At 34.4% G+C, this 54,806-nt stretch overlaps 6 protein-coding genes across 15 annotated transcripts; 2 read left to right on the top strand and 4 right to left on the bottom strand.

Annotated features, from left to right (window-relative positions):
- Positions 1-1,981: 1,981 nt before the first annotated feature.
- On the top strand, positions 1,982-3,444 carry LOC129303385 (uncharacterized). The gene has a single exon (XM_054942674.1). The coding sequence runs from the start codon at positions 2,688-2,690 to the stop codon at positions 3,081-3,083; it is 396 nt and encodes a 131-aa protein (XP_054798649.1). The 5' UTR covers positions 1,982-2,687; the 3' UTR covers positions 3,084-3,444.
- A 2,764-nt stretch (positions 3,445-6,208) lies between these two features.
- Positions 6,209-12,542, bottom strand: LOC129303377 (S-adenosyl-L-methionine-dependent tRNA 4-demethylwyosine synthase). Of its 5 annotated transcripts, XR_008591466.1 has the most exons (10): positions 11,591-12,542; positions 10,731-10,846; positions 9,960-10,135; positions 8,065-8,255; positions 7,890-7,976; positions 7,396-7,553; positions 7,099-7,309; positions 6,868-7,016; positions 6,553-6,670; positions 6,209-6,439 (listed from the first exon to the last, which is right to left on the bottom strand). XR_008591466.1 is itself a non-coding variant. In XM_054942664.1 (9 exons), exons 1-8 carry the CDS (start codon positions 12,425-12,427, stop codon positions 6,876-6,878), a joined length of 1,917 nt encoding a protein of 638 aa, XP_054798639.1. In that variant the 5' UTR covers positions 12,428-12,542; the 3' UTR covers positions 6,209-6,670; positions 6,868-6,875. The 5 variants fall into 5 exon arrangements, 3 of the variants coding, with proteins under 3 accessions (XP_054798639.1, XP_054798640.1, XP_054798638.1); XR_008591464.1 differs by having other exon boundaries at positions 6,553-7,016; positions 11,591-12,541; XM_054942664.1 differs by having other exon boundaries at positions 6,209-6,670.
- Positions 12,543-14,326: 1,784 nt separating this feature from the next.
- LOC129303169 (probable methyltransferase PMT28) lies at positions 14,327-20,992 on the bottom strand. 3 transcript variants are annotated; one of them, XM_054942282.1, is made up of 8 exons: positions 19,567-20,989; positions 19,327-19,476; positions 18,162-18,375; positions 17,929-18,021; positions 15,767-15,941; positions 15,267-15,509; positions 14,923-15,117; positions 14,327-14,812 (listed from the first exon to the last, which is right to left on the bottom strand). In XM_054942282.1, exons 1-8 carry the CDS (start codon positions 20,428-20,430, stop codon positions 14,614-14,616), a joined length of 2,133 nt encoding a protein of 710 aa, XP_054798257.1. In that variant the 5' UTR covers positions 20,431-20,989; the 3' UTR covers positions 14,327-14,613. The 3 variants fall into 3 exon arrangements, with proteins under 3 accessions (XP_054798257.1, XP_054798256.1, XP_054798258.1); XM_054942281.1 differs by having other exon boundaries at positions 18,105-18,375; positions 19,567-20,988; XM_054942283.1 differs by lacking the exon at positions 14,327-14,812 and having other exon boundaries at positions 14,978-15,117; positions 15,240-15,509; positions 18,105-18,375; positions 19,567-20,992.
- Positions 20,993-23,346: 2,354 nt separating this feature from the next.
- LOC129303848 (DUF21 domain-containing protein At1g47330) lies at positions 23,347-29,004 on the bottom strand. 2 transcript variants are annotated; one of them, XM_054943388.1, is made up of 12 exons: positions 28,598-29,004; positions 27,860-27,936; positions 27,665-27,748; positions 26,093-26,206; positions 25,926-26,012; positions 25,592-25,731; positions 25,411-25,498; positions 24,980-25,053; positions 24,650-24,834; positions 24,325-24,530; positions 23,867-23,913; positions 23,347-23,717 (listed from the first exon to the last, which is right to left on the bottom strand). In XM_054943388.1, exons 1-12 carry the CDS (start codon positions 28,773-28,775, stop codon positions 23,558-23,560), a joined length of 1,440 nt encoding a protein of 479 aa, XP_054799363.1. In that variant the 5' UTR covers positions 28,776-29,004; the 3' UTR covers positions 23,347-23,557. The 2 variants fall into 2 exon arrangements, with proteins under 2 accessions (XP_054799363.1, XP_054799364.1); XM_054943389.1 differs by lacking the exon at positions 27,860-27,936 and having other exon boundaries at positions 28,598-28,737.
- Positions 29,005-33,014: 4,010 nt separating this feature from the next.
- LOC129303055 (uncharacterized) lies at positions 33,015-35,370 on the top strand. Of its 2 annotated transcripts, XM_054942059.1 has the most exons (3): positions 33,015-33,566; positions 34,466-34,732; positions 34,826-35,370. In XM_054942059.1, exons 1-3 carry the CDS (start codon positions 33,185-33,187, stop codon positions 35,122-35,124), a joined length of 948 nt encoding a protein of 315 aa, XP_054798034.1. In that variant the 5' UTR covers positions 33,015-33,184; the 3' UTR covers positions 35,125-35,370. The 2 variants fall into 2 exon arrangements, with proteins under 2 accessions (XP_054798034.1, XP_054798033.1); XM_054942058.1 differs by having other exon boundaries at positions 33,025-33,566; positions 34,466-35,370.
- A 1,187-nt stretch (positions 35,371-36,557) lies between these two features.
- Positions 36,558-39,592, bottom strand: LOC129303056 (uncharacterized). 2 transcript variants are annotated; one of them, XM_054942061.1, is made up of 6 exons: positions 39,276-39,592; positions 39,073-39,180; positions 38,860-38,990; positions 38,315-38,415; positions 37,524-37,583; positions 36,558-36,913 (listed from the first exon to the last, which is right to left on the bottom strand). In XM_054942061.1, the coding sequence occupies exons 1-6, from the start codon at positions 39,469-39,471 to the stop codon at positions 36,832-36,834; spliced, it is 678 nt and encodes a 225-aa protein (XP_054798036.1). In that variant the 5' UTR covers positions 39,472-39,592; the 3' UTR covers positions 36,558-36,831. The 2 variants fall into 2 exon arrangements, with proteins under 2 accessions (XP_054798036.1, XP_054798035.1); XM_054942060.1 differs by having other exon boundaries at positions 36,558-36,916; positions 39,276-39,582.
- Positions 39,593-54,806: the final 15,214 nt, after the last annotated feature.

The raw sequence follows: 54,806 nt of genomic DNA, 5'->3' as shown, positions 1-54,806 counted from the left end.
TATTTTATTCTCTTCTTTTCTTTTTCTGTTTGTCACCGAATTCGCGGTGCGGTGACAATGGCGTGGCTCGTTCATGGAAGCGGGATGTTGTCCTCTGATCATCAGAAGTTATAATTCGACTCCTTACAGACAAGTTGTCGTGTTAATTCTCCTTACTTAAATTTTAATGAACAAGTTTGGAATATGGTGGTTTATTAGAGTTATATATTTTTAGGTAGCAACCCAACACATCCTGAAATAATTAACTCAATAATGGATGGATTACTATATATGGTAATGGAAAGAAGAGAGAGAGCGGGAGACAGACAAGAAGAAGATCACTGTGTTTGATTTTCACTTACCAAATTGTCATCACAAGTCCGGACTAATCCTCCACTCATATTACGTTTAAATAATAGTTAACATCAATTTCCTCGTAGATGTTTGAGCGACATGTTAGTTTGGATTATAGGTTCAGAAGCACTACAGGCTCCTGTGTGGGTTTAGGCTCCGAGAATTATTTACGCATGGCTAGATCCCAGAAACAATATCATTTCGACGTGCTTTTAACTTTCTAGGGCAAACCAAGCCTTATCATTATTGACTCATTTATTTGGTGGTCCTCCCTCGGACGGACTAACTTTCCCCTTCACATATTCTATTAAGATATTGTCTTTTGTCGCGCAACCAATAAACCTGCGTTTTCTATATGCCCCTTGACATTTCATGACTATATAATACATATGTAACCTATTACAAAACTTGCATCTCAAGTCTTCAAAAGCATATCATCCGCTAAAAAGAATAATGCATAGAAAAGTTCTTCTCTTGTCTGCTGACTATTCCAAACAACGCGCTCTAGCTGCCTGCATTTAAAATAATATAGTTCATGAGCTGAGGAAGCGAATTATTTAGAAGAGCTCATGGGCACCAAATCTCCTGCAATAAATAATAATGATATTATTATCATTATTATTATGGTCACCCCACGAGCGATCGCAGAGCACACAGCAATGTTTATTAATTGCGCACATAAGAAATGGACAGCTTGAGGTAGGGGCCTTTTGGAAGGGGTGGGGGGATGACCCACCCGGCACTATACCAAACCATAAGCTGGTCTGTTGTGTAACTGTTGGTTCTCCAAATAGGAGCGGAAGAAGACAACATGGACAAATTTACAGGGCACTGAGAATTGAAGGAAGGCGTGTGGTCCAAATGCAATCACGGAATTCCCACAGAAAGGCAAGAGACGAGCATCTCCGTAATCCATATTGTATTAGACCCGAGAATGACTTGATTTTGATGATTGCGAGTAATGAGAATAATATAGCATGGTTGTATGGAGGTGAAGCCGAAGAAGCAGAGGTACAGTAGTGTGATCTCCGCAGGAGGGAGGGACCCTGTGAATTAAAGGTTAAGGCAACGAGCAATGTTTTCAGAACTGGATCGGACATTGAACTGGAAAAGTCAGCAGTTCACGATTCGCATGGTCTAACCGGTGACGTAATAATTAAATTAAAAAAAATTATATATGTATATAATAATTTAAATATAAGAAATACATATAAAATTGCTATTTAACTTTAAAAAATTAAATATTTTAAGTTTATCACGACTTAACAAGCCATACGATACAATATAATATCAAGCGATTAAAAAAATTAGTCATTTTTTTAAAAAAAATTTGATAAAAAATAAAATTTTTTTTGAACAGTCCAAAAATCGGATCCGATTCTCGATCCGACCCCCAGTTTTTGATCCTACCGTCAGTTCGAAACGGCTCAACCCGGCTCAACTTTTAAAATAATTTTTTTCTTTAAATCAAACTGAAAACTAGACTGATCGACGGTCCGACCGGTCGGTCCAATTTTTAAAACAGTGACAGCGAGAGAGGGACGCGAAACCCGGGAAGCGACATAAAAGGTCAGTCTGAGTCTGACTGCTACAATACACCAAACCTTACCCCTTCCTCCTCCTAAAATACCCACATGCCCTTTTCACATCGCCCACCTTGGTCCACTACACATACTCTTAACCATGGTTACTGCTCCCTGCTTTATTTTCTTCTTCTTCTTCCATATATTTCTTTGTGGCAGTCTTCTCCTCGATGCTTTGCTCTCTCACTAATCGCTATCACCCACACACCCACTCCCCTGGGTAGGTTAGCTACGTCTCTTTTCTAAATCTATTTTGAAGCGTTATGATACTTGTGTGTATATGAGAATGGGTGGAATGAACATACAAAAAGAAAAGGAAAGATAGCTTCTGAGCTTTTAGGAATTGTTTATTCTATTTGTGCTCCAATGAAATTGAAAGCCTGTATTTATTGCTTATTATGTCATTTTATGCTATATAGATGAGACCGGGGGGCTGCTTTAATTAATAGCGTCGCTCCCCGACCCTGGATTCTGGTCAAAGATTTTGGTCTTCTTGCTTTTTGCTTCTTGAGTTGGGGGGAGGGGGCGTATGAGAGAGAGAGAGAGAGAGGAAACACCGAGGGTTTTGCGAAAAGAAATATCTGCTGTATTGCCGCGCTTCTTTCCTTTGCTTTCTTTTTCTTAGTTTTTTGGAATCTATAGAGGGACTCTGGTGTTACGGATTTGATTTTGATGATATTAGAAGACTGATGATCTAGGAATCAGAAATAGCGAGTGGGGCATAGAAATATTGGAGCTTTGGGCGTGTTATTGATAAGAGAGAAAAAATTTATGGTTATGGGTAAGAAAAAGCCACAAAAAACGAAAGAACTATCGGTAGCAATAGCTGAAGCTTCGTCGACGGGAGATGACACCCAGCAGCCTCAGACTCAGCAACAAAATCAACCTCAGACCCCTCGAAAAAGAGGTAGGCCTCGGAAGATCACCGAGAAAACTGAAATAAGCAAAGAAGAAATTGTAGAACAAGCAGGAAGTAGAGCTGAAGTTTCAGAAAGCTCGTCGAAGAAAGGCAAAATCGGCGTGGGAGAAGAACAGGAACAGCAACAACGTTATGCGCAGCAGCAAGAGGGATCATCATCGGCATGCACACAGTTCTCAAAGGACCCAAAAAGCGAGCCTTCGAGAAGCAGAGCTAGGCGGAAAAGCAAACCCAGAAAGAGCAGTTAATACCACTACTCACAATCATCCTCCTTTCCTTCCTTCTATTGAAAAAAAAAAAAAAGGAACAGTTATTGTGTTTCTTGGTTGGCCTTGGGTTTTCAACGATTGGTATTGGAAAAAAATGACAAGTTTCAGGAAGCGCAGGTATCAAAGAAATCACTTTGCGTGCGTGATAGCTCATGAGTTTAATCGTATTTGTTATCCGAACGCGGGCAGAAAGAAAGATAAGATTACTAGTCTGTGTTAATTTGCTGCTGAAAGTAGCAGTTGTGTGTTATCATGTTGATATTTTCTGCTATCACGATTCTCTCAATCTGATTGCTTGCCACTGTTACGTTGCGCGTGGTAAATGGATTTTTTTCCTCAATTCCTGTTTATTCCTCCGTACCTGGATGTAGGATGATATGAAGAAAGATTTTTTTTTTTTTTTTTGCCCTGTGATTTCAATCATTGCGAAGAGGATGAGAATTAAGAGTTTCAGAAAAAAGAAAACACAGCGGGTAATCTGAGAGAGACGATAGGGATAGAAAAAAATAGGATGGATATTTAGGTGGGTTGATGCCAGTGGGTCTGAATCTGGAAATTTCGGCTATGGGCTGTGTGCTGAGAAGTTGTGTGCGGGTTGAAGCATCGAGGCGGTTGAAGTCCACGCTCCACTCTAGAACATGGTAGCCGCCTCGCAGGACCAATCAATGATCCCGATTCTTCCATCTAATGAGCCTTACGTTGAAGGTGAAGTCCACGTGCTTGTTGAGCGGCTTGCCGAGGGATTGTCTTTACTCATCATGCCCACCTTTCACATGAGAGGCTTCCTTTGTTTTACGTGTGATCGTAAATTCGTAATCGCCCCCGTCAGAATTACACACTCGTCTTAAGAAATGCAAAATTAATTAATTATTGATATTGATTATTGATTATACTCCATGCCAATTTACGTGGAACAATTTTCTTTTTTCAATTCTCAATTTATTAGAGGTAACGTAACACCTGGACACAAATGATCGATTCTATATTTAAGTAGTGAATTTTCCCCCTTTCCTTTAACTTGTGTCACTTACAGTTCATATGCCATTATTATTAGTTGATTTTAAAAACTATAAGTAAGACCATTTTAAGAAAATTTCATTATTCACGTATACCCTCATCAGGCTCAAATGACTTCTGGGGGATCCCTGCATTTTTGAATTGTTTAATTGAATTAGATAATTTTGATATCATAATTTTTAAAAATATAAACTAATTTATATAATTGCAATTTGATTTAAATGGTTTAGAATTACAATTGAAGTGTGATAAACAGAAAGTCATGAACACAAGAAATTAAGTCTGTTTAACCTTGCTGGACATGGATTACTGAAAAGGTATGTATACATTGAACAAGTCAGATGTTCATTAAAATAATCTGGGAAATGATTTGAGCGATAGTAACTTCCAATTTTCTGTTTTCTTCTTACATCACAAAGATTTTTTTTTTTAAATAAATACCTTTAGATTTGGCCAAATACGACATTAAACAAATTGCATAAAGCCTAACAATTGAGAAGCATGGATAACAAAATATTAAACATCTGTACTTCAAAAAGTTGGCAAAACGAAAACTCGGGAAGAAAGGAAAAAAAATTACTGAAATAAAATTTGTGGTGGGATGGAGTAAAAAAATTAATACCCCATCCCATTCGAACAACACAACATTTTCTACCAACCAGTGTTGATCCAAAATACAAGATATTTTATAAATAATCAATTGCATTAAATTTTTCTTTTCACAAAATTTGTTATTAACTGTACTATAGAGAGATTATATAAGAAAGAAATAAAAAATAATTAGAATAAGATTTAATTAAAAATAATTTTAAAAATTGTCAATTTTTATCATTTTATAGATACAAACCAACCACTCTTACCTATTTTTTAATGCCTGTAAACTAGTTAAAAATATCGAAGTCCATGTGAAACAAGGATGACAGGAGTTTTGAGTATATCATAGGGCGAGAGTGAAATCGGCTGTTTCTTTTCCCCCCGGGTGAAAGGAGTGAAACCAGCTTTGACAGGGTGGGATGGAAGCATGAAGCAAGAGTGGGTCCTCACTGACGCGCTAGAAACATGCGCTTTGACTGGTGGGTCAGAAGCGGATCCCAACTTGACCGTGGTCGACAAGTTGCCCCTTTATTTCTGAGTTTTTTGGGTATTCTCAACTCAGTACCCTCTACACAGTAACCACTCCGATTCTAAGGCTGTTCCTGCCTCCTGTCTCGCCTCTCACCTCTCCCGTTTTCCTAAAAACTGCATTTCCTATACTGACATCCAAATCTCAGATACTTTCTCCAATTTAAGCCTCTCAAGTCTGAATGACTTGTTCAAACCTTTAATATGAAGTATGAACATCACAGGCAGAAGTTTACTGGTTTCCTGGATGATAACTATGATGGCTACAGCAAATTATTAAAAAGCTGCAACTATAGAAGTAAACCATGGTTCTTGCGTTGATCAGTTAGATGTGTGATCGAAGTAGAAACAGGAGGTCTCTATGGTGGTCCAAAGTTTGTCGTCCAGCTAAAATGCAAAGTTGACCAGTGGATGGATATGGAAGGAACTAGCAAGTATTAATAGCCATAACATAGTTAGCGCGCTGTGGAACAATGTTTCAGTATAATGGGAAATCAGAAACCCCAACCCCCCCCAAAAAAAAAAAAAAAACAATTGCATATGAGGGGGGTACGACTAAGCGACCACATTCATTGCTGGACAGAAAAACAACTTCCAGGAATATACACCAATTACATGCCAACCTTCTGAATTAGAGAAAAATGTTTGAATCAGATAACAATTCTGATATAAATGCAAAACCCAATATCACTACAAATTCGATGCATGATAAGACAAAATTTGAGCTGTCAATGTACAGAAAAATTAAAATTATTGTCTATACGAAATGAAAATGACAAAAATTTCATTTATAACAAGTAGATGAAAACCTCAACACCTAGGTTGAATTGGAAAAAACATAACTTCGAATTTTTACATTTTACTATTGGTTCTTGCACTTTTTTTTTTCCAGTATTTTAGGTTCTTACATTTTTAAACCCCTCTAAGATCCCTATACTTTGATTATGGAAGGATTAAAAACAATGAAAAATAAAACTGTAGGAACTTAAAATACCCAAAAATAAGTACAGGGACTAATAGCAAAATGCAAGTAAAGTGTTGGAACCTAAAGGTATGTTTTCCAGTTGAATTGGTTAAGCCATTTGTTCTAAATCCGCCAGGGTTAAGGATGTCCAATATTCTTCTGTGCTGTGAGAACCCCAACCTTCGAGATGCTAATTACTGAGCAATGATAACAAGATCTCTTTCGCCTATTCCTAAAAAAAGAATAAAAAGGACAGCTACTGTTGATTGTTGAATAATGATAAACGAAATACAATAAAATATTATACATCTCAATTTTTAAGGAATTACTGTCCCTTGCACCCACCAATGGAACTTCGCGTTGAGACAAGGCATGCTTCCAAATTCCGGAACAAAAATGTTCACCACCATGATCTTTATGGTAATTGAAGAACTAGGAAGTATGAAGTGCTGTCTTCAACTCCCTTGAATAGGGAAAACCAGAAAGGCTGGAGGGGTTAAATTACATTGCAATAGTTGATCCTAAGTGTAAAGCCATGGATTGAGACAATGTCCTCTAGTATAACCTACTAAGGTTGATAATGAACCTCAGGGAGAAAACAGAGAAAGAAACAAAGGTAGGAAACAGAGGTTGCAGGCCCATGTTTCTTGTATTTCTGACCTGATTGATCATTGGCTTGATTTATGATGTCGCTCTTTCCTATATCTCAATTGTCCAGGGTCAAATCCAACTTCCTCTGCTCCATAGACAGCCCAGGATGGCGTGGCAGCCATGTAATCTCTGCTGTCAAAACTTCTCCCAGAAGCCACCTGCATTTTAAATGAGGGAAAAAAAAAAATAATTTTGCAAACCAACTTATAATTCAAACCAAATATAGTCCACAACACCCACCAGGTCATGAAATTTCTCATAGTCTATCCATGTGTACCATTGGCCATCAACCTTGAATTTCTCAGTTTTCGCCAAGAGGACACAACATGAGTGAGCATGCTCACACGCAACTTCATACTCCCCTTGGCTTTTCAAAGCCAATGCCTCTGAGAAAGCTTTTACATCAGCGTGCCAGGGTACATTTTCCATGGTCAATTTTGATGTAGCGGACCTGTGAATATTTCAGTATTTGTCATTCAGCAACAAAGTCACAGATAAAGAAGCTAGTGGGCTAATAAAAATATAAGAGGAACTTACGAGCCACAATACGTTACTCCCTTGATTTCTACAAAGTCAGGTTTTCCCATACCAAAGAGCTTAGAATAAGCATCCACATCATCCGTGTTCCAACCTTTCACCAGGGTCAAACGATAAACAGTTCGCTGCTCTTTCTCGTTTAAAGCAGTCAATGAATCCTGTCACAGTTTTTCAAACAAGATAGTCATCAGGAAGGTGAAAGATAAACTGAAATACAGGAAATTATAAAGATGACAATCACAGAGAAAACGATCCTAAAAGATCTTGAATCCAAGAGAGCTCTCACACAATTAAGAAAAACCAATTCATAATAAGTTGCTCTTTAGATTGTCAGTAGATTCATATTTTACTTCAATTTTAAAATAACACTTAATATGTACAGTTTGGGCCCCGTATGATGTTTACACAGTAATCTAATTGCACTTCAGATTAGTTTAGACTCTTCACACTGGGAAGTAGAGGGTACTGCGTAATAAATGTTAGAAAGAACTAACAATGAATCGCTCCCAGAAATCTCCAAAAAGTGGTCTATCTATTGCCTTCAAAGCATCCTTTGTAGCAGCATCTACACTCACATACAACTGCAAAGTGCCAAAACAAGCTTAATTAAGTTCACCTTTAACAACACCAGCATATTTTTTATTTTGAAAGCAATTAAAGCCCAGAAACCTGGGTGACAGGCTTCAATAACTTAATCTTCTCTGGAAACTGTGCATTTGTCACTAGAAATGTAGAAATCCGCCGACTATGTAGCTCATCTACTAGCGAGTTTATCTCTGGATACATGATAGGTTCTCCAACAAGTGACAATGCACAATGGCAAGGAGAGAGGCCTTCAGATAACCGCTCCAAGGTGACTCCTAAAGAAAAGATGTTTCTTGGTTATGAATAGACCAATTTTGTAATTAAATCATGCAATAACAAGTCAAATGGTGGGGATGTAGAAGGCCTAGTGCTCTCAGTACTCTGCATCAGTTGGAATGGGACCATAACTGGGTTATGCACTTCATCTTTCCTTTGTAGAAGACTATATACTAAATGCCAGTTATATGTTAATAATTTTAGGAACAACTTAAGGAATTATGAAGACACAAAGCCGAATGTTTTACTCTGTAAATATTTTTGGATCCAGAATACCAATTACACTGAGAAATATGTTGGGAACTAGGTTGCACAGATACGGGTACGAGTATCGGATACGATACGGCATGATAAGGCGATACGGCAAATTTTAAAAATTTTAGGATACGAGTACGGGGATATATAAAAAATTTTATATAAATATAAACAATAATTCAACTATTAAAAATGCATACAATTCAACCAAATACAAAATAACCACAGTGACATTCTTTTTGTAGCTCATTCATAAAAGATTTACGGGCTGTTGAATTAATACTTCCCTCAAAATTATTAGTTGCAGCCATATCTAATTAAAAAAAAAGAAAAAAACATAAATTAAAATAAGACAGGACCAGAACCATTGAGAATTATACTCAAACTAAGTTTAAAATAAACAGAGAGCAACAGGTTCTGTGCATATGGAGAGCAAGATATTAAATGAATAACATAAATAATAATCAAACTTTTAAAAAAAGCAACAACATAATAAAATAATAAATATGCTTCAGTTTCATGCTATCACAGTCGGCAGAGAAGACGAGTGAGATATTGAAACAAAACTCAAGAAGGCAGAGAAGAGAGAAGACGAGACGAGTGAAGGACGAGAAGTCGAGAACCTCGACTGGACCGACGAGCTGAGCAACCACAGAAGACAGAACAAGACGCGACTTGCGAGTTGAGAATGGATGGGTTCACGACGGCACAAACAAGAAAGCACGGACAGGGACGAGAGCGACAAACGAGACTGGGGAGAGATTGCAGGATCCGAAAACGTTCGAACTGCTGAATGGTTTGCGAATTAAGGATTTAGTTAAATTTTTTACACAAAATGCAGCGTCTTGTGTAGCAGCCGTGTTCGCCGCGTCAAAGCCGTATCCCGCCGTGTCTCGCCATGTCGCCCAAAAAAAAAAAACGTGTTGGACACGGACGTACTTGCACGGAGCGAGTTTCTGTGTCCGATACGTATCGGACACGGATATGCCACCAAAATCGGCGTATCTGTGCTTCCTTGCTTGGGAAAAGCCATCAGTCAGGCAGTTTACATCAGACTAATCAATCATGGAAAATGCCAACACCCTACTACGAGTGTTAATATACTTGGATAGAACATTAGGCAATGTATAGAGCCCCATATTGTCACCATACAACACCCGCATAGGGAGATATTAAAATATACAGTACAGATTTAAGACAGATCCAGATGCTAAAATAACTACTCAATCAAATAATTGATATGAAAGATATGTTTTTTTAAAAAAAATACAAGGTGTGATCATAACTTAAGTCTACCTTGATATTTTCATACAGAAGATGGTGACCAATAAAGTGTGGAATTATCAATAGCTACATTGGCTGCATCATCATTAGCATATGTAGATAGATCACTCTCGAGAGCAGCCTGATATTTTAAAATGCTTATAGAATAGAACAAATGAATTTACCTGGGACTCCTTTCATTTGCTTAATCATATTTGTATGTAGATCTATCGCAGAATTTACAATTTCTATTGGATCATCCATCTTCCACTGCCAACTTTTCCCTACTGGATTTGTGTGATGTCTCCAGCAGAAAACACATTTATTTGCACATGCCAAACTAGGGGTTGCCTCCATGCACCTATAAGTATATCAGCCAAACATTTGACACTTAAATTGGCAGCTGAACTTTAATGTTCAAAGAATCAAACAGAAGATACATTAAAAGGACATAAATACAAAATATGCAACCTTTGACTGCATCAGAAACTCAATCAAATGTCCAAACCCATGGCCAAGTTTAAAAAAAAAAAAAAAAAGCTAAAGCAGACAACAGTATGTCTTCCTTCTTTCCTTCCTTTTTTGTTTTTTCCCATCAAATACCACAAATAATGCGTCACTGCATCAAGAGGGTTCCTGAACCTTCATCCATTAATAGAGTACAATATTGAAACTTACTTCCATTGATACTTTCCCAAAAATCCACTAAGAAAAAGAAAGAAAGAAAAGATACTCCTACTCATCAAACAACTATGCCAGCTGAAGAAATTGTGCAAAAAGCCCTTCCCCCTCAAATAGAAAAATAAAACTCCACACAGACATGCAACAAAGCTAATGGATTTAACTATATTCAAAACATAATCTATAAAATGGGAGTGTGGAACATGTACGGAACCTTAAAAAAAACAAAAAAAAAAAAAAGAATGCAAATCATTACCAAAATGGATTATGATTACCTATGACTCTCTATGCCATAAAATGAATGCTTGTAGCAACCACCTCGGCCTCGAAGTTGTGACTTTGTCCATCTACAAATTTTAACACCACTGTGTGAACCAATAATTTTGTATCCCTGCACATTGATATTGTTTGAAGAACGCCGATTAAGAACAGAAGCAGTCATATTCAATAGTAAACCATGACTATTCATATAAGCTATTCGTACAAGTCCAAGAAGGAAATTAGCCTATATTATATCACAGCAAGTTAAACAGACAGTAAACATGAACGGGTAGTTAAAGAAACAGAAATCTATGAAATTTTTGAATACCAGAGGGCAAAGGCCCAAGGAATGGCCTGCTTATCCACTTACAGAGAGTATAATTTAGTAAATATAAGAATAATACAAGTTTATGTCCTGTTATAATATTATTCTAGGATTCTAGGATGCGACTAGTCGACTAGACCCTAGACCCTAGTCCCTAAGCAGGGGTTTCCGTATACTGTAAATAAGGTGACACAAAAGTGAATCTCCTCCGCAGGCATTTGAATGGAATGACTATAGATGAAAAACAAAACTTAGAAATATTCCTGTGCAGTTTACAAATGCCTACTATGTTCTACATGCATTTACTTACTAACTACTTTCTTTGTTATATAATTGAAACAAATCACAAACGGTGATAATAGCACAGCAAACAAGTTTTATGTTACTTCCTCTCATTATTTTAGGCATCGTCTAGGAATACTTGTAGGCGATTAAACGTCGCTGACAATTAGTATTGAACGCAACTCACCAGTAGAAGTGAAATTTGAAAGTGCCAACTACCAAGAAAAGATTCTGGAAACAAAATACAAAACCACAGTATAAGTATACCTGCTTTTCCAAGTTTGCTCTGATGACTGGAGTCACCATTTCTCTTTTGCCGTCCAAATTCCCATAAGCTTCAACCACTGGCACTGACTTCCTCGAAGGAGCTTTCCCCGCAATGTCCTCTAGATCAACAATCTCCGACTCCGCATCGTTCTCTTCGTCGGAATCCTCAAGGCGTTGAGCATTGGATTCCCCAACGACACTGGACTCAAAAACCCTGCCGTTTTCTAAACCAGCACCCTTCAAAATCCTAACCACCTTAGCACACCAAAGATCAAAAACCCCATCTATATCGCCTATGTCGACATCTCCTTCACACAATGGAAGCATCTCCGTCGCCCCCAACGCCCTCATCTGCTTTGCCAAATCCCATGCAACCGCATTGAAAGTGGCTCCATAAGCTCGGCTCCCAACGCCGAATATAGAAAATTTGCACCTTGAAAGCAACAAAGAGCCCACCCTAAAATCCTTGGCACTTTCAGCAAGCCAAGTTGCAAAGAATTTGGCACTGGGAGGTGGTTTTCCATCTTCCCAGGTCGAAGCTACGATGATGACTAGAGTTTCTTTAGGAAGGTCTTCAGGCTCGTAGTCCTTGGGGTCGACGAGGTCGAACGCGAGATCGTTGGCCGCCAACAGCTGGTGAAGACGCTGAGCAAGGGATTTAGAAGTACCTGTTTGAGAAACGAAGAGAATCTTCCCTCTGGAATTGGGAAGAGTGGGTCTATGATATAGGGGAAATTTAAAGAGTCTGAGGCGGCGAGATTTGTATAAACAATAGAAAGTAGTGGCAGAGAAAAGTGCGAGAAGCGTAAGACGAGCTGGGACTGAAGACAACGGCATGATTGACTTCTCTTGCTCTACTTGTTGTCTAGTTCTAGAGAGAGTAACTAAGCATGATCATCAATGAAGGTTGCGACTTTCACTCAATGAAGAGCGATTCGCAGTCGCGGAGAAGGGAGGGACGCCGAGTTTCTATTCTTTTTTGGGCCAAACTAGGGAGGGTCGACGATGGAAGCCCTGGAGTGAGCCTTGTTCCTAAAATCCCTGGGCCTGTAAGCCTTGTTCCCTTAACATTGGGCTCCGGCCCTGGAGAGTAGAATATCTTATTGGGCTTCGATCTAGAAGTAATTATCTAGATGAAACTGATTTTACCAAAAAAGAAAAGTTCTGGTTTTGAAGACCACTAGTTTGGTTAATTAACAACGTGGTATGTACCAATAATAATAATAATAATGACGAGGTATTTTGTAGACCACCAAAAAAAAAAAAATTAACGCATTTTAGAAGGGATTTAGATTCCATGGTTGTTGTTAATACTCGAACTACGTGCATGTCCTGACGTGGGGAGAAGAGAATTCAGGGATGTGATTAACAGCTTTAAAAAAATTTGTTTAACCATGGTCAAAAAATATTGAATCCTCCTCTGTGTTTTCTGTCTTCCTCGTTAAGCTGTGAGATGAGAGAGTGAGAACCACGCGATCACAGTTAATCGATGATGAGAAACATTCTACATTTGACGAGGGTGAGAGTCTTGGTTCAACGTCGAAGACGTGGTGGAGTGAGAAGCAAATCAACGGGAAGATGGTTTCAAATTTTAGAGTCAAATCTCAACCGAGATGTGAATGTCGAGAAAGCGAGGGAATTCGAAACTCGATCCAGTTCTACAGGTACCCGCGTCCATTGCAGCATTGGCTTGGGGTTCCGATCATTATTCAAGTTCTCGGCAATTCTTCGTTGAGGAATGAGGGTTCAGGTTCCTGTAATACATTTCGTCCACTGCTATTAATACTCGTTGTTTCATTGATGGGTCATAGCTTAAATGAATCGAACATTTTTGATGACATCCACAGCTCTTTTCTTCCCACGTCCTGACATGCGCCTGACGTAAGTACGCAGTAGCGACATGCATAGAATCCAAATCCATTTTAAATGATATAGTGACATGGATGTTTAATATTTCTATGAAATAAAATTCAATAATTAAATTTTTAAAAGTTAATCATTCATATGTACTGTGCGTATGAATAAATTTTTAATTTTTTATACCCTTGTTGCTTACTTGCTTATAATTTATTGGACGTTCATAAATAAGTAGTACATTTATGGACTAGTCGATATTCTTGAATGAATTGGGCAAAAAAAAGATATTCCTGAATGAAAAATTCCTTTGGTGTTAACTATATATCGTATATTTTTGTACTATCTAATGTTTATCTATTTACCTAATAATATACTGAAAGCTAAATCAATGTGAATTGTTGGCCAAAAATAAAGGTGAACTGTCAACTAACTCTACTTTTCTTACTTTTACACGTTGCCCATAAATTTAGGCATGCTCATTCATACATGTACTGCAATGGACTTAAATCCTTTGAAATTAAAATATGAGAAGTCCTATGAAATTTGCCTTTTAAAGAAAGGGAGGGAATATTTTATCTTTTATAAAAAAATAATAAAACAATAAAAAAAATATTAAAATAGGGAAACTTCACTGAAATTTACAAATCTCAACTTCAAAGAATTTAAATCTGCAATGCAAAAATCAATTTAATACCACAAATATTTTAAAAATAAAAAAAAGTACATGAGTAGACTATCACACCCATGTCAATTTTGGTTTTGTTTATTTGATGGTAATAATAACATTGTCTGGGTATACAGCATGCATGCGGACACGAACATCATTTCCTGGTTTCGTCACAAATGAAATCTCAAACTTCGCAAAGAATTGAAATAAAATAAGTAAAAATAATTGCATTGCACGCAATAAATAAATTGAAACTAGTAAACAAGAGTGTTGTGTTTTTTTTTTTTTAAAAAAAATATGCTATGACTTTATGACTCACAAACAAAGAAAGTTGCTCATCCTCATCTAATATACAATGCTGGCTGGACATCAAATAACAGCCACAAGGAGGAACAAAAAAAGTCAACTTTCACACAAGATTAAGGATCAAAATTCCTTAATATCATATAGTTGCATTCGCTGGCGCTCTAGCAAAAGCAAATGGGAAATAAAGAAAGAATTAAGGCCTCCACAATGTTTTCTGGGCACATACGATTCCTTCCTTATCTTGAGCGAAAGTCATAACGATCTTCCATTGAAGGCTTCTTAATATATCTTCGATTGGATTTAGAATTTCAACTTTGTCACGCATGATCATCCAACCTCCAGGCCGTAATATACGGTCCATCTCAATAATAATGGATACTGGCTGCTTACACCTGCAGAATAACATGTCAAACAAGCCAAAGCATGAATCATGATTCTCAAAAGTCTTGAAATTCAAGGACAAGACATAAACAAGGTTGTAAGAAAGTGTCCACTTTTTCACCTGTTCTTGAGGCGTGAGAACAAGTGGTCAGCATGCAAAAGATCATATGTTCTTGGATAAGTGCCAAATGACTCGCACCAATCATGATAGATGCCAACAAAGCCACGTTCAAAGATGATGGGCAGTGTATCTGGTGCATGGACAGGGACTACATTCATTACCCACACCTTCTGCTCAGAGAGAGCTGCGGCCAATCTGTATTTTTACAAAACATTTCCGACCATAAATAGGAAATCTCTGCTTTCAACAGGCAGAAGTCGCCTGTACTATATAGATATAAGTATACAAACATTTTTTTGATGCAACCGCTCACTCACCCATGTTGTCTAAGCTCAAAGACTTACCCTCCATAGATGGCTTTCATGTCCATTACATTCCTGATACTTGACCAGTCAATGCCCATTCCGTTGAGATATGACTTGTTAACCACAGCTTTCCAGTGGCTGGTGTCCGCGACCATCTTTTCTTTATTGTTCATCCAGTCAGGATAAGATTCAAGCCTCTTGGGCCATTCCTCAGGCCACTCTGCCCCATGTTGTTCAATCCCGGATGGAATTGAGTGCAAACAAGACTTCATTGGAATATACCTGTTCCAACGAATATACAAACACCGTCAATTAGTAAGAAAGCTTAAGCTGATTACAATCAGGCCTGGCCATTCATCTAAGGAGCGGCTAGCGCTTGGCTACCCACAGCAACAATGAAAACCACGTTCCCAGTCTAAAGGTAAATAACCTTTTCCATCTGAAAACGATCAGGCATATACTGTACAAACTAAAGCGCCAATTCATATTATTGTATTATTGGGGGAATAATTCTGCAAAATAACATCACAGCAGCATACCAGGCTGCATCAGGATTTTCATTTTCTTTGCAAAGTTGGGGGATCTTTTTCCTCCTCAATTCGTATATGTCATTTGCTTCAGGCTTCTGATATACTCTAACGCCAACTTCACCAACATCATCACTTTTATGAGCCAGAACATTCCAACAAATAGATGCCATCAATTTTGTCAATCCTGGAATAGACAAGAGTCCTTATCACTTCTAATGCATTGCAAAGCAAAGAAGAAGGATGAGGTTAAAATCAACACGAAGCATTCATCAATCCCTTGATGCGTTTCAATATTTCCTTTTGAAAATGCAATATGCATCTAAGACCTATTATTATATACAAAGGGTGGAAGCTAACTGCATTCCTACAAAGAATATCAGCAGGGTATATACTATTGCATCACGTCAGAACCTGCAGATGATAAGCTGGTGAATCTTGAGTTTTGTTCAAGGAAGGGAAAATAAGATGTGTGAGAATAAAAAGAAAAGCAAAACACACAAAATGGGAGTACCATTACCACAGAATTTTTCTTCCAAGAAAATCTGCGCATATATTTTATTCAGAAAAAAAAGGCACATAAAGAATAAAAAGAAGAAAACTACTGTTTTGGTACTCAAAATATGCATGCCATCTCAATTTCTTTCTGTTGTATCCCTCAATGCTTTAGATAAGATAATCATACACTTCATCAATGTACAGAAAGATTAACAACAACAAGAAACCTTATCCTATTAGATGGAGTCAACTACATAAATTACATGACGTCAGTATGCTCTATCATTTATCAAGCTTTTAGAAATATTATTAATTAAAAGGTCTCGATCAACAACTTCTAAAATTGTTCTCTTTAACCTTCTTCTACTCCTTTTAACAGGGCTCAAAGTTATTTGCTCCACTCTCCTCACAGGTGCTTCCCATGGTCTTCTTTAAACATGTCTAAACCCTCTCAAACGATTTTCTATCATTTTTCCTTTAATAGGTGTAATGCCTAATTTTTCTCGTATGTGCTCATTTCAGATTTTGTCTTTACGTGTATGTCCACACATCCATTTTAACATTTTCATTTCTACTACTCCAACTTTATGCTCTTACTGTCCCGTTAAAACCCAACATCCATTATCATATAATATTGCTGATCGTATAGCAATTCAATAAAATTTCTCTTTAAATTTATTAGGATTAGGTATCTCACGATCATAAATAACTCCTTTAACCTTTCTCTAATTAAATCACCCAACTTGTATCTTATGTGCAATATCTCCATTAATTTTCCCATTATATTTAATAATAACTTTCAAATATCTAAACTTTTCCACTTAAGGTATAATCTGATCACTCAATTTCACTGCCAAATTACTACTCACTGACCTCTTATTAAAATTCCAATGTAAATATTCCGTCTTACTCCTACTCAGGTGGAAACCTTTGACTCCAACATCCTCCTCCATAACTCAAATTTACCATTAATCTCTTCTTTTGTCTCCGCAATAAAAACTATATCATCTACGAAAAGCATACATTTGGAGATTCCCTCTTGAATATGCCCAGTTAGAACATTCAAGTCTAAATCAAACAAATAAGGACTCAAAGATGATCCTTGATGCAATCCAATCTTTATAAAAAAAATCTTTTGTTTCAACGCAAGACATTCTTATACTAATTATTGCCCCCTCATACATATCTTATAAAGCTCTAATATAGGCAACTCGGACACCCTTCTTTTTCAAAACTTTCTAAAGTACATTTCTCGATACACAATTATAAGTTTTTTTCAAATCAATGAAAACCATATATAAATTTTTACCTTTGCATCGATACTTTTTCATTAATCCCCTTAATAGATAAATTGTTTCTGTAGTCGCCCTACCTAGCATGAAGCCAAACTAATTCTCAAAAATATCAATTTTCAATCTCAACCTACGCTCAATTACTCTTTCCCACAATTTCATTGCATAGAAGGATTAAATGAAAGCAAATTAAAATAAAGTAACTCTGCACATAAAATTAAAGAGTCAAATGGTTAAATTTGGAAACTGAAAATAATGAACCAAAATGATGGTCTTCTATAAGAGATCACAAGAACAAAACAGTGCCTTTGTAGAAAAAAGAAAAATATGTTAGCTTTCAAAATTTCACATGTAAGCCCATTTTCATTCTGGAATGGGGCAGACCTTCTTCCTCTTCAATACTGTTGTGCTTAGTAGACAGAAGAAAGTATCCACCAGGCCTTAGTATCCGATTCATCTCTAAAAGAAGCCTACCCCCTAAAAAAGAGGAAAGAAAATCAGCTATAACATACACATATAATATTTTCTGCAAATAAATACAAGAAAAGTCGGACACAAACCATTGGAATGCCACGATATGCCGCAACCCCCACAATGTATAGCATCAAAGACATTACCAGGAAAAGGAAGCCTCCTTCTACCAAAAGGGGTCACCACTGCAGGAAAACCACGCTCTAGGGCCACCTGGGCTAGATCCACCAGATCGTCCTTTAAGCCTAGTGATAACGTCAAAACCTCCTTATCAAGGAGAGCACCTCCAAAACTCAGATCTGTACAACCAATGTCCAGGACAACATGAACATTTTTCCCCCACTCAATGTCCGGTACCATCTATCAAATACCAAAAAAAAAAAAAACAAAAGAAAAAAAACAATCAAATTATTGACAACCATGATACCAATAACCAAGAGTGAAAGCCCAAACCTTAACCACTACAAATAAAAATGAAATCATCACTAAAATGCAACTCTAGAATAATAAGATAACAATTTACTGCCATGCAAATAAAGCCAGAATTACAGACATTTGTTTTAGAAGAGAAGATCACAAATTATTCAATAATTTATTGTCAATGTAACCCAGATGCGTATGAATGTGCTTGTCAACAGCAATACATGGATGACATTTAGTTTTGTTTTTCAATGTCATGGTTAGATCAACTGCAAAGGAGATCAAGGAAGTTGGTTGCAAGGGGTCTTACAGGGCACAACAAAGGTATATATGCGACACTCTAATGGATAGGACTGCATACCTATAATAATTCAACCATTGCAGCAGTAGCTGGCTGCTGCCAAATAATATATGTATGATGCAAATTAATATACTGATAGCTTATGCTTTAAAACAAATGATGTTATATCAAAGCATATATAAAAAAGTTAAAGCTTACTTTATGCAGGCCTTTACTTCTTCAACTTATTAAATAATTTTTATATGCAATAGCCAAAGGAGGGACTTACTATAACTGTTAAGTTTCTTTGACTTTCAACCTTACAGCAGACTAACTTTCAATTTAGTTTCTTTGACTTTCAACCTTACAGCAGACTAACTTTCAATTTAGTTAAGCCATTAACGTACACTTGAATTTATTTTTTTGCAAGATATAATTACCCTGCAGTCATGGTTGTCAATGTTCCTCTACCTTAGGTAAGAATAGCTTGTTTAAAGTTCACGTGGCCCCCTTTGTAACTTAAGTTATGAACTTTTTTAACGATTATGCGTATTTAACGAGATGTCAAACATACGGTGACGATCCAAGGGGCAGCATAATAGAAAACTTACCTCTTCAATGGACTCAAGATAATGGAGAATCCCGCCCTTAAGTTCAGACTGGTTTTGGGGAAATGTAAGATATTCTCCAGACTCCACCAACCAATTATGTTTTTTTATGTATGCCGCTAACTTTGGGTGTGCCACATTCTTGTACAATATCTGCACTGACAAAATTTTATCATGAGATATGACTAAAGACTAGTGAAATTTTTATCCATCAACATTAACCATTTTCAGTTGTTCATATACCTTCGACTTGCTTTCGGGCCATGGGACGGGAGAGCCATATCCTTCATGAGGAAGAGGAACCAAACACATTAGAGGCGTTCTAGGGCAACTTCTCTCTGTATGACGATAGCTCTGCAGCTTTCCAGAATTAACTTCAATATCTATACATGGAATGTAGTTATGCTTGCCTCTAGTGCTACATAATTTCCATTTATAAGTGGCTCTTGGATCAAACAACGGTCCTTTTATCTTCTTCTTGGTTGGTTTTTTTGACTCCACTGTTCCATCCTCCACCTCCTCAGAATCCTGATCAGCCGACTCAATTAACTGGTTGCCACCATCTGTATCCACATCCATTTCACTTTCCCGATCTGTTCCTTGTTCTTCAGCTTCTACTTCTTGATCATCCCGCTCTTCTTCCTTGTCCTCCTCTGATTCTTTACCATCTGATTTCCCAGATTCCTGATTCTGGTTCTCTTTATTTTCTTTATGTTCCTTTCTCGGGTTATGTGTCCCCGCCTTCCTGTTTCTTTCCTTAGGTTCTCGGTGTTTAACAGACACCGAAACTGATTCATTCATCTTTTTCCTATTCTTCTCGTCCTTCTGAATTTCATCTCTCAACGAATCACCTACCTTGCTTGATTCCTCGTGCTTTTCGGGTTTTATCTTCTTTGTTTGAACCCCAGAATTCATTTCCCTCACGTTAGCAGATACGGGTTCAGCAATGTCGTCAAAGCTTTCCCTTTGGGTGGTTACGGTGGAGGAGGGAGAAGTAAAAACTGACCACACAAAGATAAAGCAAAGGCCCAACAGAGTCACTGCCGTCATTTTTACACATAACCCAAATGGACGTTTGTTTTGGCGAACCATACGAGCTATAGCCATCTATGAAATCTATCACAGTACTGGCTGTTTAAAGCAACTCTAACCGATACAAATCGAGCAAGAAAACGTATAAGAAATGCAGATGAGCAATGAAATACCACGATAAAACTAAGCAGAACTCAAGGGAGAAACGAGATCCATGGGATTCCTCCCAACAGAGGCAAATTGGGAGAGCGCCAGAATGCAGAAACCATTTATATTGAACTAAACGAATCAAAAGATTGGGTGCCCAGCTGGGTGAATGAGATAACTAAGATGAGATTCAACAGGGTTTGTTCCCATCGGCAGGCGAAATGGCTGTTCTCGGAAAGGGACAAAACGAAAAGAGCAACAAAAGAAAGAAGCGAAACAACTAGTTAGAATAGCTGAGAACGGAGTATTATAAATCCTGAAGTAGAAGGAAAAGGAAAGAAAGGATTCCACAACGTGAAAAGATGGTGGGATATCATAGTCTTCACTGTTCGTGGGAGCGTGGATCCGTTGAAGGAAGCAGAGTCTTGCAGGACTCAGTGTTTTCAACTGTGTGAGGACACCGGGGTTGCGGGCTACCCGATTAAGGCGTTTGTTTCGCACGAATTGGCATCGCTGTTTCTGCCTTGACTTTTTGGAAATAGTGACGGTTTTTATATTTTTCTCACCGAATGTAAAAAATTGCTTAAATTTAATCTTTTGCATTCTACTCTATTAGCCTGATTGAATTTTAATTGAATATAATTAATTATAAAAATAATTTATTAATTTTAATTATAATTAATTATGTTATAACACAACCAATTTAAATATTATTTGTTTAAATTGATTTTAATAAAATTAAAAATATTTACTATTCAAAATTAATTTTAATTATATAAATTATTATAAAATATGTTGCTTTTTAAAATTAAAGTATTGATAAAGTTATATTTAATATTATTAAATTTATTAACTTATATTTAATTAATGAAAAAAAAATTAATATTAGATACAACAGTATAATTGGCAGATAAGGGGACTCTGAATATGCATGGAAGTATAGCCTTGGCAAGGAAGGGAATTTTGACACATTATTTATTATTCTGACAGTATAATATATTAACAAAAGCTGACAGGGGTAGCTTAATTCAAAACGTGGTTTAAGTCTCATTAATCGGCTACATATTGTGCCGTTTAGATAATTTGCTCCAAAAATGTGGTGTAAGCCTCATTAATTGATTAGGATTAAAGTATAAATTTATCCAAACGATTCCAAAAAAGCATAATTGATATCCTTACATTTCTAAAGGCATAATATCACCTTGACATTTTTTAAAATCACACAATTTAGCCCTGCTGTGACAGAAAGTCTGCATAGATCATTAACTCTTGTTATTTGACCAGCATACTTTATCACATCACTTACCACATTTGATGTGGTTATTATAAAAATTAAAAAATAACAAATAAAATTTAAAAACAAATTGAAATATTGAGGAAGATGAGAGGGTTTTGGATTTGTGAGATTGGTAAAGAGTATAATGGCTGACCATATGACCTTCATCAAGATTTATAATCAACCTTTTTTCCACTCCTTGGAAACAGGGCTCCATCTACTTTATGAACTCATCTGTGAACCCCATTAGACTTACATTGAGGTAAAGCCAAGGAGGATGAAAAGGTGAGATTGGTAAAGAGGGTGGGAGGGAGATGAGAAGAAAAGGGATGAGCTTGTCGTTAGAGAAAAGTTAGTCAATGGGTCGCAACTTGATTTAAATTGAAAATTAACGAAATCAACAGGGTGTTTTCAAATTAACAAAATCAATAGTGTTGGCCAACTTGATCTGAACTGACAATCACGTCTCTTCATAGTTTTTGGGTTTGATCTGAAACAATTTCATAAGGACGACAACAATGTGAAGACGGCGACTGAAGTTTGTGTGTGTTTTGGAACCTTCGATTTTGAGCTTTTGGGTTGATCTCAAGCAACATTAAGCATCAATGGTTATGGGTTTCTGGGTTCTAAGTATGGATTTATTGATTTTATTGTTTGATTTAATGGTTTTGATTGAAACATAAAAGTGGCAAGGGAATCACTAATTGAAAGTTATTATTGAAAACGTAAGAATTCTTGTTGAAATTTGCCTTTAATTTGCTGGATATTATTGTATATGTTCTATGCTAGGCATTCTTTTTAGATTTTATATGCTTTTTATTTGGTTTGTTCTTCCGCAAAAATTGCATATTAATAGAAGCAAAAGTTTTATTTATATATTCATGGCTGATTTATTGCTAGGTATTATTATGTTTCATGGCTCCTTTGCGTTCCCTAGACAATTTGTTCCTTCTTCAACATTTGCTTCCTTTATTGAACGATCAGAAACAAGCATCTCACGTTCGAAAAGGGTTAGTTTGATTCAACATTGTTTTATTTTGAGACTTGAGATGTGGGTTTGTGAGATTATTCAAGGATTATTCTACAGAAATCAAAGACGAAGGAAAGACATATGGGAGAAAAAGAATTGAAAAAAAAAAATGAATCTCACTTTCAAATATGAACCTCCACTTAACTTGCCACCTAAGTATTTAACCGTCAAAATTAAAAGTTAACCATCAATGCAGTCAAATCATCAAGTCAAGGCAAAATTGTGCTATTTTAAAAAATGTCAAGATAACATTGTATCTTTAAAAACATAAGGATACCAATTGTGCTTCCTTGAAAACATTTAAGACAAATTTGTACTTTAGTCCAATTGATTATGAAGGCAAACCAAACAGCTGCTAAGAAGATAGAAGGGATTCGATTACACATACCCCTTGGATTTTTATAAGAGGTTTAGATTTCAATTATCTTTAACATTTAATGTCTGGCAGAAACCTTGACCCAAAAAAATGGACAGAAACAATAAACTCACTTCTCGGCCGTTTGACCCTGTGTGTGTGTGTGTGTTAAGGAAATAAATATGAACACCAAACTCCCTTGCAGGATCTGCCACACATACATTATTTTTTCAATTTATAACATACACCACCAAAATACATCTTCTACGATTCCTTTTTGTATAACCTAACATGATTCACTATATATCATTCACAAGTAACAATCTCCTGCTCTGCCTTATTAACCCAACCCTATTTCACATTTCATTCTCATGCAAGCGGGTCCTGTACTGGCTCAATGAGGTGAGCCTGAAACTGCTAAAGGAGGGTTGAGAGAATCGGCAGTGATACCGACAGAGCTTGAAGTTGATAACAATGATGATCCCTTTACAGAAGGCTGCATTATGTTTGCATCAGGGGCCTTCTCCTTGGAAGCCTGCATGTTCACTTTTATCCTGGCATCATTAAACTCTTTCATCAGTCAATATAGATCATGGTACCACCCAATGGTGTATAACATTCTAAATACCCAACGAGGCAATCCCGTTAAGCGATGACCAACCAAAAATAAAATTAGATAGAGAGGACAAGGTTATCTACTTACTTGTTATGAATATTAACATATTCATCAGTTTCATCTAATATTTCCTCCTGTAACAAGCAAATATTAAATGAAGTTGGAATCAGAAGTTACAATAGAAAGATATCAAGCTAATAGCTTAGTGGCAATAAACCTACGCAAGCAATTTTTGGAACCTACAAAATGGAAGTAATTCTGCACTCTGCAGAAGTTAAATTTTTATTACTTTTTTTTTATCCACAAAAAGTGTCCTAAAGAATGCATCTTTAACAAACATGCATCGGAAAACTGGGAAAATATTTCCAGTAGTAGCAATGCCAAATGGAAGTTCGGCCAATTTCTTTCTCTCTTTTTTTTTTTCACCATGCCAGTAACATTCACAGTTGAATCCTTATCACCAGAAAGACATTCACGAAAACATGCAAACAGGACAATGTCCAAACCGACAGTGGTTACCATAAAATATTTGAAAAGCATCTAACCTGGAGAAGTTCTTCAATGACATCCTCCATTGTAATTACACCAACAACCACTTCATTGGCTGGAAATGTTGGCAGGGGAGCATTCTCCACATCCAAGATGCAATATGAACAACCTTTATGTCGCTTCTTAAAGGAAGGAGTTGCTGGCGGGCTTTTCTTCACCTGTGGACCTCCATCAGAACTGTCAGTCATCTCCAATTTGGCACCTATATTCATTACAATTGACATTTGACAGGTCAGGTCAACCAGGTAAATCCCTAGATATCTATTGAGCAGATCATTCATAAGTTATAACATGAAATTAAAAAGCGAAGTACCATTCTACCTTTCTCCAACAATGCATTTTTCCCCTTGTTCTTGCAGCTGTCTTTAAATTCAAGTTGTTCCCCATCTTTACTCTCTTTAGGAACTTCTTTTTTAGCATTCAGGTCCTTATACACAACGGCTATATGGCTGTGACCCTTCTGAAATTCGTTCAGTATGTCATATAGAGGCATGTTGTCAGCAACACTGCAGGACGATGAGGAAATCATGACTACAGAGTACAGACTACCAGCAGCAAACCAGCACATCCGTAAAAAAAAGTGTCATCTGACAGATATTCATTTTGTTTCATTGGTATGTATCTCATCTAATGTGTAGGAAAAGAGTTTACCGAGGAATTTTTCTAATAATCATTTTTCTTAGAGGAACTGCATCTTTTGAATAAACCATTAGAAGATTTTTAACCTGCAAGCAAAAGCAGAGGAACCGCTAGATTCAATGGATATCACAAGCAAGGGAAAGCATAAAATTACTTGAGTACATAAATAGCTGGAAGAATTAATAACAAACAGATGGTGCCAGAGTATTGCACTGAAATTCAATTTTTTCCCGTCTTAAAAGATATTCTGAGAGGTATAAATAGACAATCCATTGCTAGAAATAGGAAATGATCACAGACAGGATCCAAGACGGTAGCAAGAACATAACAGATGAACAATAATGCAAATCAATAATTATCGTTGATAAACAATCCACAATCCCACTCCACTAGCTGACAAAACCTCAAACTAAACTTCCCATTAGGTGTTGAAAGAAAAATACCAGAACAAGTCCAATAATATTTGTTGGATCTCCTGCATAAACTGGAACTCTACTATGACCCATGGTCATTATTGCATTCAGTGTCTCCCTTCAATGCAGAAAGAGAGAACAAGGTAAGACAATAAAGAGACACAAACATAATGGAAAGGAGTCGAGGACATTAAAGAATTGACAAACCCACAAAGTTAGAGTTGCATCCAGATCGAGGGAGAATGCCTTTGATATGGGAGTCATGGCATCTTTTGCAGTCTTTTCAGTCAACTCAAGAGCACCAGTTATGATTGTTGTCTCATCATGCGTTAAATCTCCTCCTTTGCCAGCCTAGATGAGGAAACAAATAAATACACCCTCGTGCATCAGAGAACTAGGCAAAGCTATATGAAAAGAATTACAGCATAAGGCTCATAAGTTTTAACCTCACATCAAAAAAATATGAAAGCCCTTCTAAAACATACAGATGACTCCAAAGGCACTGAATTTATTGATCAACAAGAACTTTAACATTGATATCTAACCTCATTCCCATGAAAGTTTACAAAAGTCTTGAGCTCTGCCCTCCTTAAAAGGGCAGCATGTCCCTTGCCGAGCATCCAATCAAGAACCTGGAATTATAAGAATATCCAATAGATATCAGCTTCTTCCAGCATTCACAGTAATTACATGCAAAATCATAAATTTCCACCTTGCTGATTGGATAAGAAATGGGGTAGAATAATAGAAGAAGAACATGAACAAAGGGTGCCATTGTTGCTCCAACTGTCAAGCCATAACGAGTACAGACAGCTTGTGGCATTATCTGCAGTATCACATTGGATTTTAAGCAAAAATACTCAAATCATGAAAAAAAAAAAAATCTTTCAAAGCAAAAGGTACAAGTATGAATAGAAAAGTACTTCTTTTTAGTTTGCATTGAGTCTGTATTTACATAGGTACACAAAATCCTCTTTAAGAGGAACAGGCCAAAGTGTCATGCAACAAAAGGAATCAAATGCATAACAAAAACAAACAAAAATCATAACATAAACGAACTAACTAATTAACTTGATAAGTAAATAAAATAAAGGAAAAGAATTTAAATCTGTGTATTACCTATCCTAAAATATGGGGGGGGGGGGATGACAAATAGTGATATATTTCAAATAATTCATATCTTCCAAAGGGTTTTAACACTTCCCTTAAAGATGGCTGAAAAAATGTCATTCACGGACAACTGATTTAATATTAAACTAATTGTTTCTAGGTCAGTCCTCTAGTCAGGATGTCTGCCGCCTGATCATTTGAAGGGACATAAGGCACACAAAGCTATCCCCCTCTTCCACCTAATATTTATGGTGCTCAGCATCTTAAACAGATATCAATTCATAGTCACGGAGTTTTCAAAAATTGAAGCACTTGGTGACACTTCCTCCATGTTTTGGTGGATCTTGCTGGGCTTTAAGGCCAGCTCGTAAATTCGTGAATTGTAACATGAATCAGAACATATTTGATTGGCATCAAAGCTCCTTGGCCTTGTGATTAACTGATCATACATATAATCAAAACAATGTCTTCACCCATGGAATTTACTGGCTATGTCATCACCATGGAGTTTTCAGCAGTCCATATGGCATACTGAGAATCGTTAGGTGCTAGTTCCTAAGTGCTGGCATTCAAATAACACCATTTTCCCTCTCCCCCTAATATACATAAGCATTGATAAGGGCCATCTAAGGAAATTACACCATTTGAGCAAATAATGGAGATCTAAACTTTTAACACAAAAAAAAAAAGGTGATTCAAACTGACTGGAAGCAGTGGCTCAAAAGAAAAAATAGATGGGAATCATTGAAACATACTCTTGGTCCATTGCCACAATTTAGTTGCAACAGTTTGAATGTACACTGGCTTTAGACTTTTTTCTATATAACGGTGAAGGTGTGCAGAAGTTTATAGCTGGCTAGAACTAGGCTTTGTTACCACCTGAACAATGAGTACTTCTTTCCAATATAATTAAGTGTGCGTGTATGTATAGGATGCCTGTTTTTATAGAAGAAGCATGGAAAAGCATAAAAAAACAAACAAAAATCATGACATATGAGAACTAACTAACTAACATGATAAGTAGATAAAAAATAGAATTTAAACGTATGTAATATGCATCCTCCTTAAGTATAGAGATGAAGTAATATGTAGTTGAGATATTTCAAATAATTTGAAATGTCCTATGCATTTTCAACAAACAGCTGGTATAATTATTCCATCAATTTAAATTTACCTCCCCAAACATTAGGATGAGCGTGACTGATAACAAGATTGCCGCCCATGGAGGTACAAGAGCATCTAAGAAGATAGGAAGAGCCTGTAGCAAGACCGGCAGATGGGTTGTTGCAACTTGTAAGCAACCAAATCATGATAGATACCAAAAAAACAGCAAAATGGCTCCACCAAAGCCATGAGAGCCTAACACTACCTCCATTGCTAAAGAGTTGCCAATCAAAAGCGTGCAAAGCAAAAGATGCTGGTTTTTTACCACTGGGAAAATTTTAGCTGCAAAAACAGAAATTTGAAATTTGCAAAAAGGGGGTTTAGTAGGTTTTAATAAATCAACTTATCAAGCAAGAATTGTGCGCCCAAATTGTGGGGGTTTAGTAGGTTTTAATATATCAACTTATCAAGCAAGAATTGTGCACCCAAATTGTTTTCTAAATGACTCATACGTCCCAAACCTTGTAAACATCACAACTAGACATACACAAAGTGAATCCACTGTCTTGACATACTAGGTATAGTAGACAAGGAAACTGAGTTCATTTCAGTTCCCAAACTAGGATGTTTACTATCCACGTCTCAGAGACAAGACGGACTTCATCACATGTCGATTAACGCAAATTCGGAAGTCTACAATCCAACAAGTGCTGATATTTACAGTTCCCAAATTCAGGACGGCAAGAATTCACATAAAACCCCAAAAATTTAAACTTTTACATATATCAAGTCACAGGCGCTGTGAAGAAACTTCAGAATAGAAGAAACAGAAACTCAGTAAGGCGCCCGAAATCAAATCAAGCGAGCCTTAGTATTTACCATCTACCAACCAAATCAGCATCCAAATAACAAACAATTGATCAAATATAATAAAAACATGACAAATTGGTAGTGATTAAGAAGAGGAAGAGGGGAAAGAACGAAAGAGAATCAGAGAGGGTACCAGCATGGGCACGATCCTGAGGACGACCAGACTTCATGAGAACCTCAAGGTCGACGAGGCCCAAAGACATGAGACCGAGAGTAAGACCAGCCATCAGTCCGGCAAAGCACACCAACCCTATCACTATCAACACGTACAGCGCGAATCGCGTCCCACAGCACTCTATCTCCGTCGCCATCTATCTGTTGTTCTAGGGAGGCTATAACAAGAGAACTTGCAAGCGTGCACGGAGGGTGTACGTCTATTGTCGACACCGACTTCCCCAGAGGCCAAGGTTTGATTACCCAAAGCAACGGTGAAAGATTGTGTGTCTCAGGTTTGAGTAAGACAGTGGAATTTGATGACAGAGCGGCCACTGCAGTTTTCGGTTTTCCAGCAGCTACAAGATGGAAGTTTAGTTACAGAGATTTGTCGGATTGTGGTGCTTTTAGGAAAGTGTTGTAAGCTTTTTCCGGTTGTTTTTGTTAATGGATTCACTTTTCATTTAAAAAAAAAAAAACCGGGAGAATATTTGATGCATCATACATTGGACTGTGTTATCAAGTGGTGGTATTTATTGTTGGATTATTCTAAGGTTTGTCTATAAAGCAGCCAAACATTAATTTTGTTGGTAGAAAAATTATTTTACGCGTTCGCCAAAATAATTATTTTAAGTAAGTTTCACTGGACCTTTTAAAGTGTCCAATTTTCCGTGAAAAAAATATTAATTTATCGTGGACATTGAGTGACGGATGGAGTTTATAACAAGCATTTTTTTTTTTTATACAACGAGTATATTTTATTAATTTTATTAAGTTATATTTTACATTTGTTGTCTTAAGACAACTTCGTCTTATTTTTATAATACTTAATACTCAATAATTAATACTTGATGCTTAACTCTTCAAGTGTATTGGAATGTGTCGTCAAGTGGTGGGGTTTATCGTTGGATTCTCATAAGATTTGTCCATATAGTAGCAAAAAATTATTTGTCGTGCTCGCCGAAAAAAATTATTTATGTAAAGTTTTGCGCAACATTTTGAATTGTTCAATCTTCTGTGAAACAAGACTTTGATCTATCATGATCATTGATAATTGGATTGTGGATAGAGTAATTTTTATTTAATTGTATTTCACATTTGTCGTCTTAAAACAATTTATGGTAATAATTTTTTCTAAATAATTTATTTTTATAAAACAATTAATGGTAATACACAAATACAATGAAAGGAAGATGAAAACACGCGACATAAAATATTGCATAGTCTGGCGAGCTCAAAGTTATTGCGAGTACAAGTGCTCTCATTCTTTTAATAATTTGATCCGGTGTTGAATATCTAACTCTTATATCCATCCTCAAGAAAGATTAGTCCAAATAGAAGGTAACCTTGTCCATTAAAACAAACAAATGAGTTGGGATTGGGGTAGCAAGAGAAGAGCATAAGGCATAAGGATGGGGTAATATCCTCTTGAAGGTTTTTCGATTGGATGCATATTTCTTGGTTTTTCCGTCTGCTTCTGGTTTTCAACCATATGGACGCCCAACTTGTCCCATGCTGCTCTAAGCCGGGCAAAGCGGAAGATCTGAAATTAGTTTTAGTGTTCATTGTACAGATATGTTAAAGTGCATGAAACTGTACTAAATTTTAAAGCAATTGTATGTAACTTTCTTACCTTTAAGTATTTAAAATTAATCCCTTAATACTTAATTTTATTTTTCAAAACTCCTTTCTATTAATTATATTATTTTTTCATAAGAGTTAAAATATCATTTAATTAAAAATATATTATTAAACAAGATATTATATTATATTATAAAATTACGGCTAATCAATTTTTTATATTTTTTTGAATAATTGAGGCATGGATAGGCAAAAAAATATTATTATCACCATACAAAATTTTAAATATTTACTATTAGTTTTATCCAAATTTTTGATATTAATGGTGCATACTTTACTTGTATTAAAGGATAAATTAATTTAACCTGGTAATATTTTAAATTTTAAAAATATTAGCTATATGTATTATATTAATCTAACTTGAAAATATAAATAAAAATTTATCCTTTAAAACAATAAGACTATACACCATTGATAACCAAAAAATTGATACAACTAATATAACCATAAATATTTAAAATTTTATACAGTAATAATAACATTTTTTCTATTAATGCCTCAATTATTCAAATAATATAATAAATTGATTATAAATAATTTTACAATATAATATTTTTTTAATAATATTTTTTAGTTAAATAATATTTTAACCATTATGAAAAAATAACACAATTATTAGAACAAGCTTTGAAAAATAAAATTAAAATTAGAAGATTAATTTTAAACACTTAAAGATGAGGAAGGGTCATATGTAACTGTTTTAAAGTTCAGAGAACTTCATGCATTTTATTCTATAGATAAATATTAAGAGTTTAATGCTTCTAAACCATTCAAATCTAATCTAAATGGTCTAGATTTACAACCTTTTACTTTTATTTTTTTTAAAAAATTATTTTCATGGACACAAAATCTAAAATAAAGACAATCTTTTACTCACTCTATTAAAAAATATAAGATATTTTTAATCGAATCTCACCCCCTAATGAAGTAGTTATCTACTTTTAAATTAACTTTATTTTTTTATATTTATCCCTGTCAAATACCCTACAATAAATATAAAGTCATTTATCAATAGGGTTATTTTTGAAAAAAAAGGCAATGATCACATCTCAAAAGATTAAAAATGCCTTATATTTTTTAACATTCAACTCTTTAAAAAATGCCTTACATTTTCGAACGGGGGGAGTAACTATTAATTTTTCAAAAAAACTAATTTTTACTTAAAAAATACCTATCAAAAAATTGTCTAGACTATAAAAATTAGATCTAAAAAGTTCAGAAATGATAAGTTCTTGATACTCATTTATATGATGAGTACTAAAATTGGTTCCATGCTCCGATTGAGTTCCATTAAATTATTTTTATGTCTAGAATTAAACTTCAATAATTGATACTCTCATTTTTTTAATTATCATATTTTTTAATTAACAGTTAGAAGATAAAATTATATATTTTAAAATAAATAATAGATAAAATTTTGCACATCAGATTTTAATCTAACAACTTTTATCCCGTTTGGCTGGAAGATATAATAACCTCTTTTTAACTTTTCTTTGTGAGAAAAATCGCCTTAAAATGGTTGCTAACTCACAAGTGTAATGTCTAGGCTGTCTTTCTTGCCCGCTCGCCCCCGATGAGATTTCAACGGTTCAAATTTAAAATTTAAAATTTAAAGTTATATCTATATTTATTAAAATAAAAATTTATAATTTTTTTAATAAATAATTTATCATTAATCAAGATAGTGCAAATTCAATCTGATTTGTGTAATTAAATATTAAATTTTTTATAGTTTTTATAAATCAACTAAATAAATATATTTTGAATAGTCTAGATTAGTGGATTTAATATTAAATTTTTCATAATTTTTTATTTTAATAAATAAATATTAAAAATAATGATACCATGATGGATACTTTTTTAAAAAAATACATTTTTTAAGAGAATTGTAAGTTAAAAATTTTAATTTAAACTTAAATTTGGAAAATTAATTTATAAAATTATAAAAATGTTTAATATTAAATTTGAACAATCTGAGCTAAATATGAACTATTCAATTGGTGATAAACAGATTTATTATATTTTTTTATAATTTCTATATTTTATTTTAATAAATATAAAATAATATAAATTAAAAATTTTAAATATGGATTGTTCATATTAAATTACCTGAACGGTCCAAATTTTATTAGGGTGATAATAAAGGTGATTCTTCTAATGTAATATGAATGGTTTAAATCTCATCAGGATGATAATGAACATCAAAGATCTTCCAATGTCACGGGGAAAAAGAAACAAATGAGTACGTGGAAGCTGATAATGTACCGTACTAGCTGGTTAGCAATAGCCCATGTTTGGGGTTGAACCGTCCACATCAAGTTTAAAAAATAAATAAATACGCAGCAATCATGGGAGCAATAGAATGTCACTTTTTTTTTCCACCAGAAAATAGATATGAAAATTCCATTTGGCATTTGGTTGAATTGATATAAGAGTTATATCAATTTAATTAGAAGCCAGAATTCAAGTTCTAGAAACATTGTTAACAGAGCTTCTACCTTCTGTATTGATTGACTATTAAAGTTTCTAGTTGGACGTGGACAAATTAAAATACAGGATACAACATGTAAGCTCTCTCTTGCAAGTGAAAAATTATTTGTTCAATCTCACGTAGTTAGTGCTTGCTGTTGTTATAATAAAATAATAATAATAATAATGGGTACTCCAAAAATAAATAGACAGACAGCCAGAGACAGGAATGGGGAAAGGAAAAGGGGCAGCATTAGTTATTGTAGTAGTGGTAGTCGTGGACTGCACCGTTACCTCGGCTTTCATTAAGGCCAGGAAGCTAGATACGACTAACGGATTAAGGCTTGTTCTCAAGCGTAGGCTGTGTGTGGTTCTCTTTTCTTATCTCTTTTCACCTCTCCTTATAAATACAATGCATTATCCTCATCAACAACCTCTTGATCCCCCGCGGTGAGTCATGACGGATCAAGTAAATGGGTTGCCTCAGGACCCCACGTGGCCGGAGCTGAAGCTGCCGGAGTTGTTGCAGAACGACGCCGTTCGACAAGTGCACGCCACGATTGAGAAGGAGTGGGATTTCCTTCAGAGGTCAGCTTGTCAAACGGCGGCAGGAAGGGCTCTGTGGAAGCACGTCGTCCGTGATCCGCTGGCGGAGTTACTGGCAGGAGAGACTTACTTGAGAAACCTCCATGACAAGATCAAGAAAGACCACCTCAATAATGCACGTGAGATTTCTGGAGTCATTCTTGCCGTTCGAACACTCTGGTTCGATTCCAGACTCGAGCTTGCTCTTAATTCCCCCAATGGCAGAGAAGCTCAGGTTGTTCTTCTTGGCGCAGGTTCGTAACGACTCCACTGTAATCATTTTAAACTTGTCTTATATATATATATATATATATATATCACTAAAAATAAAAGAACCGTTCATCATGTTTGTCAATTAATGAACCTAAAAGGTTAAAGAAAAAAACGAAGTGGGTGCGTCATTCACTCGCCTCAGAATATGGGAAGATCCCTGCTTTACAGGGGATGGTACGCAAGAAGCAATAGAGAGCCTAGGTTCTGAAGATGTTTGGTGTAAAACTGAGACGTTCTGTGGATACCATGTCTGCAAGATCATTTTAAAATACAATTATACTTGGCAACTCTTCTTGATGATTTTTTAAGCCTGAAATATTATTGAAGATTTTGATGAACCCGCGCGCTGGGATCATCAGCAGACAAGAACGATTTGGACATTTTTGGACCACGGCCAATAGTGCACAAAGAGTATATCAAGTAACAACCATGTGCGTCCGTCGAATAATTACATAGGCTTTCAAATTCCCCTCCGCCACTAACCGGGGGGAATCAAAGGGGACAACGGAAGAGAATCTGCTCGGGCCTGTGGCCGAAATGATGTTACAGCTGCACCTCAAGCTGAACTTCGGCAATTGGAGTCCGAGCAGAGTGGCTAAAAATCCTGGATTTGAATTCTGTGTAGATTTTTACAGTCACAGCTTTGTGACGCAAAAAATATACGAACTGATTATCATGTGCAGTTTTTAAGTAGGAATGGACACGAGGGCCTAAAGTTGGTCTGTCATTTGCTTAAAAGATGTTGTACTTGAAGTTGATTTTCCTTAGTTCTTACAATGGCTAGAAATCCTATATTTTAATTTTGTGAAGATTTCAGAATCATAATCTTGCAGCGCAGAAATGATCCAAACTGATGAGATCTTGTGCAACTTTTGAGTAGGAATGGACACGAGGGCCTATCGTTTGAGTTGCTTAAAAGACAGTGATGTATTTGAAGTTGATTTTCCTGAAGTCTTACAGGTGAAAGCCACCATTTTGCGAGCGGCAGAGGAATCCGCGAAGGACGATGACCCGCAGCAGCAACAGATTATGTGCAGAGCAAAATCCTTAACTAGAGTAGCGGCCGACATCAGAGAAGATAACTGGCTGGAGAAACTTAAAATTTCAGGTTTCTTGCCGGAGAAGAGAACGGTGTGGATTCTAGAAGGTATCCTCTACTACCTAACTCAACTCCACGCCATGCAAGTGCTGAGGATCATAGCTGAAAAATGCGCGCTAACCCACACAGTGCTCTTAGCAGACTTCATGAACAAACCATCAACTATGCTATCCAGCTCCACCTTCCATTTTTACAGCGATTGGCCCGACCATCTCTTGCCATCCATCGGCTTCGCCCACGTAAAACTTTCGCAAATAGGTGACCCAGATGCCCATTTTGGACTATTGAATGATCCATTAAATCTCTTCAACAAGCTTCTTAATGTGCCTAGGTCGGTACAAACTCATCCAGATGACGGAACACCATGTTGTCGCTTGTATTTAGTGGAAGCTTCGGGTTCACCAGATCAATCAAATGAAGCTACTTTGAGTCAGTCCTGATATGGAGATCTTTATCGCCAAGTCAGATCAAATTTACAGTCTAGATTTGTTGGTAGCATACTAGTACGGTAGCAGGTCAGTGCCATGCAACGTTGGTTGTACATTTACTGCGGCAACGCCGCTCTGTCGATACCTGTTCAGAGGAGGAAATATAACTTTCGGAAGCCTCTGACCTGAAGATGTGAATATGATTTTGACTGTTTCATCATAGAACAATTTAACTTGCTTTTGTCTTTGTTTTTTTAATTAATCTTCTATTATTTTGTCTTTGTTTTTTAAGTAAATATCAAATGAGTCCATATCAAATATAAAATTTATAAAACACGCGTTATTCAGAAATCATGGATGATAGAAACGGCCCAATTCTTTCTCCTCCCCTCAAATTTACAAAACAGGCATTATTCAGAAATCATGGATGATGGAAAGGGCCCAATACTATTCTATATTCATCCATAGATTTTTTTGAATTTGATGCAATTTTTCACCGTAAATTTCAGTGACGTTTGGGTATAACAAAACAAGTGACTGCAAGCTTTAAATAACTTTTGATATATTATCTCCATCGAACCCCACAGAGAGCAATTATATCTAGTTGTATAGTTAAAAAAAAAACAAATAAAAGGGAACAGCAAATGAAGTGAAAAAGAAACACTTTCACAGCACAAGTGAAAATGGAGCGGCATTAAGCAGCCTGCAGTCCATTCTACTTCACAATGCGCCATGCATCACATTAACAACTATCTTTAAAATCAATTTATAATCATTATATACATATATGATCAATATATGATACAAAATTTATAGCAACTGATAATATTTGTGAGTTGTGAACGATGCTATAAAAGTATAAATAATGTAATTCATAATAAACTATATGCAATACATGATAAAGCATGACTAACCTTTGGATAAATATCAACATTTAATTAAAAAAAATTCAAAAGCAATGAAACTGGACATGCGCACGGTATCGATCGAAAGGAGGCAACACTATAAAGTTGGGGGGAATGCATATCTTCCTTTATCTTTCTGGGCGGATTTTTATGAATCATTTCAGATCTTTGAAGCTATTACAGTATTACCTTGTAATAGACTAATAAAAACTAAATGCTTAATATTTACAGTTTATGAATGTAGCCTGCATATAAAAGATATTATGCAATCAAGGTCATCTGCAATTTCTCCACAAGACTGGTAGACCAGAGACGATGTCATCCCAGATCAAAATAAAACACAAGTTTAACACAGACGAATTTTGTTTCACAACTAGTTATGAAATATGTTGATACAAGATAAATGCTCAAGAAACTAACTACCTGGGGCAGAAGGGGCAATTAACACTGGCAAAAATTTGATTCTCAAACCTCCTTTGGTCAGGCCGTGAGATAGCTAACATTAAAAAGTTTCAAATGTTTGATAAAGAAACTATGAACTTCATGATGATAGATAACCTTTTTTTTATTGATATTACCCAAAATTAATAGATTATATCCCAGCCTTTCACAGCATTCAACCTTGCCTTTGGCAGATATCAACAATTACCCGATTAAGAGGGGAGGGGGAGGGGGAGGGGGAGGGGGAGTGCACATAATATCATCCACATGTTACAGCCTAATGGCACTTCCATCAGTTCCATAATCATTAGAACTTGGACTTTCCACTTTAAGGAAGAGAAGCAAAACTACCGGCTACGGCTACCCTTAACAGTCAGATTTCAAGGCAATCCTTGATTCCCTGCTCAAATTTGTCAAGAGAAGATAGTGTATCCTCCACAGCATCTGCTATCTTTCTTCTGCATCAAATGCGAATAGGAAAATGCTATTGAATTGATTAAGTTCCAGCTCATAACAAATAAGTGAAGAAACACATGACTGCAAGTACGATGACAAATTTGGAGAGGAGATAGTAATATATAACTATATGCTTTATTTCAAATGGAATAAATCTGAGTGGCCTCCATGATCCAAATGAAAGATTGTGATAATGTTAATGGAGCTGTCGTCAAATGTTAAAACACACACACGCACTTGCACACTTGTAAAGCAGTTCGAGGAGAGGTCGAAATTATAGTTGCATGATCACAGCCAAATTTATCATTTCGATAGACAGCAAAAGTTTAGACATTGACACAGAGGAAATGTTCCAAGTCTAATTGCTATTAATTGATTACAATTGGAGTTCCACTAAGGCCATTTCTTAACTGAACTAAACTCCAGTATTGGGATGGAAAGAATATGTCTCGTAAGAGGATGTTACCATATAAGTAAAGACAACAGAAGATAGAACCACGCTAAGTTATATAAATATATACACATTGGGTGCATAAGTTTTTATTAGTTATTACATCATTAAAAGATGAAGATCTTGCATTCTCTAGGTTTCTACTATTAAAGACATACCTATTAGAAGCAAGTTTAAAAGTGGTTTCGCCTGCCAGGCCACTGACAGAGGTGAAAGATCTGCATTATAAGGAGCAACAAAGAATAAGTAAACAACCAATCATTATGGTTGTCATGTACATAGATATGCCAAACCAGAGAACACCACCATATATTACGACATTAGGCAATTGCCATTAATTTCAACAGTCAAGACCACCAGGGTGTAAAATGAGGAAAAGCAGATCTAGGCGCAGATAAAGAATTTGAGGTCAAAACTGGTGTGCATGAGCTTTTATTAAAGAAAAAAAGGAATCTTTGTTGCAATTATCTCATGAAAAACAGGAATCTTTGTTGCAATTATCTCATGTTCCATTTTTGTTTTTGTTTGTGTTTTTGTTTTTTTTTTTTTTGGGTACCCAACATTACATTAAAAAGGGGGTAAAGGTCCCATTACATCATTTGATAAGAAAAGCCTTCACTTCGCTAGGAGCAACTCTGAGGAGAGGTTCAAAATCTCAGGTAACTGCACTCAGCTGAGCTAACTTATCCCCTTCATTGTGTATTCTTTATTACAAAGACATGCCAACAAAGTTTCAGGATCACCAAGACCAAACAAAGAATTATACGGCTACAGATATAAACAGGAAACAGAACCATTCAAAACATTTGCTTGTGTCAATGGCATAAAAAAATTTCCAGTTGTGCAGATTCTTCCTACTTTTTTAAGTGATTCCAATGGCATCAAGAAGAGAATTGAGCGACACGCAAGTTGGTGCAGCAGCACAAAGATGCTAAAAGCGAATAGATACCTTATTAGGTCATCCAGCAAGGCTTCGGCTTTCAACTTTACAGGATCTTTACTTCCAAGCAATGAGGCTGCATTCTTCACTATCAATCGAAATGTGCATACCTGCATGAAAACGAATTGAGAGTGAGTTCCGCCTAAAACAATCTTTGCTTAGGGATTCGATGCTTATTGGAAAAGGAATGTGGAGGGGAATAAAGAATCTAGCTTAAAGATTACGTAAATAGCACACATTTTGCATAGAATCTAGTATTATTAGTCATTCGATATCCCAAAGATCCGATAACTACGAATCTCAAATAAAAAAAAATCAGAAAGAAAACCCATAATGAGCGTCCAAGACACCGTATTCCTGAGTGAACAGGGCAGTAAATAAAATGTGATTAAAAATTAATTGATATTTTTACAACATTTACTTTAGCGCTACAGCATTCAGAAACTTGTTTGTAGGCATATATGTTTGCAGAGGCGGAGTCATTCGAAGCATGGTAGCAAAACAGCTAAGACAATTAGTTCATCTTTGATCGCTTAAGTAGGGGACCGACAAACCTCGACTCCAGTGTTAGCCTGGAAAGTGACGAAAGAATTTCTCTCCTGCGGAACGCAATCCCTAGCAGCAGACCTAAAGAGATTATAAAATTTCTCAAAATCCTGGTCCGTGTAATCAGCATCGCTTTCCACTATCAATAACAATGACCAAGAGAAGCTCAATCAAACCTAATAAACAATATACGCATGAGCATTGGAGGGGGAGAAACGTACTGAGCAAGAGATAGGCAGAACGAAGGCTTTCACGGGAGGCACCGACAGGAGCCAACAGGAAGCTAGAGGCCTTCTTCTTTTGCTCTTTCAACCAATCCTTGGGTCCAGCTGCGCACCATTTGAGAAATTAGGGTTTCGAAACAAGGGACGTGAGAAGTGAGGGAGATAAGATACATCGGAGAAGGAAGAGCGGAGGTCCTTACAAATTCCAAGGGCGAAGGCAGGCGAAGGAGAAGACAAAGAGAGGAATAAAAGCAAAGCAGCGTCTCTGCGTGAGAGGCAAAGTTTTTTGGGTTTCAGGGAGACGTTGCATTTTGAATGGCGGGGCGTTGGAGGGAATGAGGACGGCGCGGCAACGGGGGACAAGGCGCCTAAGATAAGGGGAGAGGCAGTAGGCATGGCTATTGCTTATTAGAAATTATGGATCACTTCAGCTGCTTTCACTCTTATTTGTGCTCTACTTGATCGTCCAAAAGCATTCCCATCCCTTGTCACGGTAAAAAAAAAAAAAAAAAAAATCCCCACCTACTTCTGCCCAAGGTTGGGCAACGGCAAGACAAGCTAGTAGTTTAAGAGACTACCAGCACCCTACACCCGTAAGTGACCCATTTTGGCCGGTTGTGAAACAAGCGGGGCTGACCCGTGTAGGTGTGGGCAGGTTGGTCTAACCCATTTTAAAGGCTACGTAATTTTTTTAAGAAAAAAATCAATAAAAAATCAATAAAATACTGTCAATTTATTGTTGAATCTTTAATTAACAATTTCTTATTCTTCATATAAAAAAAAACAAAGAGAGAAAAAGACTTGGACATGAGTAAGAGATGGGTTTGAATTTGCCTACTTTCGAAAAGTCATACACCTAAAAACTCATAAAAGTAATTTGCATGGCACACATTGTTATACTGCAAATCTAAACACTATATTGAGATAAAGTAAGAAATGAGTGAAACGAGAGAAACTATCAAGCAATGAGTAGGAGATTGAACGAAGACAAGGCAAGAAGAGAAGATTGAAGAAACAACTCAAAGGACGAACCTCAACTTCCGATCAACCTCTAAGAAGTAGCAGCAAACAAAGTGAAAGCGATAATGAGCAAGAGATGTGTAATGCCTCCAATATGTAAACATATAATCAACACATGCTTAACTTTAAGGTAGAGTTACCATGATAATTCTAACCAATTTAATCAATAATTAAAGATATCGTGTAAAGAAAATGATCAACCTTAGTTATGTGAAACTCAAAAAGCTAAGTAAAAAAACTCTGTAAAGATGGGATCTTATAAATTATTTAACCCAAAACCAAGTTTAAAAGGTGATTTAATCATTATAAATTAAAGTAAAAAATATTTGAGAAATATGAAAAATAATTATAATTGAAAACAAATCAAAATAAAGGTAAAAAGAGTTATTTTTAATAGGTCTACGCGGCCATGGCCAACACCCTTTAGGCTATAGTCAAAGCATTCTTTAGCTAAGGCTAAAAGTCTATAAAACACAGCCAAAGCTATTATGACAACATCTGTCATGACAACTCCCAACTACAAACTTTTAAAGCACATGACTTTTGAATCAGACCTCTGATTGAGGTAATTAAAGTGCCCATACATCAACAATTTCATAATATAGCTACTGATTTTGATTTCATATCAATATGATATCATACAAAGAATTTGGACACCCGAGACCATAATTTCACATTTTCTGTAACAGCCCTCCGCTCACCCCACCTCCCCGAGGTCTTTTGCGGCGCTGGACACTCTCCTCCCAGGCCCACAATAGGGCGACCCCACCCCTTACGGTGAGCATCAGGAGACAAAGGCTTCCCCGCAGTAGTGTGCAGGATTATTTCCCTTGCGGAAAGCCTCCCTAGGTTCGATCCTCCAACCTCTCCTACATAACAAAGTTCAGGCTGAACCTGGTACCATAACAAAGTTGAGGCTGAACCTGCACACTACTGCGGGGAAGCCTTTGTCTCCTGATGCTCACCGTAAGGGATGGGGTCGCCCTGTTGTGGGGCCTGAGGAGAGAGTGTCTAGCATCGCAAAAGACCTCGGGGAGGCGAGGTAAGCGGAGGGCTGTTACATTTTCACTTCTAAGACCAGCAACCAAGTGTTTAGATCTCACACTATGAGCTATTAGCCTGTGCAAGGGCTTAAATCACATTCAATAAATTCTAATACACTTGTTTGAACAACCACAAGCATCAAATAACCCATAATACAAGAATTAAGTACTTAACTACCATAAGGTACATAAGGAGGGGATGAAAATACAAATCTTTGCATTCAAGCTAAATAATCACCCAAATAATGTAAAACTTATATTAAAATATACTTATTCAAACCATCTTGGCATACTACGATCATCAAATTAGGGGTTTGAGCCCTATTATGGCCAAACCAATCCATAAATACCTAAATTCAAAGTTTAAGGCTATAATTGTAAGTGAATTTTAAATAAACATAATTCAATATAAAAAACCTCTAGTGTTGACAAAATAATGTCAACTACATATAGGTCAACTTGACACTTTCCAAAACAAGCTCAAGTTCTTTGAAGTTGATGCCTCTACCTTTTCCTTAGCATTATTGTCTCCTATAATGATATCAACAAAGAGTAAGATTAAACAATTTTAGTAGCCAAGATATTATGGCATATGCAAACAAATAGGTAGTTAATATCACATAGGTTAACCACACATTAATCACATTATAATACAAGACAGTACGCTACATGATCAATACTATTATCTTATATCCTTCCTTATATCTTCTAATTGAGCCCGTGGGCTAACAACTCGTTTGGATTTAGTCCATTTGACTAGATTAGTCCTACTCTTCAGTTATGAGGGGTTACCCAACCAAAAGCTCTTATACTCATATTAGACCATAGGTTCCCCTTGCTTAAATTTCATGGTGTTATAAGTGCCTGACCCATACTACACTCACAGGTTGTTGGCAATATTAAATACATATAGTAATAAAATATGCTAATTATTGTATGCAAACTCAACGGAGGCCACACCACTTTGGATTTACCATTATAATCTTCTATTATTTTAGGGTGAGTTCTCATTCATCATGGTTAGGCAAGTTCACTCAACATATTCATAATCAATAAAACTTGCATGTTATCACATAGTCATAAAACATCTTTGTCGCTATTAGGCATGTTTATTCTGTAACAATTACTCAAAGTCAACATATCAACCAACAAGTCTATTTACCCATTTCAATCCAATGATAACTTAGTATAAATTACAATTGCAGATATTATGATATATAAGAATTTAAAATTTTTTGTTATCTCAACTCTTGGTTTACTAACCAAGAGTACCCGTAAATATTAAATGAAGCCTTCATTAGGCTCAATAACACCAACAATGGTCAATCTGCAATTAAACACATTAAAAGTCATCAATGATCAATTATCCTTAATTAATTATATATAAAACCTAAACTCAGTTTACTCTAAACCCTACTTTAAAATCTTAAAACATTAATAGCATTATAACTTAAAGGTTAGACATTTAAATAAACACCCATTAGTCCCATCAAAGTCAAAATTCTAGGTAAAATTAAAGCTTATCTTCGGATTCCTAAAGAACTACCTAAAACAATTATGAAAATTCATAAGAGAGGAAGAGAAGAGATTGTAGATACTTACCCAAGTGATTTGAAACTCCAAATAAACTCAATTGAATGCCCACAACAAACCTCGACAGAGCTTTCCTCATTCACTTTCGGATTCCCACTCAACTCTTTGTAAGGCTTAAAAATTGATTATTAGCTGCAGGCAAAAATCAAAAATAAAGGTTTCAAACATGGTCTATCTAATTAGACTGAAATATAGCCCAATACCATCTAGGTCCAATTTTAAGACCCAATCATAGTTAAATTTTAAGCGCCAATTAGGATTTGATAAACTCATTAGCCATCCATTCATTACTTTTTAATTCAAGTTAACTTTTAATTATTTAATTTGTCCTTAATTACCTAATTAACCTTAAGTTAAGTTTCCCAAGATGTTATAAGAAGACTCAGAAATTAGCTTTAGCAAGAATGGTTACAGAAGGAGACCTAAGAGTCTTAAATAAAGTCTAAAGAAACAGGGAGGTACCTACACTGGGTGTGAGATCTGAATAAAGTAGTGTTGATGTGTCAAGATGAGGTAAATAAGAAGTAAAGGAGTAATAAGCATTGAGCACAGTCACGAAGACTTGATAGACAAAAGATGAGGGATGGCGATTAGTAGAGATGATTAGATGATAGAGAGCGATGATGGTGGATAAGAATAAGAGAGCAAGAGTCGAGAGCCAATTGTACTGTGGAATGAAGGTTTCCCATTTTTTAGGAGAAAGATAGATGTGAACGTGTGAGTGTTTTTCAAACTTTTTGTATACATATTATGTAACATCCCAATTTAAATTTTAATAGTTAATTTAGGTTAATAGAAATTTTTTAAAAAAAAATTTATTAAAAAAAATTAATTAAAAAAAATTATTAAATTATTATTATAATAAAAAAAGGGGAAAAGGTATGCCAAAAAAAAAAGGAAAAAGAAGAGAAAACGAATTTGCTTTCGGCGCCGCATGAATAGTAAATATAAAATAATAATAAAAAAAGGGGAGAGAGAGAAGAAGAAATAATAAAAAAAATGTGTGGGACCCACTGAATTTTTATAAAAACTCACCTTCCTTCATTTCCTCATTCATTCCTGCGCGCGAGCTGAGGCGGAGAGAACGCGAGTCACCGGTGCGAAATATCTAAATTTTTAAGGTAAGAGTTTTTAATAGGATATTTAGGGTGTGATTTTAAGCTTTTTAAGACTAAATAAGTGTTCTAAAAATTTTTCTTAGTCATCCTTCTTCTTTAGTTTCTGAGTTTGTAGTGGTAGAAAATTTAAGATCTGGAAGAGGGATGAATTTATGTTGAATAAATATGGTTTTTTGAGGTTGTCAGTAGTATAATAAATGTTATAGAGTATAAATTTGTTAATGATCTTTGAATTTATGGCTTATGGATCAAATTCTAGACTAGATCTGAAAATATATGTTGATTTATTGAGGTTTAGATGATTATTTGGGATGAGAAATGAATTATTATGGCTATAGGATTATGATTCTAAGCTAGAGATTTAATTTTTAATTTTTGGGTATTTTAGGTACGAATTTATGAAATAAAAAGAAAAATTTTGATAATAAAAATTAGTTTAGAAGTTGATTTTTAGATTATTAATGTTTATTGATAATTAAAAGAGGAGTTAAAAATTATACTTAATAGTATTAACTATAGATTTGTATTAAGATTGAGATTAGGAATTATGTTATATTTTTAATTCTATTATTAGAATTATTTTATTAGTTTCAAAAATTGAAACTAATATTTATAAATAATATGTTATTTGTAGATTGTATTACTGGTGAAGATTGTGGTGAGAGAGAAATTTTAAGGAATAATTTATTGAAAAAGCCACAAGGTAACCATGCTTTTAATTTGTGATTTGTGTTACTTCATGTTAATTGGGTGATTATTGAAAAAATTATAAATTTTGTAATATTATATAATTGTGCAATATTATTATGAATTTATTTGATTATTGTGGGAGGTGTTGGGAGACTTGTTATTGTTGTTATATTTATGTGTCACGTGGTACGCCCTTATTGGAGCTCAATAGGTGGCTTGTAAGGGCTCGGGCTAATCTACCTTTGGCCGGGTAATTTAGCACCGAGTGAGGGCTACGGCTCGAGGTTAATGGAGGGATATAAGGATGGTTGTTTGTGTTTATTATAATATTTCTTATATTTGTTGGAATTATATTATTTTTAATTCTCACTTAGTAAGCACACACTTAACTGTTTGTATACACTATCATAAATTGGCTTTGGTTACTGGGACTTTTGAGTCTCATTATGTGGTTAACAATTTTCAGGAGAAGAGCCACGAGTGATACGTGGAGGAGTCCCAGAGGCTTAGTGGTATAGATCCACTGTCTCTTTTAGGTATTTAATTTATAATTTATAATGTGTTATATTGCCAATATTAGGGCTTTTTGTTTATTGTCAATTATATGAATATATAAATGTAATTATGCTTTTCAAACTATTTCTATTTTTGGTACAATTTGGATGACTGTAATTTTAATATTTGGTTTACTTTGGATTGGTTAAAATGGCATGATTATAAGGCCAAATAACTGGCTTGTGTTGAAAATTGACTAAATTGCTTATTTTACTTGTTGGGAGTATAAGGATGGACAAATGTGATTTAGTTTACTTGTTGGGAGTATAAGGATGGACAAATGTGATTTAGCCTAATGGCATGTGGGAGGTAAAAATTTATCTGAAATGTTAATTATAAAATATTTTATATTGAAATTATTGATATAAAAATGTGTTGGGTGGCTGTAACCCAACTATGGTTGAGTTAAATTATTTAAAAAAAAAAATTCGTGTGTTACATATTATGTACATACGTATAAACAGGACGGGATGGGTTGCCCAAGGGGAAACTCGTAGCTCATCTTGCTTGTTTAGACTTAACATAGGTTGGCTCGTAAAACTAGCCCATCCATTTTTTTCCTTAACTGTGGATTTTAGCCTACTCATTTCATCCTAGTGCGAGTAAATTTGGTGGGTCATGAGTTATCTGCTCACCCTTAGTCCTACCTACACTTGGCTATAGAGTACTGAAGGCATGCCAAGTTTCATTTTTATTTTTGCTTTGGTTCATTATTTGATAATTGAGAGAAGTTTAGAAATTGGAAATTTTAGTATTATATTTTAAAGATTTTCTTTTACCAACATATTATATTTTAAAGATTAAAAAATATGCATGTTAGTGTTATAAGAATTTAGAAATATGATGTTCATTGTCCAATATGGCAAAAAAAAAAAAGAATGGCAATGAGAGCCTTAAAAAGAAAAGGAAGTAAAAGTCTTGAACATTATCTATGTATAAGTTAATAGATGACTCTTTAATTATGTATGAATTGTTATGAATAAAATATAGATAGAATATAAATGAGAGAAGATGAACAAAGAATATGAGCAATAAAAATAAGGATAACTTCTTTTGTATTTTTTTGGGTTAAAGTGCAAATTTGCACTGGAAGTATCGTGCGAGGGGCATCAAGTATCCTACACTGATAAAAAGGGCAATGTTGCCCCCTATCTTTTAAAACAAAGCAATCTTATCCAATTCTAACAAATCCCAAATGTTGATTGTTAGTTTGATCAAAGAAGTCTAAGTGGTATGTCTGCGGCCTTATTGATATTTTTGCTAGTATTAAAACTAAGCTCAAGTTTCTATGAAATTAGCACGTGATACTCTAGAAAATAAAAGACTAATCTTAAATAAACAAGATCAACAATAATTAAATCAAGAAATAAAAAAGGGATCTAAAATAAAAAGAATGAGATTTAAAAGGCCAAAATGATCACTCAGATCACAATGGTTCTTCAATATAATATTCACAATGGATATTAATGGTTGTGCTTGTGGCTGAGATAAAGAGGGAGGAGATATCAAGCGAAAGGGGTCGATGATGGTAGGGGAGGTGAAGAGATTATAAGTGCATTCCCTTCCCTTCCTAATTCAATTTGCATTTCCTGCTCTTCTACTCATCCTTCATTTTCCTTTTCTTAAATCTTAGCTTCTTCCATTGCTCTTTGGCCATCGTATCTCTTTTAAGTAGACACAGTTCAAATTTCAACTTATTTAGTTTTTTTGCTTTTCAACCATCGCATCTCTCTTAAGTTATTGAAGTTTAGATCTCGAAAAAGATCCCTTTACTGGACGAGGACAAGGTTGCTACTCTATCAAATGCTACTTTATCAAAGCGAAGTATAGACCTACCTTAGAATAAAGGTTTTATTTGAGTTGACTGTGTTAATTGTTTATTTGGTAAATGAATCTAGTGTCTAGATTTTAACATTGTTAGGTTTATTGCTTTTTACAGCTGTGTGATCCTTGATGCGCATTTTGCATTTTATAAAATCCCCATTGTTTCTGTAGATGCGAGTTCATTGTTGGCTTCTTCTTCTTCTTCTTCTTTTTTTAACTTTGTTTAGCAAAATAGTTATTGATTTTGGCATTTTAGATATAGGTCATCTCTCTTGTTTTGGATCTGAGTTATTATTGTTGATCATCTTTTTATTTTTCACTCGAGTTGTTTAATCTGAGAGCACATTGCAAACTTGGGGAAAGAAGTTTTTTTTAATTTATAAATATGAAGAAATGACATAGTAGCAAGCTAAGCTTAAACAAGTTAAAATAACCTTTCTTAGGGTCAACTAACAATTAACGTTTAGGATCTATTATAATTGGATGAGATTGCCCTATTTTTAAAAGATGGGGAGCAACATTGCCTGTTAGTTTAAGATACTTGATGCCCCTTGTGCAATACTTTGAGGGAAAATTTATACTTTAACCTTATTTTTTTATCATTTACAATACAAATAGCATGTCTTATTTATAGGCATAATCTTACATGAAGGGTTACACAACTGATAATGGAAAATAAAGAGTAATTGATACTCATGAAATGATGGGAGTTTCATGGGAGAAGATCAAACGAGGGAGATGGACACCCACATGACTCTTAATATTCATAACACTTCCTCTTCGATGTTCATAATACAAGAATATGCCTCATTAAGCACTTCAATTAGGAAAAAACACGTGGAACAAAGACCTAGTAGAAGAAAAGAGTATGACATTTATTTGTACGTTATCCAATGCTGTCTCGTTAAAAACATTATCAAGAAAACACAGTAGAAAAAAAAAACCTTAATTAAGGAAAAAAGAATATAGCACATATTTACTTACCCTTATGACAACATCACTTTTAAATTATTGTTCTACGTACTAATTTCTCAAATGTGATTGTTGTCAATATTTTTCCAAGCAAATCTTACTTCTAGTTGAACCATGCTAGATTCATTGTTATCATATATATAATTTATGGAAATATATTTTTCTAACATATCTTTAGGATGTTACACTTTTCTCATAATATCATATTTTTCTTTGTCAAATCTATCAGTTCACCATGAACTCAAATTTGTTAACAAAATTATATCATATATGCAATATTAGCTAAATGTATAGATATGCATAAATATATGGTACTTCAGGACTAATCAATTCAACATAGTCTTGTAGACAAAATAAATAAAGCAAAATAATTTTATAACTATTGGGTATTAAATATCAAATCAACAAGTTGAATGTGAAGTCAATGTCAAAATTGTATTCTCAAAATCTTTTTATCAAAACCCATCAATTTTCCAAAACATATTTGCTAAGATACACACACATACACTTAAACTATGTCAATTCATACAAGCTTAAGAACATAAACATAGGTATATGTTGAATAATTTTCTCAAGAATTTGTCATGCTTCTGGAATTTTAACTCTTGCAAAGATTATTATGTAAATTTCATTATGTAGTAAGTAATACGCATAAGCTATAATAATATTCAATAAATGCACATTATATTTCAATTTTATATATTGTGAGACTAATGATATATATAAAAATACATTACAAGATAATGTACTTGATCATCATTAGACCTTTGTGAAAATCTTTATTTTCATATGAGTATTCATTTTCCCATAATAACTTTATATTTAAGGTGTTTGGACTGCATGCCTATGATTTTCACATATAGAGAATGAATATAATTCTACTCACATTGATTCTTTTCATTTAACTTTTTTTGTTTGGCTAGTCTTTGTTTGTTTACTTTTCATAATAAATTTGTATGCAAGATGTAACATCCTAAAAATTAACCTAAGGTTAATTAAATTAATTTAGAGTAAATGAGTAATTTTGAAAGAATATTTAGATATAAATAATTTTAGTTAGAAGATTATTATTGAATTTAATTTAGATTTAAAATCCTAAGTTATGATTTTATAGTAAATAGAAATAGTAATAATAATATTATTAAAAAAAGAGAGAAAGAAGAAGGAAAAGGAACATAAAAAAAATGCAAATTGAAGAGGGGGAAGGGAAGTAATTTTTGCTTTGGGTGTTAAGGTGTAAATAATGTAAAAAAGAAAAAAAAACATGAAATGAAGAGATAGGGCAGACAATTTGACTTTATATGTGCATAATGGATTCACAAAAAGACAAAAGAAAGAGAGAGAGGCATGGATTAGCATGCGGGACCCATAATTATTTTTAAAACAACTCGGTATTTCATCTCTATTTCTCTTCCTTCTTTCTTCTTTTGCCTTAGGTGCAAATAGAGAGCGAGCGAGAGAATGAGCGACGCTACGGTTGGAAGAGCTGATTTAGAAGGTGAAGCTTCATAATAGGATACTTCAGATGAGATTTTAAGTATTCTAAAACTAGGTAAGTGTTCTAAACATTTTTTCTTAGTCGTTTTTCCCTTTGAGCTGCAAATTTTAAGATTTTAAAAAATCTAAGGTTTGAAAGAGGGATAAATTTTTTATAAATAAATCTAGTTGTTGAGGTTGTTGGTAGTGTAATAAATATTCTAGAGTATTATTTTATTGATAGAATTAGAATTTGAAACATTTGAGTTTATCTCTAGATCCTTATGGGTAGATTTTTAGTTAAATTTAAAAATATAAATTAATTTATTGATATTTAGATAATTATTTGAGATAAAAAATAAATTATTATGGCTATAGAATAATGATTTTAGGCTTGAAATTAAGTTTGCAATTTCTGGATATTTCTATGTGCGAATTTTTAAAATAAAAAGGGAAATTTTGGTATTAGAAAATTATTTGAATGAAATTATTATGGAGGAGATTATTGAACCTAGTAGATAGGTTAAAATACATGAAATTAAATTTTAGAACTCAAGAGGCTAAGACTAAGGTCCTAAAAAATGAAATAAAATAAAATAAATACTTGGGTGTTAGAGTATGAGTGAAAATTGTGTTAATAATATTATTAACACATTGAGATATGATTAATTGTAGATTAATTTTCTTTTGACACCACTCAAGCTTTGAAAAGCTTTGGAAATATTGTAACTTGAGGGGTAACTTTTAACCTCTCAAGGGTTGAGGTAACTGGGAAAAATCTATTTTATGCATTTATATATTAATTAATTAATTATGTTGGTAAAACAAAAGAATATATATATATATATATATATCTAAATTTTGAAATGATTGTTTGTAATACATGTGGCTTGGTTGAGACTCTATGATTTATGACTAAGTTAATTGTGACTTGGTGTGAGTAATGAGATTGATGGTTGATGATGATATATACATCCTTGATTATAAATTGTGGATTATGCATAGTGATGAATTGTGTACGAGCACAGTAAGTTTTATATAATGCTAATGTGGTTTTGTATGATAATATAAAAATTAATGCAAGAAGTATGATTGAAATATGATAATCCTTAATGTTTGTTAAGCAAGAAAGTTGATGAGCATGATCATATGGCGGGAGTTCACCTTAGTTAAGGAGTTAGTAGTTATGCAAAATTCATATGGTACTTAGCTATTAACCAAAAATCCTAGGGGTTATAGCCACTACTTACCTTATAAGGTAGTGTAGCATTGTTCCTATTAAGGGACTTGACTCTACTGGCTTACCTGGAGTTTTGGGTAGAGCTAGTTTTGAGTATGACACCCCATAGTGTGTGATTTGGGAGAAACTGTGTTCATAAGTGAGTAAGGTAACCCTGACCCGGTAGCCCCTCACAATATGATTAAGGCCTTAGGTAGTCTCACCACATGGATGATTCTTTCCAATTGTTGGCCCATGGATTTCATGTCAGAGGAAATAAGGGGGGATATAAGGAAGAGATTGATCATGCATATTATTATTATCATGCCATTTGAGTAATTGATGGCTATGTTGAGAATATGATTATAATTGTGAAAATGAGAACATGTAGTAATTATGCGAATAATGTAAATATAGCCATTTATGCAAACGTTGTACTTGACTTTATTCTTGAGATTATTCACATGAGTTAGATGTTAATGTGATTAACATGTTACTAATATAATTGTTTACATGATCACCTTGATAAATTTATTAGCCACTTGTATTCATGATTAATTACCATACATTTGTATAACTTAGATGTACTTTGGTTACTGAGTGGTTATACTCACCATTCTCTTTTAACATATTATAGGAGCTAGCTCATGTCAGAAAAATAGAAGAAAGGAGCAATAGGTCAGGTGATAGTAATCATTTCTGTAGGCCTTTCTTTTTTTATTTTGATATGTATATTTAACTTATAATATTGCCAACTAGGATAATATATTCTTGATCTACTTACATGATGGGTTTTATGTTGGGGGAAATGTATTTTGGGTCCTGGAGAATGTGGTTTGATGCTTGTGCTATATTAACGAGTTAAAATATTTGTACAAGTGGAAATAGTTATCATTTGCTTAATTTGAGAACTTGAATGTTGTTACAGTCTCCCCTAGTGTTTTGATGTCTAAGGATGAGCAGTTGATATTAATTATATGTGAATGAAAAGGGAAATCCATGCATATGATGGGCTATTGATGAATAGATGATATATAGAGTATGATGATTAGGTAATAGTCATTGTGATAAATGTAATTGAGACCTTGGCCCCCCGCTACCAGTTATGAAAGGATTTGAGTGGCTAAGTGTTATGTTGTAAATATGTATATATGTATTGTGGAGTAAGGCATAGAGAGAAAATAAAGGAGGAAACTCTTTTCCCATGTTGATGTGTTTTCTTTATCATACTTTCGTATATGTCTAATTGAATGATATGAGTTCTTAAAATATTTTAAAGACTTGGGATCCCTTTATATTAAATCTTTGTGAAAATATATGTTAAGAATTTGTTTAGGTTAATCTCTTATAGGATAATCCTTTTAGGTTAGTCATTGATTTATTATAGTTACATTGATAAATAAGTCCTAATTTAGGACACCTTTTACACAAGATCCTCATTTAATCATGTTGTATTGTCATCAAAATTGCTATCGATAACTTTATCTTTTCAGTTCCATTCTTTCAATTGTGACATAACTTTATCTTTTTATTACTTTTAAGTACCTAAATCTCTTTTACGGGTTTTAGAATAAGTTATGTCTTAATGCTTTATTAGAGTGTCTGCCTCCTTAATATGATTATTTTAATTATATGCTCCTCTTTTACAAGATTTTGTATTAGGAACCAGTTAATCTCTCAAGCTTCAAGCATGTCTCATTTTCATTTACTCTAATTGGAGCATTTTTTGCTGGAACAATAAATTTACTAATTTTCATACAAGCTGGTGATTGTATCTGGCAAATGCTTTTATGATATTTTAGGAATATAACATTTGACAAACCCTTGGTTCATGTTTTTATATGTAAGGATCTAAATAAGATGTAGTGAAAATGCATTCCATATATTTTCTTTTTCAACTATTCATTTTTGCCCCCTCATGTGAGGAAAACTTTGTTAAATGATGACAACCAGCTAATCATGCAGTATAAGTCTCCTAAATTCATTTTTTTCTTTAGAAACATTTCTTTATTTCATTCAGAGACAAACAAGAAGGAAGAGATTCTTATCCAATATTTATTCCAACTTTCCATAAATAACCATCCATGTGTAGTGTGGTAGGACAATGATAATTAGCATTGCATAATCAAAAATTCTAAGATAGCATATACTCAGCTATTAACCAAAAGCCAACTTCAAAAAGGAAAATTTACAATATTTTATTAGTTTAATGTGTATTGTGTTGTAGTCTGCAAAATCAAATATTCTAAACTAACAATGAAAATTTTATTCTCATAAATATTAATTTAGCTATTTGTAGAAAAGGTTTTAATGAATGATTAAACTAGATCATATTTTAAATCGGCTTTTTTAAAGCCCCAAGTATAAATTTACTAGCATTTCCAATTAAAATTGTCTATGTCATAGAGTTTGGAAATTGTATGCTTTTCTATAATGATTTATACATATAATCTTGTAAATTGCAAGTTAAAAAACATTTGATTGATATATCTATCAAATTTATTGAATATTTGAACTATTCATGTGCCATCTAATGGGCTTATGTATCTAAAGTTGTTATAGTTTTAGAAATGGATGGATCAATTCTTAATCATAACTAATAAACATCTCATATTTTTTTTTAGAACAAGCAATACATTTAAAATCTTAAAGTATATAGCATATTTTCTGTTCGTGAAGAATCTTCTAGTTCTTCAATGGATGCCAATTTATATTCTCAATAACTATTTGCATTATACTCTATCTATTTTAAATTATAAGACACTTTTAGATAATATTTTATATACCAATAAACCTCATTTAATATAGTTAACAACCTTATCTTTTCAAAATAAAAAAATAAATTTTTTAAAAATATCTATTATTTAATATATTAAAAAGAGAATGGATGAAAATTAATTATAGAGAGAGAAATGATAATATTAAAAATGTGCACTTATTAAAATCTTAATATATTTAAAGTATTTTATATTTTGCGACAGAAAAACTCCTTTAAAAGTGCTTTATAATGAGGATGGAGGGAGTATATGATTTGGAATGATGAAACAAATAATGCTAACAATATGCATGGTGGATTAGTAAACTTATGATTTACTGTAACAAAAATCAACAATAAACTTTTTATTTTTTTCATAACACATAATTGATTTATAATATCAATTTGCATCCATCGAACTTTGAGAGCAAGTATGTAAGTGATACACAATAATGATATTGTACCCCTACAATCTCCCCCTCATGTAGGAGTTACATAAATATAATTTATCTATTGTTGCATTTTGAAGACAGTGGCATGTATATCGTAAATAAATAGGCTACCTTTTATTAAAAAAGCTGAGTGCTTCTCAACTCACACAAAATTACAAATTTCAATTTTTATTTTTTTTTATTGAGCTATTTCTCCAAACAAATTTCTCAACTCACAAATCTATCATAAAAAATAGACAAATAATGATTGGCCAAATATAAAAAGGAAAAAGAAAATAAGTACTTGAAGTGAAAATTACAGGCATGTAATCTAAATATTTAAAGTGTAAAGTTATTTCGGGATAAATGAACACATATATGAAAATAAAGATTTTCATAGAGATCTAATAATGGTCGAGTACATTATTTTGTGATAGATTTTTCTATATATTATTAGTTTGATGGTGTATAAAATTGAAATTTGATGTGCTTTTATTGAATATTATTTTAGCCTATGCATATTACTTACTACATATATGATTATTACCTTTCTCATAAGCAAGGTAAGTTTGCTAATCTTTCATATTTGTTAATATTATATCAATTCCATCAAACGCTAATTGTTAAGATCACAATAAAAATAATTTTCAAATTCATCAAAACTTTTCATGGTATAAAATATTTAAACCATTAACCGTTCAATATTATATTATTTATAGACATCAAATAACTAAATTACTAATAAACCCCATAATGATCTTCAAAATCTAAATCTATGTAGCTTTTGGCCATTTAATCCTAAGATGAATATAACATGGCTCAATTGATCATCTATTAACACATTCAATACTTTTTAATTGGAGTCATAAATCATTATGAAATTAATAATAACGACCACACCATAGATGAATAAATCTTGAACATTTAAATCATAAGACATGAAATATAACAATAGTAGAAATTAACAACATAATCACAATATCATACTTTCCCATGATAAATAAAAATCTTCAAGTAATCAATGAAGAATCGTTC

This window comes from Prosopis cineraria, unplaced genomic scaffold, assembly GCF_029017545.1.
Source record: "Prosopis cineraria cultivar Desert tree isolate PC_DT_omini unplaced genomic scaffold, ASM2901754v1 PC2, whole genome shotgun sequence".
Lineage (NCBI taxonomy): Eukaryota > Viridiplantae > Streptophyta > Magnoliopsida > Fabales > Fabaceae > Prosopis > Prosopis cineraria.
Note: the sequence above shows the minus strand (reverse complement) of the source record. Positions and strands in the feature narration are given on the sequence as shown.

Bases quoted from the DNA above. Each gene is read 5' to 3' on its own strand.
- LOC129303385 (XM_054942674.1), top strand. From the start codon at position 2,688: ATGGTTATGGGTAAGAAAAAGCCACAAAAAACGAAAGAACTATCGGTA.
- LOC129303377 (XM_054942664.1), bottom strand. From the start codon at position 12,427: ATGCCGTTGTCTTCAGTCCCAGCTCGTCTTACGCTTCTCGCACTTTTC. The intron at 10,136-10,730 runs GTAATCATAATC...ATATACTTATAG, and splicing joins TATGGCATAGAGAGTCATAG to GTGCATGGAGGCAACCCCTA. The intron at 7,310-7,395 runs GTAAGTTCCTCT...AAATATTCACAG, and splicing joins GGAGTAACGTATTGTGGCTC to GTCCGCTACATCAAAATTGA.
- LOC129303169 (XM_054942281.1), bottom strand. From the start codon at position 20,430: ATGGCTATAGCTCGTATGGTTCGCCAAAACAAACGTCCATTTGGGTTA. The intron at 18,022-18,104 runs GTTTGTGTCCGA...CCTCTTTTTTAG, and splicing joins CATATCGTGGCATTCCAATG to GGGGTAGGCTTCTTTTAGAG. The intron at 15,510-15,766 runs GTATGCTGCTGT...TCGTTGGAACAG, and splicing joins GAAAATCCTGATGCAGCCTG to GTATATTCCAATGAAGTCTT.
- LOC129303848 (XM_054943388.1), bottom strand. From the start codon at position 28,775: ATGGCGACGGAGATAGAGTGCTGTGGGACGCGATTCGCGCTGTACGTG. The intron at 25,732-25,925 runs GTTAGATATCAA...TTCCTCATCTAG, and splicing joins TAAACTTTCATGGGAATGAG to GCTGGCAAAGGAGGAGATTT. The intron at 25,499-25,591 runs GTGGGTTTGTCA...TCTGCATTGAAG, and splicing joins CTGGATGCAACTCTAACTTT to GGAGACACTGAATGCAATAA.
- LOC129303055 (XM_054942058.1), top strand. From the start codon at position 33,185: ATGACGGATCAAGTAAATGGGTTGCCTCAGGACCCCACGTGGCCGGAG. The intron at 33,567-34,465 runs GTTCGTAACGAC...ACTTTTGAGTAG, and splicing joins GGTTGTTCTTCTTGGCGCAG to GAATGGACACGAGGGCCTAT.
- LOC129303056 (XM_054942060.1), bottom strand. From the start codon at position 39,471: ATGCCTACTGCCTCTCCCCTTATCTTAGGCGCCTTGTCCCCCGTTGCC. The intron at 38,991-39,072 runs GTACGTTTCTCC...TGTTATTGATAG, and splicing joins TTCTGCCTATCTCTTGCTCA to TGGAAAGCGATGCTGATTAC. The intron at 38,416-38,859 runs GTTTGTCGGTCC...GTTTTCATGCAG, and splicing joins AGGCTAACACTGGAGTCGAG to GTATGCACATTTCGATTGAT.